Below are 50,553 nucleotides of genomic sequence, written 5' to 3' on the forward strand. Positions count from 1 at the left end.
AAGTTTCTGAAATGATGTTGAAATGCAACGAATATCAAAGAATGTATTATACAGCATTAAAAGTACATTTGCATGCATATGTGCCCATATACACTTACTCTATGTCTCTACAAAGCAAAGAAATTGCATTAAAATGGCTGGAAATTACGTATTTTGTCACCAAAAATATAAATAGATAGGTAAATAACTAGATATACAGACAGACAGACAGACAGACAGGCAAGCAGGCAGACGGAGACCTAGAAACAAAGATAGATACATAGATACAAAGAAATAAAGATGAATACATAGATATATACATAGATACAAAGAAATAAAGATAGATACATAGATACAAATATATAAAGATAGATACAAAGAAATAAAGATAGATACATATATAGATACATTGATCCAAAGAAATAAAGATACACAGATAGATGTATACATATATAGATAAATACATATATAGATACATACATACATAGATACATACATACATAGATATATACATACATAAATACATACATTGATGCATACATATAAACATTCATAGATACACACCGGTACATAGATACATATATACATACATCGATATATACATAAATATATAGATACATAGCACATATGTATTATTATATATATATGTGCTATGTATCTATATATTACTATATATATATTATTATATATATATTATATAGTTATTAAGTCGCATGACAAACACCTGCTTTTTGAGTCTACTTCTTCCATTTTTAAATACACTCTCATTGAGATAAGTTTAACACTAAAATCGAAGTAAACCATTGAGTCAGATCAAGTTTTGACCCGCACACTTTATATCGTGGCATCATTTAAGAAAACAAAACAGGTAACCGTAGGACTGAGGGAGCGTGAGGCGATGTTTTCAGTAGCACACTATAAGAAAGTAATGTGTGAATTTGTTGGTGTTCAAGCTAGCATGACCTGTTGTAATGGAGTAGCTGAACCGATTTAAGATACATCTAGTTTGTTATGTTTTACTTATTAGTAGGGTTATTACTAACGACGTTATAATTGGACTAACGAAATATAAAGATAACTTTGTTCGTTAAGTATTGTTCAACATATTAGGTAATAAACATTGCTTTGCTATTTCAGGTAACCATTGTAGCCGTACAAATGTGGTAAATGTATTACTAATTAGAAATTGTGTTATGTTGTATATTTACATGACGGTCTTTCTGGTCATTCAGTCCGTTCCGGTTGCTTTATTTCAGTACAATTTTCAACGTTAATGTCCACTTCATAAACTGTCACTATATTTTTAATTTTCTTGGGGTTCGTCATTCGCCCCCCCCCCCCCGACGCCATTTGTTGTATGGTGAAATTTTGCAATACACTTTCCGCTAAAAGAGCTTCGAGCAATATACATCAAACGTTTTCTTAAATATATGAATATGCCCGTGGATATTGATGGGGGACAGTAATATGCAGATTGTCAAAACTATCTGCACAGATGAAACGAATATAAACAAATATAGTCTTCTCGTTCCGAACATTTTCATTAAAGCTTTCCGTGTCGAAGTTTCTACGCTACGATGTCAGCTCTCCTGGCTACGCGTACACTACAATGGTTAACAATATTAACGCCATTCAAAGCTTTCATTGTTATCGATTTGAACATTTAGATTATATTACCTTTAGAGATATATTAACCTCGTATGTGACATATACATATTTTAAAGGAGTTTATTGAGTGAAATTAAAGTGACGAGAATTTCACATAAAGAACTACCACACATTTTCTATAAAGACATATGCGGGAAAAGTTGTACATAACACAAAATTGTGCGCGCATGTATACGGAAGTGTGCATCTTAATTGTGCAATTTCTTTACCCGAATGGCACTCCCAATGCTTGGAATTGTATGTTACTTCCTCATTGATATGCGTAAATACATATAGAGATTTCTGAAATAAAAAAGTGATGCGTATAAAATATTAATGTTACCTTTCCACAGTGCACACAACACTGCTATAAACCAAGTTAGCGCGTGCGTGTGTGCGTGCGTGCGTGTGTGTGTGTGTTTGTCCAGATAGGAGATAACACATGACTAAATGTGAAGACATTTTCTGAGATTCCATTGTACGTTTTGTTGTTGGATTATCATTCCCACTCTCCTGAAATTATCGAACATGTGGAGCATTCTGTCATCTGATAGCTCTTGTTATTAAAAGTTTATTTTGTGTTTTCATTGATGAGTGTACAAATTGTTTAGAAAACATATTGCAGAAGGAATAACAACCATAGTAAGTAAATGATGATGATAATAATAATAATGATAATAATTATAATAATAATAATAATATTATTATTATTATTAATTATATAATAATAATAATAATAAGTAAATAATAATAATAACCGAGGGAATTCCTTTCTATATGTTTGTAAATACCAAAATATAGCATTTGGTTTCAAATACTTGAGCTTTTGAATGCGAACTTTACGAGATTTTAAATAAAATTCGAATATGTAGCTACTCGTGGATAAATCGGCATTATAAACTGAAAATACTATTCCAAACTTGAAATATTAATGTCCCACGTTCGGATTCCTTTTTTTGCATAAATTCTAATAAATGAAAATGAAAAAAACACATATCCAATTATATTTGTATCTGATTGTCGCATAATAAAACTTAACATTGTGGTGCAATTGGATGCACATTGAATACTTATTACTCAAAAACTAGCATTGATCTAGATCAATAATATTTCTTTATGTAATGTATGATTTTAATAATACAGGTGTGGTTTTACATCGCGAATGTTTAAGTATTTGGTGTTTATACATTTATGTCTCGTTTACAAGTTTCTAATATGAAGATGTTTTCTTTTTTAAATTTTTAAAGTTGATTTTATTCTCGTTATTTGCGCAGATATTTAAATAAAGATTTTTTCAATATGGTTGGGCAGATAGCGTTCAGAGATATACCGTCTTTTAATATAGTCTGTCGATTTCTCTGCTTACAGGATTGCGAGATTACATCAACAACAGTCGTGAAAGAACTTTCCTTCAGCATCATGCCATTGTCAATCAAATACAACATTCTTCTTGGACTAATTGTTTTCACTGGAACATGTATGTTCCTGCTAGAAAGCATTGCGTTACCGATCTATACAAGGGTTGTGAAGACAGACTTATTTTGTAAGAATGATGCCTCCGTTTCTACGCATGACGTTCGTGAGCAAAGTCATCTAATTAATTTTCATGTCAACGAATATAACATTACAGACGAGGCATTAGAGATGATAAGCTACACGGGCAAAAACAACTCAACGAGTTTAGTAAGATTACGCGGGCTTTCAAAGTTGTTAAGTCTCATCAAACCGTATGCAAAACAAGACAATAAACTAAAACACATGTACTTACCACACAAACATGTGTTTCAGAATACAAGAATGGTTGCTGATGTAAATTGCAATGCTATATTTCAGGGTGATAAAACTGAAATAAAACGTGCAGATAACACAACACAAGTTAGAAAATTCCTCCAACCTCAAAACTATTTAGCAATGACAAAGAACTGCTCAAATTTTATACATGAGCGTGGATATATTGACCATCATTTAACGGAAGTTGAACGCGACTTTCCAATAGCGTTCAGTATTATCATGTTCACAGACATTGAACAATCTGAGAGACTTCTGCGCGCCATTTACAGACCACAGAACTATTATTGCATACATGTTGACTCCAAAACAAATCAAACCATATACGATGGCATGTCTTCAATTGCCAGTTGCTTTGATAACGTATTTGTGACGTCAAAACGATTTGACGTACAGTGGGGTACAATGACCACTCTTGAGCCAGAGTTGCTCTGCATGAAAGAGCTTTGGAACAAAAGTACATTGTGGAAATATTTCATTAATCTGACTGGACAGGAGTTTCCGTTGAGAACGAACTACGAACTTGTGCGCATTTTAGAGGCTTACAATGGATCAAACGACGTGGATGGAACTGTAAAGAGGTAAATTGAAATCAATGTACATAATTGCAGTTATACAAATTGACTCTGCATCAATGTTTCTTTTGCATGCAAACACAACCACGAAAGTATGGAAAAAAATTGTCATTCTACGATGCTGTATACAAATATACATTAATTCGGAATCAAATATAAAAAAAAACGAAATAAACAATGTGCGTTTTTTCTTACGAATGTTATCATGGTAGAAACCATTCAGTATCTGATAGTATAGAAAGCTGCTATGAGTCGGAGTGTGGTGTTTTCCATTCCCCCGGGACAGGCATAGAATTTGTTAAGAAGACTATCTGAAATGTTCGTGTCACGTAATTACACATTGTTCGTGGAGACATACAGTGATAACCAAAGTTCATCTATATTTTCATCGCAATTTATTTTTGTTCAATATTTTCTAATACAACGCTTGCTAATGTTCATGACATTCAATTTTACAGCGCGGCGGCCATCATGGCCGCCACGTCAAGAAAACGTGACAGATCTCAAAGTTCTATTCAAATCTAACCGCAGACTGACTACTTCTGACTACACCACTGCATTTTGTCAACAGGTTAATTTGCATATATTTTCTTTATAACTTTGATTGGTCCTTAGCTAACGTGCTTATTGCTGATTGGTTGACTTGCTGGAATATACTAGAAAAACCAATTTATTCATGTATTTACCTGCTTGTCAAATACTCCAAAATCTAATTACTTTGTATTGGTATGAAGTTTTACTGTCATGTTTTTCGGTGCAATATTTTGTGTAACCTATGCAAATAATACTTTTCATAGACCCGTTCATCTGTGCTATTTCAATAACTATGTGAAGTAATACTAATCTCATGTCTATATGCTGACCCTTTCGTTAATTGAACTCATTGTGAAGTATATGGTCCCTCGATTTTCTTATCTAACTGACTTTTCATCTTGTTGACTCATCTTATACTCCACCCTGGATGTGTTCTTACTTGTAATAAATCTTAATTCAAGTTCTAGTTTATGTGTACTCTTAGATGCAACATGCATTACAAATATGGATATTTAATTATCGCACACTTAAACCATTAAGTGCTTTAACGTGATGAAGTTGAACTTACCTTTCAACTGGAAGATTTTCCCTAATCTATTCTACGTAGGGTATGACAATGTTGTCCAGGAAACTGTCCATGGTCTCATCACTGCTCCAATGCGTTTCCGACTGGGTGATATGCCATGCTGGTGGGAATTTTGTGGTTGGGTAGCATCTAACGGTTTTGCCTTTGTAAATAACTTGAGGGGGCAAGAATTTACCAGCCTTTGTACATGACAACAACACTGTTATTTGACGTTTGTCGTCCTTTCCCGCAATTTTTACTTGCTTATCGCCTTTCTGCGCCATTGTCCACTGGCTAATTGGAACCATGCTTACGCCGGTCTGGTCCCAGTTGATTACAAGTTCAGGTGGAATGTTTTGCTGGGATATCAATGTTTCAACCCTGTCCGTAAATTCTGCCTTGATTTTACTGAAATCATCCGGGAGATGTTTAATTCCCTTAGTCCCCTTCCGTTTTGTAAAATTCATGCGTTCTAACAGAGTTCTAGCCCAATAGCGACCAATGTCAATGCATCCACCATGCTGACGTAGCAAAAACTTATCATGGTCTTTAATTACCCCGATCGCAACACTCATTACAATGGAGGTGTTTACAACTCCACCTGCATCACGCAGTTGTCTTATATATTCTTGTATTTTTAAATCCAACTGTTCGGACAATTTGGATGGCCGCCCAAATTTTTGGGGTTGGAGTTCAGAGACATCATCTACCTGCTCTGTCTTTTTTTTAATAAGTAGGAAGCCTTGAAATTCCGTATGGTACTTTCGTTGATAGACGTTCCCGATTTAGAACTGAAATGTTTGGCAGCCTTTGAATTTCCATGCTCTATAGCATAACGTGCCAGTTTTGCCTTTGATTCTGGACTATAACAGGTATACTGCCCGCGTTTCCTCTTTTTTCCCGAAAGAGCAGGCGATGTTTGGTATTCCCTTTCCACCACAGAATTTAATGTCCCAGCGAGTGGTGATGATGGTGCTGGTAATCCAATACCACATTTTTCTGATTCATTTTCTTTACTACTTTTAGTAGTACTATTTCCTGTAAGCCACTTTAACATCTTGACTTCGTTAATGCAACTGAACAACTACTAGCAAACAGCAATATTTGGACAAAGAAAAAGACAGAACGAACTACGCTGAAATCATTTTATTTCACAAGTAAAGTGTGATCACAAATCAGTAAAACAGTTTACATAGAACAAGATCAATTTATCCATAAAATAAACAAATATTTCACAACACTAACAATGTTAAAATGTTGTCAGCTATAATCCGTCAATCTAACGATCGTTTAAACTAACAATAAGTATCTGACAATTATAATCGGATTGTATGTAACCAGCAATAAATTGCAATTTTTACAACGTGAAATATTTTTATGTCCTTTTGATACGGGCGATTCGCTAACATTTCCACACGCGAAATGTCTGTTTTTGTGAATTCGCTAACTTTTCGACACGCGGAAATATTCCCTTATACAGTATTTGTAAATGACCAATATGTCACAAAAATTTATTATTAAATTTTCAAACTTCATCCTAACATTGCATATCCATATTGTTAAAATATCTCCTTATTAATTTCTAACATAAGAATAAACAATATGCTATAAGAATAACTGATATGCATATGCTGTTCCATATTAATTTCTATCATTTGTTATAATATAAAAACATAACTAATTAATTTATTTATCTCTACGGGGTAATTACGTCACATTCGGCTGCGGCTTATTATTCTTCTGATTGCGTTTGCATCATGTTTCAAGGCATCCAACCCGGCTGTTGAGACTTGTGGTTAGGTATGACTGCTCTGCTACTGATGTTGTGGCGTTATGGTGTACAGTGTTACATATGGTGGTGTTTCTCTGTGATTCACTTTCAGCATTGCTTTCCGTTCTTATACACAGCAAGATCTTTTCAGACATCTTATTCCGAGGCTGTTCTACCTGCTGTTTTCCATGTTAACCTGGTCTTCATGATCTGCTGTAAAGCTGTCTACAGGACTGTTAACTCGCTTGCATGGCCATGGATCGTATTGCACCGCCTTCCTTTCTGATTTGGGCCAGGTGGTCGTGCGCATTTTTTATTCTTACGTCCGGGATTGAGGGTTATGATTCTTGACTCCTCTAGGAATGGTTTCTGTTGCTGTCTTAATGACGTGTGTAAAGCAGTCTTTAATTATAGAAGTTTTCTTTCTTCTGTAACAACGTCTTTTGTAAGTTCGATTCTCCGAATGTTTTAGTATGGTTTTTAGTCTTTTGCACAAAGGAGAGCTGGTGTTGATGTCGTGACAGACAGCTGCTCTTGATCAAAACAGAACAAAGGATTTACACGAAACAAATAATTATTGTTTATGTGTGGTACTATTTCGTTAATTTTACGTTTTCAATAAAAAACTGGCAATTCTTTTCGGATTATTAATGATTCGCAATTGGAAATACTTATATGCAACAATGTTTAGGGCAAATAATTCCATGTCTGAATTGTTTGAAAATACCTTTGTGCATACCATTTATTTAGAATAAGAGAACAAAGTACAAGATTGTTTTATTTTATTTAAATGTATATTCATTTGATAACAAAAGCTGAAAACATTGTGGCAAAACGACACAATTCTACATATATGGCAGAACTACATTAAGACAATGTTATTAAGAGACAAGTTTTAGATACCCCATTTAGTTGTCTCTTAATACAAGATTGACTTAAGTTAATCAGAAACAAATATCATGTATTTCTCTAATTGTAATTTCTTCATATGCCATCTTGGGAACTTTAGTTGGATTTTTATTTTTAGTTGGATAAGTATCTACTTCAAGCGTCATTTGAACCATGGACATTCTAATTGACACTTTTTTCATAGGCAAATTAAACTGCACAATTGATTGCACACGCTGTTAAATGAAAATCGAACGCATATAACTCAATTTTCATTGTTAAAGCATTTTTCCATTTCACTTTTTGTTAGTTCCCGTTTGGCTAAATAAAGTAATTTGGTTATATGTTTACCTCGATAGCGTTTCATGTGATATAAATATTGTATCTACAAATAGATATGGATGCTGCAAAATAATTCTAAAATACCGAATTGAGCTATGCAACTACAAACATAAATTTGCATATCATCAAACAATATTTTTGACCAGGGTCATTGTAACCCTTGCTAAATATAGAATACTGAATGTAAACTATGTCGCTTAATAACAATAAATCTATCGTATTCAAACGATGCCCATAAATACCAGTAGTTCAGGTTACGCAAGGAGTCGCATATAGGGTATATTGGGTTAAAGTCAAGGTTACTGTGAGAAAATAAACAAGCATTGTTTGAACTCAATACCTTAAAACAGAAAGAGCAATTGTACCGGTAAACTTCGTACATTGATACCTTACATATACGTATGTCACACGGTATATGGTTCATCAAGTTCAAAGACACCGTTGCTCAGTACAGAAACGTAATTTCGTTATAACAAATAGAACTAGTATGATGCTAGTATATATAAATTATACACAAACGTACTTTCCATCACCAACAACCTTTTACATAGGCAACAAGAACATTATTTCTATTGGCAAGAAACAACATTGTTTATCGATCACACCATTATGTTTGATTTAATTCTGCTATTGTTATTAAACAAGATTGTTCATTTATCATACTTCATTGGGTTATTGAAGTGAATCCATCGACTAATAAATAACGTGGCTGATAATACAAAAAGGCAGCAATTCTCAATAGAATATGTTATCATTGCACACAGCCATAACAGAGGCACTTCCGTCATGCTTGAAACTATCATGTTTGCTTATAATGGATAAAAACTCAAAATACAAACTGCTGCTTTATAACAATGCTCACCGGCATTTTACGAAAAGATAGCGTACATAAATCAAGGGGGTTTACATTTTATGATAAATAATATAAGTGTAGTGGGCGTGAGAGTTGGGGCAGATGGTAAACCAAGTCCATGGATTATTATTTCCATTTTATTGGAGTCGTAGACCAATATATAGTCAAAACGGTAAAAAACTTAACAAAACAACTACAATATTATGCACAGGTGGTAAGAGTGTGGCTATGTTATTAATTAGTAAAAACATCATTTTGAATGAAAAATAATAAAATTATTACGAATAATCAACTTGTCTGAGCAAAAATCGCTATCCATTATATATATACTAAGGTATCAAACTCAATTTCTTTGGACATGTACATATCCTGTAATATGTATACCGATGCTGGGTCAAATTTTAAGAAATGACACGATACACAACTCGCGTGACCTACTCGTCAACGATCAGGCCCGATTCACGTATGATATCTTCAGGTGTAAAGACACACCTTCGCATTGGACCAATGAAATCACTTGTGTGTTTAAAATGTCGACCAGTTAAAATGTATGTAAACAAAGGTTTCAAACGGCGCTGGACAGTTAGTTTTGATGCATTATGTAACGACAAGCACGTTAATAATGTTTTTTTCATACGTTTTATTGAATTATGGTACCGAGGTCCGTGAACTTTGCAAGGAAAATTCCCTTTTCTCCATGAATATTTCAGTCTAAGGTCGGGTCAGATCGGTGACGCAGTTTTCTTAATAACGCTGATTTCGTTGATCAATATCTGTTTAATGTTTCAAACGTTCAAACTGACTTCAGACACCAGGGTCGATGGCAGAGATTCGGTTCACCACCTCACAACATCACGGCGGTAAAGGGGGCCGTTCACATTGTGGTCAACAGGGGCTTTGTGGACTTCGTGTTGCACGATCAAAGAGCCCATGACCTTTTGAACTGGACAAGACCGACGCATATTCCCGATGAAACATACTTTGCCACGCTCAATCATAACCCTCAACTCGGTGTACCAGGTGCTTATTTAGGTAGGTTCACTATCGTTTATTGACTCGGTTCATCTTCATTTCATGTGTAGCAAGAAACAAAAGATGGCCCTTGTTAGGCTCAAGGATTTAGCAACAGTTTATAAATAAAGATCAATTTGGAATGAATAACTGTGTATTGCTTTAGCCATTGCCGGTGCATTTATTGAAACAAAACAAGGGTATATCAGTGCTTCTTGTATATATTGTACATAATCCTTTAAAGTTTTAAAGGCTTAATTGAGTGTTTATTGCTTCACATAGAACATCTTTATGTGTTATTTCTGTGCTAAATGCATGCAATGTTTTATTTTATAAAAGTTAGATTCGCTGACCAAATTTTACATTTTACAGGTTATTTATTACTTCTGACTGGATGATGTTATAGGTTGACACTGAAATACGCTTTTATTTGGTAATTGATGTGTAACCTCGAAGAACTTTTAAACGTCTGTTGGTGCGTAACGTCTTTGGGCGAAACTGGACGGAACTCGAGCTTGAACAACAAAAATATTAAAACTTGATATGTTGCAGTACTGGATATCGTTGGATTATTATATTAAATTCTTCTTTAAAAAATAGTCTTAAAAAAGTATGTCACATACAGAAACAACACACATGCGCTCGATGGCAATGTTTTTTTTTATTTTATTGTTTTTTTTAGTTACCCGTTGTTTAGTATAATGCATACTCAGTACACATACTAAATCAATAAAAAATCTTCACAAAACGTCTTCTTAAAAAAGATAAACCGACGATGTGTATAGATTATCAATTATCAATATCTATAAACTTGGTCGGGCTATCTTTTTTTTAAGAAGTAGTTTTGTCGGAAGATTTTTATTGATTTAGTATGTGTATGCATTATAATAAATAATGGGTAACTGAAAAAAAAAAATAAAATAAAAAAAACATTGACATCGAGCGCCTTCGCAAAGACATAAAGACCTATAAAATACAAAATAGGCCTTTGGCAAGTGAAACAACACACAAAGATTGATTTTCCAACTAGTCTATACATGTACATGTAAAGAAATTAATAATTTTCAAATAAATCGATGTTTTGACATTTAAATTTAAATTCATAGTTAGTTGATTTTAAAGCAACAAATACTAAAAACTCTGAATATGTTGAACCATCTTCTAACCTGCTGAGCGAATTCAAGATTGCGTGCATTCAAAAACGGTTCGGTATCACTCGGCCATTTCCGTATGCTGAATTCAGATGTGGGTATACATGGCTTTGAACATCCGCCTAGAACACAATTACTTTTCGAGCATGTTCGAGAACAAAAAAATGGTCAAGCTGAAAACTGTACAATAACGTTGCCTCACAAGAATATTGCCATTTTTCAATGTGAACAATGTACGGGACATATACTTTATAATAAACTTTTATGCTCACGATTTGGTTATGATGCAGGGGTACCCGAGACGGACGATGTGCTAAAGCCGTTCATGGCGCGTTTCAAGGATTGGGGCGAAAGAGAGTGCCATGGCAAACGTTTGCGCGACATATGCATCATAGGTACAGGCGATCTGCCGGAACTGGCTCAGAGCAAAAAGCTCTTCGTGAACAAATTCCACCAGAACTTTCGTCCATATGCTTACGATTGTCTTGAGGAACTCATCGCAAACCGCACCCGAGACATTTACCTAGGAGATTACGCATTTGATTCTAGATATTACGGGACTTTGGGATTTGTAAAGAACAAAATCTAATGTTGCATGGGAAGCACATTTGTTTGCTGCAAGTTATATGCGTACAATTGTAATAATGTATATTTAAGTTTGCCATATATTAACTGTATTATATACTAGAGTTGCGACACCTTAAGGGTTTCGCGGGATGGAATGAGTGGAGAGATGAAATCAAATTGAAAATCGATTATTTCTAAAAAAAAATTGGTACGAAAAAATATGTGGGTACGAAAAAAAAACAAATTTGGGTACGAAAACAAATTTGAGTACGAAAAAAAGGGAACAAAACAAAATAAGGGTACAAAAAACTATTTTGGTACGAAAAAAATGGGTACAAATAAAAAATACGGTACGAAAAAATTTGGGTACGAAAAAAATTAAGTACGAACAAATGGGTACGAAGAAATTTGGGTACGAACAAATTTTTGTACGAAAAAATTGGGTACGAAAAAAATGTGGGTACGAAAAAAAAATTTGGTTATGAAAAAACATTAGGGTACGAAAAACTATTTGGGTACGAAAAAAAAGGGTACAAATAAAAATTTGGGTACAAAAAAAATTTGGAACAAAACAAATTTGGGTACGAGAAAAATAGGTACGAAAAAAATTTGGGTACGAAAAAAATTGGGAACGAAAAACATTTGGGTACGAACAAATTGGGTACGAAAAAAGATTTGGTTATAAAAAAATTGGTTACGAAAAAAAATTTGGTAGGAAAAAAATGGGTACGAAAAAAAATTGGGTACGAAAAAAAATGGGTACGAAAAAAATTGGGTACGAAAAAAATTTAGTACGAAAAAAATGGGTACGAAAAAAAAATGGGTACGAACACATTTGGGTACAAAAAACATTTGGGTACGAAAAAAATGATTACGAAAAAAAATTGGGGTACGAAAAAATGTGGGTACGAAAAATAAAGTGGGTACGAAAAATATATGGGTACGAAATATTTTGGGTACGAAAAAAAAATCAAATTTGAATTATCTAGCGTGTATATTGTCTCCTGGGGGTGAATTGTCTTGGGGTTGCTATTAACGCTACTTGTACTTCCGGCCAAGCCACGTGTTTATAGCGATTGCGCAATAAAAAACACCACTTTTTCGTCATTTTATCAAAAACTTTTTTCCCAGAAGTTATCGGCCAGTTTCCAAAAGAGTCAAATCGCGGCTATAACCAGGAGCTTAACGAATTTTAGTCGCCATTATCATTCGTTCAATTGAACGTCATCAATAGATGACGTCCAATATATCGCTCATTCCATACGAAAAAAATGTGGGTACGAAAATTTTTGGTTTGAAAAAATTATACCAAAACAAATAGGGTAGGAAAAAAATTTGGTAAGAAAAATATGTATACGGAAAAAAATGTGGGTACACAAATTTTGGTTACGAACAATTTATGCCAAAAATAATTTGGGTACGAACAAAAATGTGGGTATGAAAATTGTGGGTAATAAAAAATGTGGGTAGGAAAACAAAATTGGGTACGAAAATTTTGGTTCCAAAAAAAATGTGTGTACTAAAACAATTGGTTATGAACAAAAATTGGGTACAAGCTATTTTGGGTACAATTTTTTTATTAGGAAATATCAGGTACCTGTAAGTATACCGGGGTACCAAAAAGTATCATTTGAAAAGAGGGCCATGATGGCCCTGTATTGCTCCACTGTTTTTTTTTTGCATAAAAACGTTCAATGCGCATGGGTTGAAATATACTCAAGCATGTTACTTTCTCTTTCTATCCATAAATCAGTGAGTAATACTCAATTAAAGCTAGGCACGGCTTATAAAATCAGAACCACTGGGCCAAATCTGCTGAAACTTGGCTGCATTATAGATTATGGTCGAAACAAGCTACAGAATGAGCACTTTTGAACCTGAAAGCGTAAAACATTAACCGATAATGGACAGCACAACATGGGTCATTTTGTACAAAAAATGTAAACTTTAAGTGGCATTTACTTTTAGACATCAGAAAGTTACAAATTTTTAATATTCTGCAAACTTCAACTTGTTTGTTTTTGTTTTACAAATTTAGAAGCATTTATGCTTAGGATGTATATAAACCCTGTTATTCAATGTCAAAGTTGGCCAAAAATCACAATACAATTACAAAAATGGCTAAGCAACAATGCCCCTTTAACATTATTGCTTATATTTAATTGTATTGTTAATATAAATAACTGTGTATATTTAATCATAATGGCTCTGTATTTAACACTTGATAGGCCACTGCTGGGGCTTGAACCCAGAACTCATCTCACATTGTAAGATGCGTTTTTCAATTAAACTACAATGACTGTATCGTGTGAAGTGGAGCCAACATACACCCACATAAGTGAAAAAATCATTCCGTCGATATATTTGTACTGGGCGTTTTCTGACACAGGTCGCATAACTGTTTACAACAAAAGATGACATTTGTATACAAAAATATATACATGTACATAAATGGGGAAAAAATAAACCGTCTATTTTTAATTTTTGTTTTATATATACACATTTCTTAGCAACGATTTATAATTATATCAAGTTGAAATCATTTATACACAGAATATTACTGAAACTACAATAAACCATTTTCACTAATGTACATTGTATAGGTATTGACTCCTGATATACATGTACGACTAAAAATGTATGTCGGATAGCAAAAATTTTCAACAAATCCTCATATTCAAGCTGGGTCATCACTTAGTTAAATTATTTGTGGACATATCATGATAGAAAAATGCATTTCATGTCTCTATATTACTTTAACTATGATAAAATGTTCTTTAGATGCCATGTGTATTAATATATAGGTCTATTTTTCTGAGATATCAATGAAAATGTCTGTGGGTATGTGGCGAATATTTAAAAAAAATCTGCAACTTGATATATGGTGCTAACACAGTAAAATTGCATGAGCTCAAATTATAATCAGTGATTTTTTTTGTCATATTTGGAAAAGTACCCATACCTGTCCAATTGGGAAAAATTGAGTCGTGAAAACCTCAAAATTGGGGAAAATTGAGTCGTGAAAACCTTGATATTGGGATATTTGTGTCGTGAAATCTTCAAATTGGGAAATTAGTGTATTTGATTTTTTGCTAACAAATACCTTAAAATTGAGAATAACTGATGTCAAGTTATTAATATTATATTTACTGAGGTTCTAGCCATAGAGCTGCATAAGTAAATTAATTAAAGTTCATTAAAAAAAAACTTAACCTTCATTTGGGAAATATGTAATTTTTCCAAGATTGGGAAAGTGCCCTTTTCCGGTACTTTTCAAAGAAGGAAAAAAATCGCTGTAGATGAATGCATATTATGCTTCTATGTTGCTTATAGTATGACGACATGTTCATACAATGCCATTTTTATTAATATATATATGCCAACTTTAATCAAATAGACTTGAAAATGTGTGTCGCCAGGTACCAAGTAAGAAAAAGATCAGCATTTTTTTGTAGGGTCTTCACACGGTAAAATTGTTTGTGCCCAAATAATAATAAGTGAATGCATATTACAGTAGAGTTAGCGATTGTGTTCCGCGATTAATCGATAAAAAATCGCTAAAAAATACGCGTTTTAAACCGATTTAAGCGCTTAATAGATTTTCAGCGGTTATTACGCGTTTTAAACGGATTTAATCGGCTTTCATCCGCTGAATTGCGCAACCACTTTTTAAGCGATTTAACGCGATTAATCGCTACGCATGCGCATTCGTCCAAACCGCTGAAAAAGCGCTGAATGGGCGGAGCCTAACACAGGTAGGTGTGTCCTAAAATATGTATTTATAGATTCTCGCTTATCTGTGTGTTATAGATATTTGGTTATCTCTGTGTTATCCATTTTACGCTATAGTCGCAACAGTGGTCTAGTGGTAGGATGCTGGTCTAGGGATCGAAAGGTCTCTGGTTCGAATCCCGCTTGGTCAATGTATTTTTTGTGATTATATGTTATTTTCAGTTTGAACATTATAATTATTTTTAACTTTTATTGTGTATCCAACTAAAATATATTTAAAAAATATCATCTCTTATTGCAAATCCTAACAAAAATACTGAAACAAACATAAAAAATATGATACTGTTTGTGGAATAAACATAATTCAATAATACATGTAAATGAGGGGATCGACGTGAGACACGCTCACAATTTTATTGTCCGACTTAATTCCCGTGTTTGATTACGACGAAATTTTTCGTAATTAATATCGATGGAAACAGTTTTTTACAACTCAAATATTTTAAGAACACCTAAACAATTGAGGGAAAAAGAAGGAAAGTGTCGGTTTTTTTGTTGTTGTTTTTTATTCAATGATAGCCGTAATGTTCGTTTATATCGTATGTAAGTACACTAAAATGACATAAGAATTCATTAAAATGTTAGTCAGTGATAATTCTAACCACACAAATATTGTTTTAAAAAGGGCAACCTATTTTCGCGAATTGTGGGACGATCGTCTTTTAATTAAAACGCGTTAGTTATAAGTGTACTGTTACTGTTTACTACTCTGTCAAGTTGAATCATTTAAAATAATTGATTATTAATTGATTGGTTGTGACGGTTTAATATGTAAGTTGAAATATTCACTTTTTAAAACTAAAAATCTTCATGACTGCATTTCTGACTCACAGGTGTTGGGCGCGTGGCCAAGTCACTTAAACACGGTATCGGGTCCGTTCGCCCTAGTTTCACATTCGCCCTGTGTCCATTCGCCCCGGGGTCGTTCCCCATATATTATCATATGCATATTGGGGTATAAACAGTTGATTGTTCACACATGTAAGCAAGTTTGTACCTTAAGTTTTCATTAATTAATAAAATAAGTGTCACAGTTTGACATTTATCAATGTGTCAGTGTTTTAGCTATATTGATTTTACATGCGCCGTTCCATAGTTAAAGTACAAGCACACGTATATTTGGCAACGGGCAGGCGCTGACTTTTCTGTTTGTTCTCATATGTCTTCCTCAATTGTTGTTTGTCCTTGTGACGCCTGGTGTTGTTGGGTTAATCTGAATACTCCGGAACTACATTGAACATTGTATATCTACGAAGACGGCCAAGGCTATCCAACTGTCGCACGTGCTTTCGTGTGAGCACTGTTTAATGTTTCCGTCCAATCGTTCTTAAATTATCCCCATGCTTTTTGAAACAAAGGTGGGGATATTTTGCTAATCTCCGCTGTCCTTCCGTATGTCCGTGCGTCCGTCCGTCCTGGCCAATATCTCCTCCTACACTAATATGATTATAGGTGCTACCTAATTTACGGGCGAAAACTAATAAGATGTCTGTTGTAGATGACATGAGTTGTACATGTCTGCAAATAATCATTATTGTGGGACAAAACCTTTACATCATTGACATAAAATATGTAACTGAACAAACCAATAAAATGTAATTTGTTTTAAGACAAATAAACAAAAAAAAACAGAGATGTGTTTGTCAGAATCACAATGCCCCCTATTGCGCCGCTTTGAAATAAAATTTCTATTTATCATCTGGCAGGTTTAGAAATTATCTCCCTTTTAAAGCTTATTACTTCCCTTGGATTGTTTTTTACCTTGAAGGATGACCTTGACCTTTCACCACTCAAAATGTGCAGCTCCATGAGATGCAAATGCATGTCCAATATCAAGATGCTGTCATCAATAATGCAAAAGTTATGACACTACTTTGACCTTTCGGTAGGCTACCGGTAGGTTGAAGTATTGTCATAACTTTTGCATTATTGACGGGTAGGTTAAAGTTTTGGGACAGACATTCAAACAGAATGACAGACAGCCAGACAGGTCAAAAACAATATACCCCGATTCTTTGAAGAAGGGGGCATACAAACAAATAAGAGTTAGGCTTAAGATGACATATATATATATATATATATATATATATATATATATATATATATATATATATACAAGGTATGTATCTCTGGACACAGGAAAATCACCTACAGCAACATTTTAAAGCCATTATATACCTAAAGGGCGGTCGATTTTCGTAAACTATGTACCATTTTGTTGGTAAAGTTTGCCTCGTGACGAACAATGACACACACGGCTATTTGCCAACATAAACTACTATTATAAAACACTCCTCAAACTCGAAGAAATGCTAGGTCGGCTCTTGTCTGACCGAACGTTCAGTGCAGAATTTTACAAGAGTAAAACTATCAAAATACCCCAGCTATCGAACATAATCCACATTAGTACAATAAACAAATACGAGTTTATCAACTTAAGTTTGTATAATCCTATTATATTTTTTTCTTATTGTTTCGCACACAATTGGGCCTTAAGGCTTTTAAACACACTCCTCCAGGGTAGCAATTTAACTTATGAAATATTAGGCCATGCCAATGATCAACAAACGATAAATGTTTTTCAGAAAAAATATTTGTCTGTATATACTTGATATTTCTCAAATTCAAAGTGTTACAGCATTAATGGATGTCATATTGCCCCTGGAAAATGTTGGTCCGTGCAAGTTATTTGAAAATCTAGTTGTATGGTCTGGCAAGCACATGTAGAAAAGAACTAATCAACACTTGTAAAAAATATTTGTGAATACATTGGTTATGCACAAATTTACTTTAATAGATGGTGCTTTCAAGTGTATACCCAGCCCTGTTCATGTTTCCATGACATTAACAATGTCTAATAATTGTTCAAAAGAAAGACACGGGTATTTTAATATGAATTCTTGTGTTTCAGATTTTATAAGAGAAAAGTACGACTCAATGTGCTGCAAATTCAAAATGAAGTCTGCACACACTGTGACAGCCATGTCCGGAGACAAGCCATAGCTATACAATGCAGCAGTTTTGTTTGATGTGGTATGACAATGAAAGCAATTACTGAAATTTAGCTGTTTTATAGACAGAGATTAATTGGAGCTCCTGTATAATTGCGAAAATGAAGAGAATGCCACCAACAGGGATTTACCATACACAATGAACAACAGAAATGGTAAGTTTATTAATATTCTTTAATAACCCTTGTATGATTTGCGTTTTTGATTAATTGTATTACTGTTTTTGTTTGTTTGTGCGGTGTTGTCTCAGACCACTTACCTTTAGAAATTCGGCTACACACCATATACATAACAGGTTTTTTTTTGGCCCGATTTTATAGCCGAATAACGGCTATGTTCCCAATGGCAAAAAGTATACTTTTTTCCCAAAATTTGGTAAAAAAAATCCCAATTTCCAAAAAAAAAAATTTTTTTTTTAATTTTTTTTTTAAGTGTCTAATGATTATTTTATCTCAATTTTATTTCAATTACATCTAAAAAAAGTTTACAATAAGGATTTATTTGATTTTATTCTGTTAATCTGAATTATTATTAAAACTTATATCAAACTAGTTTTCCCCAATTCAGTAGACTTTTTGCGCGAAAATTTTTTAATCCTGAATTTATTTTCCAAATTTCTTGAAAACGCCGATAAAATTCCCAATTCCAAAGCCATGGGCTATCTTTCCAAAAAGTGGGAAAAAAACTGCATAATATATAGTTCATTACTGTTATTCAAACTGTTCGATAACCATTGACACGTAATTCAATTTTCCTGTTTGAAGCAATAATAAACATATTGCATATTACATGCTCACATTAGTATCACTACATGATATATTCAAGCTGTGAATCTCAAACATCGTTATCAAGATAATTTACCCATTTGAAAGATAGTTGGTAGTTAGAATTAATCAAGATGGTAATAACACAAATACTTTATGAAGGGAAAAAATAATTATTATTGACGGATAAAATAGACAAAGACATTTACCTGGTGGGACCTTTACCTGTTCATTATTTTTGACTCGGCGAACAAATACCCGGCCAGAAAAATTACAATGCGGACAATTACCCAAGCGTTAAAAGTTCTGTGCGGACATTTACCCAGCCCCTTATTTACTTGTAGATATCCTGTTTATTGTTTTCATTATGCTATAGACAAAAGTCGTATTCAGGCTTACTATTTAAAATAAAGATTAAATTTCTTTTCTCAACTTATTGAGCTGTAGACAGGAGTCGGATTTAAAAAGCACATGTTGAGTATTAATAAGTAGTAAGGACATTTTGGTTTTTAACATTTAAATGGATTAATTATCTGATTTGCTTTGCCTTGGCTATCCTTCAATTGTTTGTGTGATTACAAACGACATACTTAAAATTATATATAAAACAGTGCCCACAGTTTGTTAATTATTCGCGATATACCATGCATGAATTAACTACAAAAATACCCGTATTTCTCTTCGTCGTTATTCACAGCAGGGTAAATGTCCGCCCTCAACTGTTAATGAACGGGTAATTTTATGCCCTGTATTTTTTCTGGCTGGTTATTTGTCCGCCTAGTGAAAAGTCATGAACAAGTTAATGTCCGTATTTCGTAAAATACACATACTTAAAATTATATGCATGTTTGTTTATATGTTATTTGCATTGATTGATCAAATCATACTTTGCATGTAACATTCCTATTTACATATAAATAATGGTTGTGTCAGCATTTAAAAGCCTATTTGAAAAACTTGATTGATTAGTGTGGCTAGCAGTAAAACATTTTTTTCAATTAATATACAAGAAGAACATTAATTACAATTTGTTTTTGTTTTTCTCCAAATTTTACATTGTTTACAGTTATGAGTCATAGTCAGAGTTTGCATTTCCTGACGCAGTATCACACTGTGTGACACTGGAAATTTATTATTGCTTGACAAACAACAATGGATTACCATTAAAAGTAAGTTCACAATCATATTGAAATTAATTTTAAATAGGTTTGTAAACATGAGCACTAGTTTTTTCATGGTCAATTAAAATGGTGATTCAAATGCTGTCCAATACCAACAGTTTAAGACCATCTTTAGAGAGATTAAGCAGATCATTGCTGAAGCTGAATATGCTTAGTTGTGTTGAATGCTTGGGACTGCAGACAGGGCACAGTAGGGTGCCCAATAAAACTTGTGGTCCACTAGCTTGGGGCTATCTGATAATCTTCTTGACTTCGTACTAGGAAATGTTAAAATGAAAAGGACAGAATATTGAAGTGGCCACTTGCTGATTATTTTAATTCAACACATATTTCATTGGCATAACCCAAAGTCATTTTCAAAGTGAAACATACCATTTAAAATATTAATGACATTAAAACAAGGAAATCAATTGACTTCTTTAGGACAAATACCATTTGTACAAAGACTCATCATCCCATCCACATGGATATTTCATAAATTAATGACTTGCACCTGTTTATCCATAGTAAAAGATGTATACCAAGTTGTTTAATAAGTGTTATGGCTACTTCTTATTAATATTTTATGTCACTGTTCATAATGGCATGTATGCTTTAAAATTCACATGTTGATGTGTTTTTAACAAAGTGAATTAATCTATAGTGAAACAAAGCTGCATATAATACCATATATAAGATGCATTTTTATAGATGAATTACAGTTTGAACTTTGGAATTCAATTATAATAGTGAATAGCACTGTTGAAGCTCCAGTTTAATAATACTTCATACATAGAAGAATTAAATCAGGGCTTTTTTTCCTTAGTTTGTGAAGCGGCCCTGGCCCCCTCACTTTGTGAAAAAATGAGTGGCAAACTTTTTAAAATTGTGAAAAAATGAGTCGCGAACTTTTTAAAATTGTGAAAAAGTTAGTTGCGAACTTTTCAAAATTGTGAAAAATTGAGTCGTGTGAACTATTCAAAATTGTGAAAAATTGAGTCGCGAACTTCTTAAAATTGTGAAAAACTGAGTCGTGAAATTGTTAAAATTGTGAAAAACGGCCAATTTTGTAAAAAAATCACGGCCATGTTAGGTTTGTGAATTGTCCCTATCAACATTTTAAAATGTACTTCCAGGGCCACTCGCAAAGAAGGAAAAAAAGCCCTGTAAATATTAATGTTATGTAAAATATATTTGATATTGAATAGTTTACTTATCTACTTATTTTTTTAAGTTATTGCCACAAGTAATGCATAAATGGGTACCCATCAATAATTAGGCTCCAGGAAATGGTCCTAGCCAAGAGGTGTGAAAGGACCCTTCTCACTGTGGAGGGTACTGTTAGAACAACATGTCACAGTGAGAAGAGCCCCCGTTTCCTTTCTTATTGTTTTAACATCTGTTTAATACTTCACTGTGTATTTGTCAATTAAATTGCTGTCAGGTGAGACTATTTGATCCCAGTTTTAATAAATTTACTACATTGCAATTCTGCAACCAAGCGCACACACCATCAGGAGATACATTTTAATGCATTGTTAATATACCATTCTTGTTTTGTTTTGAGATTGTGATATTCATTTGGATAAAAGGAGTTGATTGCAGGTTAGTGTTCCTTCACAATAATGCTTAACTTAAACAAATGTTGACAATGAAAACGACAGTGTTACTTTATAGTTTCATCTTACTTTAAAGATGGATATATTGATAGAATTTGCAGTAGTAGTCGCCTAATGCTAGAATGAAATAAGTCATTATTATACAGTGATGTTTAAGGCTTATTTGGGTCTAAAATTCAGCTCAATAAACCTGCTCAAAAGGTAAATATTTTTCCATATAGCTAATTCCTTTCTCAAGGTAAGCTTTATTTGAAAAAAAAAGACTAAACTTAGAAAAACTTGAATTTTTACATTTCTACCAAATTAATTTGTATGAAAAGATCCTCCATTTGTCTTAACATTCTCCATTGTAAAAACTGTCACCTTCCCCCTAGTGGTAAAACTGTTATAAAGGTTTCAGATTCAATAAACATCTACGTAATCAGAATGCTGTAAAGGCAATGTATATCGCTGACATACAGAGCCTCGATTTTGGAATGTTACACCTTACGTACCAGTCTGTTTATGTACCGGCACTTTATATTCCACTATCTTACACTTAATGGGGTGGCAAACGTTTCTCCCCCAAGACGTTTCCTCCCCAGACGTTTCCTCCCCAGACGTTTCACCCCCAAAATGGGGGTGAAACGTCTGCATAATATGTAAATGTATATTAGCAACAGTTATTTGTAATAAAGTGAAAATAAAGTATTAGTATTTTAATTGAGTGCATTTTATGTGTAAAAAAATGATGTTAGTTGAGTCCTGACTAATTGAAATATTAATTAATGATTTTATATGGTTGTTTAGGGAAGCCTCTAACAAATTTAACAATTAAATAGATCTAATTATACTTGATTTTATAAGTGCCTTAAATTGTTCTTGCATTAATTAAGCTCATTGAAAAATTGAGTAAAATCAAAGCTTTGATGTTCTTTGATGGTCATTTTAAATGGAAAAGTATGTTACAAATTAAAATAATTATAACTATTGTATTAATCAATTGGGTAAAAGCACACCTTTGATGTTCTTTGATGGTCATTGATGGTCATTGTAAGTGGAATGGTATGCTACAAATTAAACAATTATAACTATTGTATAAATCAATTGAGTAAACAAACACCTTTTTTTTGATGATCATTTTAAGTGGAATGGTATGTTACAAATTAAAGAATTACTATTATTGAATTAATGAATTCATGTTGCTACAAACAAATCTATAATTTAAGTTTGATAAGATATTTTCCATTACTTGTTCATTAACAGTGATTGAATTTTTTTCATTTAAAGTGCATTTTTGCACGGCATGGACACAGTTTCATTTTATGAGGATTTTTTTTTTAATTAATAAAAAATCCAGTTTTGAAGTAAAATCAATTTAAATAATGCTATTATAATCAGAAAATTTGAATACGGAAAAATGTTTATTATTTTAATAAAACATCTTTGTGCTTCTCGTGAAAATTTAACAAAATGTCACTTACGCTACTTTTTACATTCAGAAAATGACATGCGTTTGTTATGTCAATTTCGAAAATTGGATAAAAACCTTATTTTTACCAAAAAAGTTGACTTAATATTTTATCAGTTGATGTATGTCACCTTAAAAAACACATAAAATTGGAAAAAAGTAAAAATGTATAAAAATGTCAGTTACATGACTTATTACATTCAGTAGGCGATATGTTTTAATTATAATTTGTAAAACTAGATAAATACAACATATAAAACTGCATATTATGCACTTTTGATATAACACAATTTATTCCCAAATTGATGTCTTATTCCCAATTCACATAATGCAGTGTTATAATGAAAATAAGCCATAAGTTATGATTTTTAAGAATGAATAATAACTATAACATATTTTTATTTTTATTTTGAGTAAATAAAGTTGTTATATGACATTAAAATTATAATTTATTACAGCCAGTATTGAATTGTAGTTCTCAAAAATAATTTTGATAAATAACTATCAGTGTGTCATAGATCTTTATTAATACCATTTACCTTCCAATTTAAAAATTAATTTAATTTGAAGCCAAAAAAATGTGACAGCATTTTCATCATTTGGCTAATATTAAATAACAACCACCATTATACAAGATATTAGGCACTTAGGGTGCAACAAACAAGCATTGATTAGATTAGCAAGTGTAGTACAACAGATAACAGCTAGATTATGGGTGCAATATACAGGCCCTTTAATCAGCATTGATGAGATTAGGTGACATGGGGATAAGATGAGATTAGCACATTATTATGCAAAAAAAACGTTTTTAAATAGTTTATCACTGTATTAAATATTATTAATGAATAGTTTTGATTTGACTTAATTGATAGTTTTATATATGGAACAGAACAGAACAGATAGTTTATTCATATAACTTGAACATTTACAGTTCATCGTTACATATACAAAAGTGACAATATAATAAGCAATAAGCACATGCATAGTAATGCGAAAGTGACCAAACTTGTACATTAAAAGGTAGTTATATATAATATACAATTAGTTTGTTTAACAGTATACAATTTATGAAATATTTTATTATTCGTACATAGCGATTTATATATAATGGGTATCGCCCTAGTTCCCCGTATACAGCTGAATTAGCGGTACTCATTTTGACACCCAGTATTCGTTTCAAAACTCTTCTGTGAACTCTTCGCAATTAAAGAAATCCGACAACGTCCCCATATGTCTTACACATAATTTCACTTCATCATACATAGACCGAATAATTTTTAACAATCTACCGTTTATTTCGCTCTTAATAAGCTTGTACCATAGTCCGTTTCAATATATTGAATCATAACATTTCATAAGGTCGATATAGCAACAGTATAGTTTCTTTTTAGAACTAAATGTTTATCTATGAAAGCCTTTAGTAGGAAAATAGCATCCACAGTGCTATAATTGGTTTTGAATCCAAACTATGGTAGTCATAGACGCATCTGTTGTATTTCACAGTGACATCCAATCATTTTATTATATACATACATATAAATGCATGAAAAAATATAATTGTTGACAATTATATAGTTTATTTATTTATCATATTTAACTGTTACAAGGAAAACAGTTTTGAAATTTATATAAATGTGATTTAACCATTTAATCAATTCACCAATTGACCCTATTTAATTGGATTAATTGGATTAAAAACAACAAACAACTACAGTTCCTCAACACTTATGATTTACATGCATTCCATTCACAGTTAAACCAAACAAATAATCAAACAAGCTGCTTCATAAATAAAGTTAATTGAAAACTTCATAAACAAAATAATTATTTTGATAATAAATCAAGAATAAACTTCAACCAAACAATCATACATTTATTGGGGGGGGGGGAAACGTCTGCACTTAAAACAAAGTGGGGGAGAAACGTCTGGGGAGGAAACGTCTTGGGGGAGAAACGTCTAGGGGAGGAAACGTCTTGGGGGTGAAACGTCCGGAAACCCACTTAATGTACCATATATACAATATATAGAGATAAATAATATATGGTTTAATATTAATGTGTGTTATTAATTAAATGTATTTGTTGTGATATTATTTATGAAGTTAGGCTTCTGGAGTTTCACTTCTTTATATATTGCCATAGATTATATTTGTTTGTCAGATTGTCTAAGTGTCAGTGAGTTTCTTAGTGTAGATTATTAGCCCCAGTAGTAATAAATGAGTCATTGTTCTTACCTGAAATTGAAGTAAATGATTAAAATCCATTTCATTTCTATCCCAAATTTCAATTCTGATTTCAATTTTTTTTTTATCATCTACATTTAATTTAGATTCAAATTTTTGGTTCTTCACAATGGAAACAAAATTAGTTTATGACTACTTATGTTAACAAATTTGCAATTGATTGTTTTTTTTTATTTTCAACATTTTTAAATTCAAATTTTTGGTTCTTTACAATAACAAAACAGATATAAAATATAATGCAACAATATTTTATTTAGTAAGAACTGAGATACTTAGTTACTCAGTTTTATATCTGATACATTTTTTTTTTAATATTTACGCGAAAAAATTAATTTTATCAAGTTTTATTAAACTTGTTTCCAAATTACAAAAACTTTTCAGATAGAAAGAAATAATTGATTCAGTACAATGAATTGCAATGTTTTAGTGGGATCAATATTTGATTAACTCAAATTTGACTCAATCAACACTTGAACTAAATTAATCAAAGTTGTTTGCACAGGTAATTATTGCCCATTCATACTGATGAATGAATGGACAATAACACCTACTGGTATATAATATATAAACACAGTATTATGTGAACTTGGAATAAGACATCAATTTGGGAATAAACAGTGCATAATATGCAGTTTTACATGTTCTATTTATTTAGTTTGACAAACTATAATTAAAATAGATACTTGCATATATAATATCATTTAAACTGACTTTACTATAACACAAAGTGGATATTTTATTGTTTTTTTTTATATGTTAAATCCTCATAACATAAAAATACAGTAAAAATGATAAAAAATACAATCACTGCTAATGAAAAAGCAGGGATGTATATTAGATTTATTCTAATATACATCCCTGGAAAAAGTCAGAAAATTGCTTATTAAGCTTATAGATTAAATATTACAAAAATAAATTCAGATCATGAAATGAACAGTTTTGATTGTGAAAATCACCAAAATGATGTCCATTCCCAGTTTGATGTCTAAATCCAAATTCACATAATACAGCGTTTATAGGTAGTTCGTAAAGTTTCAAAGTGGTACATAAAAGGCCTGGTTCATAAATGGACTGGTACATAAGGTGTCACATTGTTTTTTTTAAATGGATAAATTATTGAGTCATTTAACTCGCTAAATATAGGAATGTGAAACTCTTCTATTCTATGAACGGAGTAATGCATTACATGTGTGTTTTCATGATTTATGCGGTATTGTTAATTCTCAGAATATTCTATTTTACATGAATCAATACTTTAGCAATGACTTTTACGCTGTATTATAATAGATAAACATGTATTAATAAAACAACTAAACAACTTATATAGGTTGGGATATTATCAAAGTTATTGAAATTGCTTCAGGATTTTTAGGTGTTTAGGATCAATATTATATAAATTATGAGACAAGTAAATATTACTTCATAGGGTTATAAGTCCATTTTTGCATGAATAAAATGATCAGAAACATAACTTATTTTAGTATATTATAAGGTTTTGGGCACTACAAAAATACTTATTTAATGGATGAAATGTATATAAAGTTCTGCTTGCACACGTCTGATCATGGTTGTGTCATGGCAGGAACAGCTTTCAAGTGAGTGGGGTCTGAAGGAATGGATTCGCATCCAAAGTTTTGTCATAATTTTTGCAGTATTGATCATAGCAACTTGATATTTGGCATGAAGTTTGGGACAGTCACTAACAAAAAAGGGGGCATACAATTATAATTACAAGTACATACTTAATTTTCCTTAATCAATAGTGAAACAGGTAAATTTTCACTTGCTGAACATAATCACCAACATCAACCAAATAATTACAATTCCATGTGGGAATTAAAAGCCAGTCGAATGATACGCCCTAGTCAATCAGAACACAATGCAGGCGTATCATTCGACTGACTTGAATTTTCAATGAAGCAGGTAATAAGAACATATCCTTTAAAACATTGCAATTATTCTCTGCCTGCATTGCTGATTGTTGCCCTCAGGATACAGATTCTGTGGATCTTCATCAATGTCCACTTCTTCTTCTTCATTGTCAAAAGGTATCTTGAGGTCAAGGCACAAATTGTGGAGTTTGGCACATACCACAACCACCTCCATACACTTGCCAGGACGGAATGGAAGGACACCACCACTTCTATGCAGACACCTGAAATTGTTTTTTCATATTACCACTAACATGGCAGACCCTAATTTTTTCTAACTGACCCAACCGGTTTTTTTACTCTTCGAAGTAGAGATTAGAATGAAAGAATTTACTGGTTTTTCAACATGTTATTTAAACTTGACCGTTTTATCATAATTAGAATTGTGCTTATTTGGAAATACACAGAAATATTCAATGCTTCAAAGACATTGAGGAGATTTTGTTATTGAAATATATAAATATATAGTTCTATGGTAATCAAATAAAGCAATACAATCCTGCAATTTTGACCGGCTACTCAAGCTAAAGATTTAAATACAGTCCTTACAATATTTCTTATTTGATAACAATAGTTATTGGCATGCATAACACGTACCCGTTTTATTATAAATTGCTTTAAAAAAAAGAGTTAACAAATAGTGATACATGTACATAAATCAACATGAAAAAAACTGACATTAATTCTGCCAAGCTACACAATTTTAAGAAAAACATAATACTTATTTATAATATACTAAGTATGCAATTTGAACAAACACTCAAATTTACCTAAATCTAGCCCTCAAAAGTACAAATGCTCTTTCAACACAAATTCGAGTTCGGCTGTGAGCCCCGTTGAATCCCAATTCTTGTGCTGTTTGTGGGTTGTTCTAAAACAAATGGAAAATTCATTTCAACCATTGAAAATTGCAAAGTAGTTCATAAACAATCTGAATTAATCAATAAAAGGTACAACTCCGAAAAGACATAATCATCCTGAATACACTTAGGATGATAACACACATTTAGTTTGAATTTCATTAAATTCCATACTACAGCCGAGACAGACAAAATGCTCAATTTCAGTCATTTAAAGGTCCATAACTCTAGAAATGAACACCAAAAAATCTATATTTAGCACCATAATATGCCACTAAACTGAAGATTTATTTTAAATGTCATGATCTTTCGTACAATAGTTATTTACAAATAGCTCATGGCAGAAAAAAATACTGAATTTCAATCAATTAAGAGGACAGTACTCTTGAAATACGAAGTCGAGCCTACTGTAATGAACCACCGCGTTATGATGATTCCCATTAATTTTAGTTTAATTACATTCCATGCAATAATTGCTGAGAAAATAGCTCTGTACTGACAAAATTCCATTAATTTCAATTACTGATCAAAAGGTTATTTTATTGTCGATTATATTGTAGAGCATAAGCCGTCAGTATGCCCCTTTAATACAACAAGAAGATAACAAAAACCTACAATCCATGAAAATACCTTGGGTGTTATCAGGTATTCTCTCAATGGATAACCAGAATCTCCCAATAGCCATCCTGGCTTGTTGATATCAAGGTGGTCCTTCAGTGAAGAGTTATCAAATACTGTGGCATCGTGTGTTGAACCAGGCCACTTTGCATTGACATTGGTAAACCTGTGCATATTTATGACAATGTATCAAATGCTTAAAAGTGCATTTCAATCCGCATGCTAACAGACTAAAATGGACTTTACTTCAGTGTACAAAATATTCATTGAAAATTAGAAGTTACGTTAGGCTAGAGTTCGAATCGTGTTAGGAATAATATTTTTATGCGTTTTAAGTTATTGTAATAATTATTTCATCAATAAAGTAGTGTTCCTCATTTTCTTATATTAGTAAAATTGGACTTTGTGCTATACTTAATGTTAGCATTTATATAGGTTAATACTGTCAATATGCCCCTTAAGTTAATAATGTACTTTATTGTTGATTATTTAAAAAACAAAAGAAAGACATAATTATTATAACTATATGAAAAAGGTTTATACAATTAGTAATGTAATTTTATTTAAATACAATTATCTATGTCGTTATTGAAACTGGTTTTAAGGGAACAAAACCAAACTAGAGCTTTGTCATAGACGTGATGAATACCTCCACATGACACATTGAAACAGAATATTTTGCATGTTGTCTTCACAAAAAAAGAGAAGATAATTAATGACATTTCTAAGGAATTAGTACAAAGTGTGACCTCCACCATGGAGATATCGATGTAATTCTTTCCCATGACAGAGTGACTGCCATATTTGTGGCGTTCTGAGAAAACTGGGCATAATGCATGTGCGTGAAGTGTCAGCCCAGATAAGCCTGTGCAGTCCCCACAGGCTAATCAGGGACGACACTTTTCGCCTAAACTAGATTTTCGATAAGATTATATGTCTCTTACATCATTTAAACAATAAATTCAATTAAAGCGTAAATTGTCGTCCGTGATTAGGGATGACAATTTACGCACAAGCATTATGCTTAGAAAACAACACATATAGCCCCCCTCTCCCTACCAATGGGGTACAACACAATAAACAAACCTTAAGCTGCTATCCACAACACCTTGAATGTTTACAGCATGGTATCCTTTTCGGCACACATACGTCTGAGGATTTTCAGATGGAGCTTAAATTGGGATCAGTGTTCCATCCACAGCGCCTATAACATTCGGGATTCCTGCTACACGATGGAACTTCTGTTTTGTTGCAGCAAGGTCATGCAAAGATGTTGGGAAGGTGATGTTGTTCAGGTTTCGGTTAATGGCACTTAAAACCTGAAAGTTATAGAATGTCTCATATTATAATCTTAAATATTACAATCGACTGGTTTTTATTTTTTGATGAAGAAGATGGCTTCCACAAAGAATGTGCTTATGTTATTCATATATGCAAATAATTCCTTTTTTTCAATTAATTCAATGAATTCATTAGAACATATATCAGTTTACACAATAGTAAATAGCAGTAATAAATAGTCGCTTCATGAATGTTAGGGCATCTAATTTATTAATAAAGCTTTGGAGTTTATGCAAATAAGATGCTGGAAACGGACATAATTTGTGCATTTTTTGCCTTAAGGGTACAAACGCCATAAAACCATTTTTATCAGCAAAACGTTCATTAACCATTATATCGCTGTAGGTTAGAATATGTCAGTCTGGTTAGTGGCATACTTAAGCTAAGTTCGTTTTAGCAATGATGCGTTTCAACCGCAGAAGAATTAAACAGCTTTTAATTGAAAATTGTTTAATTAATTTAGGAGAATGTTTTCACAATAAAGTTTTCTTAACCCTTTGAGCGCTGGAACCGGGATTTGAAGGCCTTTGCAAACAGTTTGGATCCAGATGAGACGCCACAAAACGTGGCGTCTCATCAGGATCCAAACTGTTTGCTATTCTGAAAGTATTCTTTGAAAAAAAAATCGAAGAAAATGCTTATTTTAGAAATTTAGCAGACAACATTTTAGCAGACGACAAATTTCCCAGCATGCAAAGGGTTAAGACACACCTGTTGAATACACCGGCACACAGAGCTCCTGCTGACTCCATGCAGATCTCCAACCTCGCTATAAAAATCTCCTTTGGCAAGGTAGCGTAGTGTAACTAGGAGCTGAAAAAGAGACCCATGCAATCCAATAAAAAATATTAATAAAATTTGTCTCTCAAAATGACTAATGTGATATATAACCTTTATTAAATTTCCTGAACAATAGTTTACCCACGTTTGTTCAGAAATAAGTATTAAATGGGACTACACAAACACAAGTTTGTTTGTAAATAATATTAATAAATAGCACACACACACAAATGTCACTGTCAAAATCAGTTACTCTTAAAAAAAATTCAACTGAAGTTCTATAAACTCGTACCATAAGAAGCAGATGAATCAATGCATTTCGCGCATGTTCTACGGTATATTATGTTAAGACTTATATTTTTTAGATAGAGAAACAAACAAGAATAAAATGCCAAACTAAATTGTGGAGATGCCACATCAGCTTTTCGTTCACAACAATATGGCGTCCGTGTATTCAAGGGAAATAACAACGAAAACAGGTGTCGGTTATGTGGTACTAAATTGCACAAAAAAGGATTTTAATATATAATTACTATGGTATTCATGTTCGAAAAGACAAACAAACAACGTACACCGACCTTTGTTCTGACGTTCAGTGAGTGACTCCTGTCACTCATAGGCTCGCAATCGGCACGAATTAACTCCTCGAGGTAAATAATACCCTCCGTCGACAGACGATACCTCTCAAAGATTTGCTTTTCGCTCAGATAGCTTAAGGTGTCGATTCGTGCTCGGAATATTCGAGGACGAATCTCGCGTAATGCGAACGCTTCAGCAACGGCAGCCATGACACTTCCGGATTTACGCCAATTTTTCTGATTTACGCGAAGTACATATGTGACGTAAATGTACGACAGAATTTACGCACAGCGTTAATTTACCCTGTTTAGTGAAACGCGGTTTTGAGAACAACATTTGCGTACGCAAATATTAACGGAAACTATTTGCGTACGCATCTTAGTGAAACGCACTCTTATACACTCAAATATATCCGTATAGAAACAAATAGATCATAATAATGAACTACATGCTCTTTCGCCGATATTTATATGATAGGGAAATAATTGATTGAAAGAATATTATTTACACTTATGAGGATTATGCTCAACAGTTTGCTTTAAACAATACATCTAAAGCACCTTTAATTCCTTTTAAGTTAACTTTAATTACGACTTCAAATAGGATCACAAGTGATCAATAACCTTTTGATTGTGATAAAACTGTGATATAATTATAGTATATTTACAAATAGACTAATTTCCCAAAGATACATAATTTATGTCATAATTAACTTACGCTCATATTCGCCGGCAAACAAATTATTTTCAATTAAGAACCGACGCAATCAGTTATTTGTGAGATATTTAAACAATTTAGAATTATTATATAATAAGGCACAATCAATATTTGTATGATAAGTTTGTATGTACGTAAAATAAACTACATCCTTTAAAGTTGTTATTGCAGACTTAACTAAGAAAATAACAGAAGTAGATTTCATATATATTTTTTCTTCTGATTTTCGATTTCGTTTGACTATCTGTGGGCCGTTTTGACTAAATGTGGGGCCGTTTTGACTAAATGTGGGGCCGTTTTGACTAAATGCGGGGCCGTTTTGACCAAATGTGGGGCCGTTTTGACCAACTTAAAAACTGTCATTGGGGCCGTTTTGACCAAAGTGGGGCCGTTTTGACCAAATTTGGGGCCGTTTTGACCAATTTTTCTGTCATTTTGCCTAGGGGCCGTTTTGACTGGGGCCGTTTTAACTAGCTCCCTTTTTGCGCAATAAAAACACACCACTTTTTCGTGATTTAATCAAAAACTAGATTTTTCCCAGGTATAACGCCTACGCCAACAGGTAGATCGCATTCTTCTCCATATACATGTCAAATTTCAGCAAAAGTTACCGACCAGTTTTCAAGACTCCCAAATCGCGACTATATGCCTCAGCTTAACAAAACTTAGCCCCCTTTATCATTCGTTCGATTGAACGTCATCAATGATGACGTCCAATACATCACTCATTCCATACTAGAGTTGCGACACATTAAGGGTTTCGCGGGATGGAATGAGTGGAGAGATGAAATTCAATTGAAAATCGATTACCAGAGTTGCGACACCTTAAGGGATTCGCGGGATGGAATGAGTGGGGAGATCAAATCAAATTGAAAGCCGATTATTTCAACAAAAAAATTGGGTACCAAAAACATTTGGGTAAGAAAAAAATAAATGGATACGAATAAAAAAAATGGGTACGAAAACATTTTGGTACGAAAAAAATTTGGGTACGAAAAAAATGGGAACGAAAAAAAAATTGGGTACGAAAAAATTTGGGTCGAAAAAAAAATTGGGTACGAAAAATTTTGGGTACAAAAAAAAAGTTGGTACGAAAAAGTTTGGGTACGAAAAAAGTTTGGGTACGAAAAAAATGAGTACACAAAAAATTTGGGTACGAAAACATGTGGGTACGAAAAAAATTTGGGTACGAAAAAAATGGGTACCAAAAAAATTAATTGGGTACGAAAAAATTTGGGTACGAAAAAAATTAATTGGGTACGAAAAAATTTGGTACAAAAATATGGGTACAAAAAACATTTGGGTACAAAAAACATTTGGGTACGAAAAATATTTGGGTACAAAAACAAATAGGGGTACAATGGGTTCATGTTAAGGTTTTAGCATGGCGGACGCCGGATGGCGAAAAGACACAACATGACACAATGAGCTGGCTATGACAAAACTTCAGGTATTGTCCGAAAACAGCCGAGCTCATATGCATAAATGAAGTGAGTAATAGTACTTATACTCAATAAAACTAGGCACAGCATATAAAATCAGAACCACTGGGCCGAATCTGCTGAAACTTGGTCGCATTATAGATTATGGTCCAAACAAGCTACAGAATGAGCGCTTCTGGACCTGACAGCGTAAAACATTAACGGATAATGGACAGCACGAAATGGGTCATTTTGTACAAAAAAAAGTAAACTTTAAGTGGCATTTAATGACTTTTAGACATCAGAAAGTTGCAAATGTTTAATATTCTGCACACTTCGACTTGTTTTTTTTTTATACAATTTTAGAAGCATTTATCCTTGGGGTGTATATAAACCCTGTTATTCAATGTCAAAGTTGGCCAAAAATCACAATACAATTACAAAAATGGCTAAGCAACAATGCCCCTTTAACATTATTGCTTATATTTAATTGTATTGTTGAAAGAAATAACTGTGTATATTGAATCAAAATGGCTCTGTATTTCACACTTGATAGGCCACTGCTGGGGCTTGAACCCAGAACTCATCTCACATTGTAAGATGCGTTTTTCAATTAAACTACAATGACTGTATCATGTGAAGTGGAGCCAACATACACCCACATAAGTGAAAAAATCATTCCGTCGATATATTTGTACTGGGCGTTTTCTGACACAGGTCGCATAACTGTTTACAACAAAAGATGACTTTTGTATACAAAAATATCTATACATAAATGGGAAAAAAAATAAACCGTCTATTTTTAATTTTTGTTTTATATATACACCAGGGATTTCAATAGATTTTAGAAACAAGGAGTCAATGACCCCTGGATTGAAATTTTGAGGAGTTAAATTGAAAAATGCGGGGGTCAATTTTGAAGCACGTTAATTATGTTTTTGTGTGTATTATTCATTTTTTTTAAATAAAAAGATGCTCTAAGAGTTACACAATGTCTTTAAAAGTTATACTGCTTCAATTATGAAATAACAATACCATGATACATAACACAACATATTTTAATGAATTGGTACACACAGATAATGACAAAATATAAATGATATGTGCGAACAATACAGACTAAGTTTTTTTAAAAACAAAACATGTTCCTTTCACAACTTTTATTATTTCTATCACTATACTATGTTTATTTGTAAAAACAATAAATGCTCATTAAAATCTACTTCATCATAACACATTTAAGTCTTTTAACACATTTAAGTAATTTAAGATATGTACCGGTAGCACCTTTTCATCATATATTTATCATCATTACATGTATATTATCATCATCCCTATCATAGCTTTTGTAACAAAATACAATCAAACTGCATGGACCGTCACCATCTAGTATATCTATTACTGTTTATCCGAATACTATTCATGTCCGAAATATGTACACTTAAGAATGCCTTACCTGTAGAAGTTTAACTTTAATAATCCAAATTTTCCTTGTTGTTATCTGGTTTAAAAAACCTAATCAAATGTGTGTTAAATCCAGTAAATGCTTTCTCCATTATTGAATAACCATTACTCGTAATTTGAATCTGTTGTTGTTGAATCTCCAGCTTTGAATTGAACGCGGGTTGAATGTTAATTTACCATACGTTCGGCATTTACCATGTCGAAGGTCATGACGCAGCAATTTAATTCTACTCGGATAATTTATATCTAATCAAGGAAATGTGTTTTCTCAATATTTATGTGTAGTATTATGACTTGTAAGTATGACAAATGCACTGTGATTCCAGTTTATATAAGATGGGTGTTACTCGTAATGATCGGTGGATTTACCAACTGACAAAACTCGCTTGACTTACTAGTGGATCTACGTAATAAATGGACCTTAGATCAATTTTGTTTTTTCTTTAATTATTTTTGCCGACTTTCTTTAACCGTGCCGTCTGCAAAGTCTGCAAAAACCCTGCAATTATTGGATTGTCCATCAATTATCACGTAATCACTGCTGCTAATTACGCACGCACTATTTAGACGGTGACATGTGTATTGGAAGAGATGAGATAAGATAAACAACGACCAGGATATTCCTTCGATTATAGACCGAGTTTTAACTGAAACATTAATGTCAATTAGGAGCACAACGGGATTTATTACCATGGAACTCAATATGCTAACTGACTGACGCATGGGTCAAATTTTCTATGCGTCAAAATGACGCACGGCAGAAAAAGGGTTGCGTCAAAAGCGAGTCGTTTTTAATTTGCTCGCGTCAAAACGCAGGATTCTGCGTCTATTGAAATCCCTGATACACATTTCTTAGCAATGATTTATAATTATATCAAGTTGAAATCATTTATACACAGAATATTACTGAAACTACAATAAACCATTTTCACTCATATACATTGTATAGGTATTGACTCCTGATATACGACTAAAAATGTATGTCGGTTAGCATAAAATATTCAACAAATCCTCATATTCAAGCTGGGTCATCACTTAGTTAAATTATTTGTGGACATATCATAATAGAAAAATGCATTTCATGCCTCTATATTACTTTAACTATGATAAAATGTTCTTTAGATGTCATGTGTATTAATATATAGGTCTATTTTTCTGAGATATCAATGAAAATGCCTGTGGGTATGTGGTGAATATTTAAAAAATCTGCAACTTGATATATGGTGCTAACACAGTAAAATTGTATGAGCTCAAATTATAATCAGCGATTTTTTTTGTCATATTTGGAAAAGTACCCCTACCGGTCCAATTGGGAAAAATTGAGTCGTGAAAACCTCAAAATTGAGAAAAATTGAGTCGTGAAAACCTTGAAATTGGGAAAACTGTGTCGTGAAATCTTCAAATTGGGAAATTACTCAAATTAGTGTATTTGATTTTTTGCTAACAAATACCTTAAAATTGAGAATAACTGATGTCAAGTTATTAATATTATATTTACTGAGGTTCTAGCCATAGCGCTGCATAAGTAAATTAATTTAAGTTCATAAAAAAAAATAACCTTCATTTGGGAAATATGTAATTTTTCCAAGATTGGGAAAGTGCCCTTTTCCGGTACTTTTCAAAGAAGGAAAAAAATCGCTGTAGATTAATGCATATTATGCTTCTATGTTGCTTATAGTATGACGACATGTTCATACAATGTCATTTTTGTTAATATATATATGCCAAATTTAATGAAATAGACTTGAAAATGTGTGTCGCCAGGTACCAAGTAAGAAAAAGATCAGCATTTTTTTGTAGGGTCTTCACACAGTAAAATTGTTTGTGCCCAAATAATAAGTGAATGCATATTATTCAATTTTTATTGCACTGAATTGTTTTAAGCTTTAACAAGGGACAAAATTGTCACAAAACCAGGTTTTCATTGTGAAAAAAAAAATATGATAAAGGGAGAAAACTCAAACTGAACTTTTGAAATGAACAAACAAAATTAACCCCCTTTGTAAGTTTGTTTTTAAAAAAAATCTATTTTAGTCGTGGCGACCTTGACATTGGAGATATTGACGTGATTCTTTCGTGCGACACACCGTCCCATGATGGTGAACAAATGTGCCAAATGATTTTAAAATCTCACAATGAATGACATAGTTATGGCCAGGACAAGCTCATTTATGGCCATTTTTGACCTTTGAACTCAAAGTGTGACCTTGGAGATATCGACGTAATTATTACGCGCGACACACCGTCCAATGATGGTGAACAAATGTGCCAAATGATTTTAAAATCTGACAATGAACGACATAGTTATGGCCTGGACAAGCTTGTTCCGCCCGCCCGCCAGCCAGCCCGCCCGCATTCGCCAATCTAATAACCAGTTTTTTCCTTCGGAAAACCTGGTTAAAAACCTGGTTAAAAATACCAAGTAGCCCGGCCGACTACCAACTTTTGAAATTGAGTTGCCCAGTCCAAAATCTACTTGCCCCGGGTTCACAGGAAACCACTTATTTTCATCCCTGTATACCCTTTCATTTTCTGTTCTTTCATCTCATCCTCAAAATGAATTTTAAACCACAATATTTTTTAATAACATTTGTATTGAATGCTAGCCATTATGACCCAAAAAACAATTTTACAAAGTGGTAATCCAGTCGCTGTGAGTTGTTTTATATAGTTTACCATTATCAGTTTTCTCTGTAAGTACAGGCAGCCAGCCATTTCGCCGGTTACATTAAGTCTAGATGCCGGCTACTTTTCCCAAATATATCAAGTTAAATGTCACAAATGCTTTTGTTTTACTGCATAGTTACCGCCCATATAACTGGCTACTCAAATTTTTCAGGAAAACACTGAATTATGCGTGACAAACACACAACATTAAAATACATTTTAGATTCGTTTGTAAAATAAAATGACACTTTTGGCTTGTCTTCATTAAAATCCAAAGATTCAAATAATTTCCCAAGAGATAAGTCAAAAATTGCATAATCCATTGAATGTAAAATTAAAGTAAAAAAGCCAGATTTTACATAAATTTCAGGTTGATAAACACAACAAGGTTAAGGTAGTTGGTGAGATATAATCATTATACAGTAAGTAAGGCTCCATTGGTCCATGTTGGCACAGGTACACTACATGTACTTACATGCACCTCAGGTACTCTTAAGTATACTTACATGTACCCTGGGTACGATAAATATACTAAAACGTAACGGAGAATTTTAATGCTAAATCAGTTGTTGTCGGCTCATTTGTAAAAATTAATTATGTTCACATTTATGTCAATTTTCCTTTAAACAGCCTTAATATTATCGACACGCATACTCAACTAGAAATGGCGTGGCAGAGGCCGACGCGTATCCCTACGCCGCATGTTTGACCCAGGGGCACCCCAGGGTTGGTAATGGGGCCATGCATAGTTGAGATTTACCGTATTGTCATAAGAAAAGTTCAGTATCAATTAGAAGTGAACTGGTGTAGAAATGAAGAAATTATAGTAAAAGGCAATTTTGGATGGGCGTGGCCTATGTGGGCGGGCAGCCCCAGGGTTGGTAATGGGGCCATACTTAGTTGAGATTGATCGTATTGTCATAAGAGAGGTTCTGTATCAATTTGAAGTAAATCGGTGTAGAAATGAAGAAATTATAGTAAAAGGCAATTTTGGGTGGGTGTAGCCTATGTGGGCGGGGCGCCCCTGGGTTGGTAATGGGGCCATGCATAGTTGAGATTGACCGTATTGTCATAAGAGAGGTTCGGTATCAATTTGAAGACAATCAGTGTAGAAATGAAGAAATTATAGTAAAATAACCAGATCAGATCAAAATTCCAAATAGTGCAGGGTCGCACATATGCTCATAGCTACCATGTGTGTAAGTTTCAAGGTTCTAGTGCATATAGTGTAGGAGGAGATAGTGGCCAGGACGGACGGACAGACGGACGGCGGAGATACCCACAATATCCCCACGCTTTTCAAAAAGTGTGGGGATAAAAAGCAACATGATGCAGATATTTTAAAATATAAGTTTGTTTAAGGTAAACAATATCGTTTAACGGTAATCAGTAGCGTGTTTTACGACATCGGATTTTGGGAGGATATACAACTCAGGTACAGTCTAATATCACTGGGTACGTTTAAGTATATATTCCGTACCCGGGATACATGTAAGTATACTTTAGAGTACCCAGGGTACATGTAAGTAGTACCCGAGCCGACAATGACCAATCGAGCCTTAGTAAGTGAGTGATGGTGTATGAGATATACACCCTCAGTAATTTACTACCATACAAGACTGAGCTTTGCTGTTTGATCAGTTTCATCTTTTCTTTAATATCACGGGTTAGAGAAAAAAACCTCTATCATGATAAAAAACAATGTAAATAGAGGGACAAATGTTAACTTCCCATTCATTGTAGATTTAAATTTTGATGATTAATTTGTCCAGTGTGAGTCTTTGCATATAGTATACTGTTAATTTGTTAAACAGTTTAAACACAAGAGTTGTCCTTAAATTAGGACCTCTGTCACACAATATCATAATAAAAAAAATGATAATATAGGCATATGAAATGGCCGTAAACAACTTTAAATACAAAATAATTACGATTTCTTTAAACTGAAAACTTTTTTATAATAGACTTGTTTTTTTTCCTCAATTATTCAGCATTATAGATATAGAGAATATTATGTGAGTTTTGGATAAAGATCAAGTTTATCATGCGAGGCTTAGAACCGATGTAGCGCGAGGCTTGCCGAGCGCTAACATGGTTCGTGCCGAGCATGATAAACTTGATCTTTATCCAAAACTCACATAATATTCTATGTATCCTATTTTGTGGTCGTTTATCGTTCAAAAAGAGTATAAATACTTTAAAATTCAAAGAAACAGCGCTGGTTTTCCAAGTTGACTCCGAAGTGTTTGTTTACTTCAACGTCATCATTTGCTATGACGTCACATTGAAACATATAGTGTTCTTAAGATAGAGGTCGGAAAACCATGGTCTAAAAATAGCGATAGTATAAAGGTAAAGTTTATACGATCGTTGTTATACTATCGATTTTCATCTGGTAATAGGATAAAAAAAATTATCCATGGGGGTAAATACCCCCACTTTTTATAGCATGGGTGTAAATGGTCAAATTTTGCCTTGGTTGAAGGGTAATTTGCTAAAAGTAAAACCAGAATATAGCCGGGGTACAGACACTCTACTTTAATAATGTTAAACACAATTAACCACTAACTATGTGTATTATATTAGTAGGTTTCTTAATTTCTTGTTATTTTAACTTGTTGGCAGATTACATTTAAGAAGATCTTCGTCCTTATTGTCCACCACCGTGGCCAACGGAAAACTTTTTTTCCAACTTTCAACAGTTGTTTTATTAGTATTTTAGTGGTTCCTTTTTTATTTGAAAACAGATGAATTTAAATCATTCAGTATTGTCAGTACAATTTTATTACTCGATACAATTTTTGCCATACACAAAGAATCAATTGTACTTTGAGAAGTAATTTGTGTTGGCTTGGAAGAAGCCATGCTGACCACATTATGTAATTTAATAAACACATAAGCGCTTGACTGTCTGTTAAAAAATCAATACTAAATTTACCATGCATCTAGATGATAAAGAGTATAGATACCGACTGGCTAACTATTTCTAAGACCAGCTGTAATTTTTACGATAACTAGTCTCATTTTTTGGCTAAAGACAATCAGCTGTTTATATTTTTTGTTTATGATGTACGCAGAGAATTTACAGCATTAGCGTAAGTCCAGATTAGCTTGCTTAAATGTACGCACGGAAATGATAAATTGAGCGTATCTTGATATTTCGAATGCGTATATTACGCTGATACGCGGCTTATCTAGAACGCTGATTATTATTAAATAAATAAATAGCGATAGCTGTTTTTGCAAAAATTAGAGGAATTTGCAATGCAAATGGTCAGTATTTTAATTAGAGGAATTTGCAATGCAAATGGTCAGTATTTTAAAAAGTGTGCAACTCATTTTTTCACATTTTTCGACAGTAAGCGACTTTTTTTTTCTCACAAATTTGAACAGTTTGAGACTCATATTTTCACAAATTGGAACAATGCTCAATTAATTATTTTCACAATTTCCAACAGTCACAAGTCATTTGTTCACAATTTTTGAACAGTGTGCAACTTACAGGGGACCAAAATATTTCTAAACTGCACTCGTCCTGCAGGACGATTGCATTTAAATTTGCACTCGTCCTGCAAACACATGCACTCGTCCTTGAATATGTGTGAAATAAAGTTTGCAAAGGGCTAATATGACTAATAAAATTTACTATATCACTGCTAAAATGCTGCTTACTCAGTTATTCATGCCAGCTGATCAAAAAAGAAATGTTAAGCAGTGAAATAAGTTATTTATGAGGAACACAAAATAAATAAATGAAGACTGCTGTTTTACTTTTTTCTAATGCTTGCGTGCTTTCCGTTTGGGATGTTTGAACATCAAACCCCCCCCACCCATCCCTTTAAAGAACCCTCAAATGTCAGACATTTTACGGACGAAATTCAGACTAGTTATAAACTGTACTTTGCAGTTAAATAATTCTTTAAAAATCAATACTTACAGTGAATGCAGTCGGATGGTTCCCTGTCAACATTGACACCAATATTTACTCGGGACTTAGTCTCGCATAACAATGCGCACCTGTTGTATGAAATTTACAATTACAATTTCCAGTTCATTCTCGTTCTACTTTCGGAATAGATATGCTTTAAGAAAATGATTTTATTTAATTATTTACGGGTCCTAAAATACATATTTTAACATCAGCTTTTTCTCTAGTCCTGTAGGACGAGCGCTTTAGGAAAATTCACTTGTCCTTTAAAGATTTCACTCGTCAATATGAGCGGACGAGTGGAATTTTTGTCCCCTGACTTATTTTTCCATAATTGTCTAGATTGCGAGGCTCATTTTTTACAACCTTCAACATTGTGCGACTCATATTTTACAATTTTCAACATTGTGAGACACTTTTTTTTACATTTTTCTAATGTTTGTGACTGATATTTTAAGTATTTTAAACAATGCGCGACTCATTTTTTCACATTGTTGAATAGTCACCACCATTTTTCTTTCTGTGAACAGTGCACGACACATTTTTCCACAATATGAACAGTGTGCAACTAATGTTTCCAAAAAATGAGGCGGCCGAGGTTGCTGCACAAAGATAAAAAAGCCCACTGCCATAAATTTTATCCAAAAAATAGCAACATGGCTTATTGGAGCAAAACAACCCTTTCTGCATGTACTTTCAACAAGCACACAGACCAATGACAGTAGGACTACTGGCACTGACCGTTGGTTCATCAGCATGAAAAATGGGTGTCAAAAATAGCACAAATAATGTAAAATGTGTAATATGCATGTATAACGATGAAACTTACCAACCACTCGACCAGGAAACATCTGTTGCAGACTATGTGGGAACTGGGATTCGGGATGCTCTCCCACTGGTATCATATGCAGATCAGTGGTCACAAGAACGTACACAACATCATTAATGTCAGCAATATATATCTCCGACTTCAAACACACAGCTTGCAAAATCGCTGAATATTGCACAAAAGCAGCTTCGTTACAAACTTCAAGCAACTCGAAATCCACAAGCAGTCTCGTTCCCCACCCACTTTGACTTTGCAGCGAAGGCATGTTTTTTTAGGGAAACCGTTAACATCTCACAACTAAACGTATACTACGGAGATTGACAAGTTGAAATATAAATTACTCTAATCACTTCCAATTTGCGCATTACGTTAAACTCCAGTTCCATTTTGTCTTTATTGTTTGAAATGTTACTCTACACATTCGCTTTGAAAATAGCGGTTGGCGTGTTGTTGGAAGTACATGTACATGTCGAATGTGTTATTGTAAAAACTATTGGTATTGTGTTTTTAGTGCAGACATTGTATTTAAGTTTCGATTTCTAGCTTAAATTTATATATTTTGTTAAATCATTTGCGTTTAAATTTGATTGTTTGTAAATTAGTTTGTTGCTTACTTGCGAACTATTTTTTATGTGTAAATATGCAATAGCTGTTTTTGCAAAAATTAGAGGAATTTGCAATGCAAATGGTCAGTATTTTAATTAGAGGAATTTGCAATGCAAATGGTCAGTATTTTAAAAAGTGTGCAACTCATTTTTTCACATTTTTCGACAGTAAGCGACTTTTTTTTTCTCACAAATTTGAACAGTTTGAGACTCATATTTTCACAAATTGGAACAATGCTCAATTAATTATTTTCACAATTTCCAACAGTCACAAGTCATTTGTTCACAATTTTTGAACAGTGTGCAACTTACAGGGGACCAAAATATTTCTAAACTGCACTCGTCCTGCAGGACGATTGCATTTAAATTTGCACTCGTCCTGCAAACACATGCACTCGTCCTTGAATATGTGTGAAATAAAGTTTGCAAAGGGCTAATATGACTAATAAAATTTACTATATCACTGCTAAAATGCTGCTTACTCAGTTATTCATGCCAGCTTATCAAAAAAGAAATGTTAAGCAGTGAAATAAGTTATTTATGAGGAACACAAAATAAATAAATGAAGACTGCTGTTTTACTTTTTTCTAATGCTTGCGTGCTTTCCGTTTGGGATGTTTGAACATCAAACCCCCCCCACCCATCCCTTTAAAGAACCCTCAAATGTCAGACATTTTACGGACGAAATTCAGACTAGTTATAAACTGTACTTTGCAGTTAAATAATTCTTTAAAAATCAATACTTACAGTGAATGCAGTCGGATGGTTCCCTGTCAACATTGACACCAATATTTACTCGGGACTTAGTCTCGCATAACAATGCGCACCTGTTGTATGAAATTTACAATTACAATTTCCAGTTCATTCTCGTTCTACTTTCGGAATAGATATGCTTTAAGAAAATGATTTTATTTAATTATTTACGGGTCCTAAAATACATATTTTAACATCAGCTTTTTCTCTAGTCCTGTAGGACGAGCGCTTTAGGAAAATTCACTTGTCCTTTAAAGATTTCACTCGTCAATATGAGCGGACGAGTGGAATTTTTGTCCCCTGACTTATTTTTCCATAATTGTCTAGATTGCGAGGCTCATTTTTTACAACCTTCAACATTGTGCGACTCATATTTTACAATTTTCAACATTGTGAGACACTTTTTTTTACATTTTTCTAATGTTTGTGACTGATATTTTAAGTATTTTAAACAATGCGCGACTCATTTTTTCACATTGTTGAAAAGTCACCACCATTTTTCTTTCTGTGAACAGTGCACGACACATTTTTCCACAATATGAACAGTGTGCAACTAATGTTTCCAAAAAATGAGGCGGCCGAGGTTGCTGCACAAAGATAAAAAATCCCACTGCCATAAATTTTATCCAAAAAATAGCAACATGGCTTATTGGAGCAAAACAACCCTTTCTGCATGTACTTTCAACAAGCACACAGACCAATGACAGTAGGACTACTGGCACTGACCGTTGGTTCATCAGCATGAAAAATGGGTGTCAAAAATAGCACAAATAATGTAAAATGTGTAATATGCATGTATAACGATGAAACTTACCAACCACTCGACCAGGAAACATCTGTTGCAGACTATGTGGGAACTGGGATTCGGGATGCTCTCCCACTGGTATCATATGCAGATCAGTGGTCACAAGAACGTACACAACATCATTAATGTCAGCAATATATATCTCCGACTTCAAACACACAGCTTGCAAAATCGCTGAATATTGCACAAAAGCAGCTTCGTTACAAACTTCAAGCAACTCGAAATCCACAAGCAGTCTCGTTCCCCACCCACTTTGACTTTGCAGCGAAGGCATGTTTTTTTAGGGAAACCGTTAACATCTCACAACTAAACGTATACTACGGAGATTGACAAGTTGAAATATAAATTACTCTAATCACTTCCAATTTGCGCATTACGTTAAACTCCAGTTCCATTTTGTCTTTATTGTTTGAAATGTTACTCTACACATTCGCTTTGAAAATAGCGGTTGGCGTGTTGTTGGAAGTACATGTACATGTCGAATGTGTTATTGTAAAAACTATTGGTATTGTGTTTTTAGTGCAGACATTGTATTTAAGTTTCGATTTCTAGCTTAAATTTATATATTTTGTTAAATCATTTGCGTTTAAATTTGATTGTTTGTAAATTAGTTTGTTGCTTACTTGCGAACTATTTTTTATGTGTAAATATGCATAGACGCTAGTGGATATGTAATCAGGTTACCGCATTTACAACAATAAAATTTAACGGTTGTTTGTTTTTGTTTGTTTTGTTAATATTTTTTAAAACGTATGTTACACGCAAGATGAAATTATTCATTAATTTGGGAATAAAATCGCAATATGTATTATATAAAATCAAATTTGAATTGCCTAGCGCGTGAATTGTCTCCTGGGGTGAATCGGCTTCCGGCGAGAACTCATTTTATAGCGATTGCGCAATAAAAACACACCACTTTTTCGTGATTTAATCAAAAACTAGATTTTTCCCAGGTATAACGCCTACGCCAACAGGTAGATCGCATTCTTGTCCATATCCATGTCAAATTTCAGCAAAAGTTACCGACCAGTTTTCAAGCGCCTCAAATCGCAGTGATTTGCCTCAACTTAACGAAACTTAGCCCCCTTTATCATTCGTTCGATTGAACGTCATCAATGATAACGTCCAATACATCACTCATTCCATACTAGAGTTGCGACACCTTAAGGGTTTCGCGGGATGGAATGAGTGGAGAGTTCAAATCAAATGGAAAATCGATTATTTCAAAATAAAAAATTGGTACGAAAAAATATGTGGGCAGTGGGTACGAAAAAAAAAAAAATTTGGGTACGAAAACAAATTTGAGTACGAAAAAAAAAGGGTACGAACAAAATAAAGGTACGAAAAACTATTTGGGTACGAAAAAAATGGGTACGAATAAAAAATTAGGTACGAACAAATTTGTGTACGAAAAAAATTTGAGTACGACATATGGGTACGAAAAAATTTGGGTACGAACAAATTTGTGTACGAAGAAATAATGGGTACGAATATAATATGGGCAGGAAAAAAAAACAAATTTGGTTACGAAAACAAATTAGAGTACGAAAAAATAAAGGAAATAAAAAAAATTAGGGTACGAAAACTATTTGGGTACGAAAAAAATGTGTACAAATAAAAATTTGGGTACGAAACAAATTTGGGTACTAAAAAAATGGGTACGATTTTTTTATTTGGGTACGAAAAAAATGGGTATGAAAAAAAATTGGGTACGAACAAATTTGGGTACGAAAAAGATTGGTACAAAAAAAAATGGGTACGAACAAATTTGGGTACGAAAAACATTTGGGTACGAAAAAAATGGGTACGAAAAAAAAATTGGGTACGAAAACAATTGGGAACAAAAAACATTTGGGTACGAAAAAAATGGGTACGAAAAAAAAAATTGTTACTAAAAAAATTTGGTACGAACAAAAATTTAGGTACGAAAAAAATGGGTACGAAAAAAAAGGGGTACGAAAAAAATTGGGTACGAAAAATTTGGGTACCAAAAACATTTGGGTACGAAAATAATGGGTACGATTTTTTTTTTAGGTACGAACAAATTTGGGTACGAAAAACATTTGGGTACGACAAAAATGATTACGAAAATCGAAAAATTGGGGTATGAAAAATCTGATTTGAATTGTCTAGCCCGTGAATTGTCTCCTGGGGGTGAATTGTCTTGGGGTTGCTATTAAGGCTACATGTACTTCCGGCCAAGCCACGTGTTTATAGCGATGGCGCAATAAAAAACACCACTTTTTCGTGATTTAATCGAAAACTAGATTTTTCCCAGTAATAATGAATACGCCAACAGGTAGATCGCGTTATATGTACAGTTAATGGAAAATTTCATAGGGCCATACATTGTAACTCTGTGAAAAATCATCTGACCAGAACCGGCTGATAATATGCATGTCTCCTCTTGGTAGTGAAGCTTCCCATTAAGTTAAATTGAATTCCAGTCATTAGTTGCTGAGAAATAGCCCGGACAAAAATTGTGCACGGACGGACAGACGAAGCGGCGACTATATGCTCCCCCCTTAAAAAATTTGGGGAGAGCATAATAAAAAAGTTGTGGCAATTTAAAGGTGGTACGCAAACTTTAAAATAGATTTATCAATTATATGCTTATTCTTAGTGAAAAAAAGGCCATAATTGTTACAAAATGCTTGATACAGTTATCTGCTTTTGTTTATACATTGGGGTCATGTTGGTTAAGAAGCAAAATACATGTATGAAAGCAATATGTCAATGGACATAGGAAATATATTGGAGGTGGTACGCAAACATTCCAATGCGCGCACCTACGCCGGGGGGAGTAGGATAGCTACACTATATATATTTCATATATAATAGTCGAGCTAAAAAGTAAATATACTATAAACAACAAGCTTACCTCAATCACAATTTTAATGCAATGCAGTTAAACAATAAAGTTACAATGATATGCCAGGGATTGAAACTAACTTTTTACTATTGTGGGCAACCATCTTTAGTATTTTGGTTGCCCAGATAAAGAATAACGAGCCCAGAAATATGAACATGTGAATATTATTATACATTTTTTAAATAAAATAATAGATAATTATATACATTTGCTGACAATACACATGTTCAATGCATGATGTATTATTATGAGCCTGAATTGAATAATGTCCTATTCCTATATAATGAATGTTATTTAACTAGTATTGATCCATGGTGATCAATTGTTTTTCAATTTTTATTGCACTGAATTGTTTAAAGATTTAAAAAAAAAACAAGTTTACCAACTTTTGAAATTGAGTTGCCCAGGCCAAAATCTACTTGCCCCGGGCTCATGGGAAACCACTTATTTCCATCCCTGTATGCTCTTCATTTTCTGTTCTTCCATCCCATTCTCAAAATTAATTTTAAAGCACAATATTTTTTAATAACATTTGTATGAATTACTAACCATTATCACCCAAAACACAATTTTACAACGCTGTTATCGTGTCGTAGAGATTTAGTTTACTATTATCAGTGTTCTCTTTAAATACCGGCAGCCAGCGATTCTGCCGGTTACATTTACTCTTACATTTACATGACGGCTTCTTTTCCCAAATATATCAAGTAAATGTCATAAATGCTTTTGTTTTACTGCATAGTTGCCGGCCATGTAACTGGTACTCAATTTTCTGGAAAACACTGAATTATGCATGAAAAACACACAATACTTAAAATCTTAGATTCGTTTTTAAAATAAATTGACACTTCCAGCTTGTCGCCATTAAAATCCAAAGATTCAAATAATTTTCCACGAGGTACGTCAACAATTGCGTAATCAAATGAATGAAAAATAAAAGTAAAGAAAGCCGGATTTTACATAAATTCCAGGTTGATAAACACAACAAGGTAAAGGTACCTTGTAGTCGGTGAGATATAATAATAATACAGTTAGTAAGGCTCGTACCCTGGGTACGGTAAATATACTAAAACGTACCCGGGAATTTTAACACTAAATCGGTTGTTGTCGGGTATTTTGTAAAAATTAATTATGTTTACATTTATGTCAATTTTCTGTTCAATGGCATTTATATTATCAAAACTCATTGTTAAAATCAATGATGTGATTTAATTTTAAATCTTAAATTGTTTAAAGTCGCGTCATTGTATGACGTCGTCAAGTATAATATTTTCCGCGACATCGCACGCTCACTTTTTACCGTCATAGATTTTTTTAAAGAAACATTATTTGGTTTGCAAGGTCCGTTAAATGGGGAACACCATATTCGGTATTTATATTATGTTTTAACAATTAATTCATACTGTGTAATAAATATTGAATAAGATATTTCGATATTGATTGAAAATGTTTCAAATTGTTATTTATGAAACATCTTATTCTAATGAGTGTATGCTATTATATTATACTTTGAAAAGCATATCTGTTGTACTATAATCTGATTATTCAAATTAAATCGTTAATTTAACAATGCTTGTCGTCAGTGTTAGTCGTAAATGCTTGTGATCATTGTCGTCAATGTTAGTCATCAATCCTTATCGTCATTATACATGAAGGAAATAAAAGCAGAAACAGAGACGTATTCTTGATTACTTACTTATTCCTACGGCGTCCTCTCAACACTCAAACTAAAAAGCATGTTGATGCAGATTTTTTAAGAGAAGGTTGTTTAAGGTTAACAATATTGTTTTACGTTATCGGTAGCATGTTTAACGACATCGGATTTTGGGCGGATATACAACTCGGATACAATCTAATATTTGCGGGTATGTTTAAGTTTATTTACCGTACCTGGGGAACATGTAAGTAAAGTTAAGAGTACCCGGGGTACATGTACCGGTAAGTAGTACCCGAGCCGAGAATGACCAATCGAGCCTTAGTAAGTGATTGATGGTGTATGGGATAACATGCACTGAGGGTGTATATTTTTCATGAACAAGTCAATTGAAGGTGTTAGAGATCCATTGATCAATAACATTAAAAAGGGTAATTAACCAAGGGCTTATTAAAATTAAAACGATGATATTACATTGTACCAGCTGTTTATTTTTGAGTACTGTAAGCTTGCAATATTTTAAATAATGTAAACAACTTACCTTGTATTAAGTTGGCACATTGTTGTCAGGTGTAGAAACTTTTTATACTTATTTCTGTTAAGTTGCACTGGCTGAACCAAAAGAATTATGTAGTCGTTTCTGAATAATCACGAAACAACCTACTAATGCATATATGCTTGCCAGTTACTGAGTTTGTGCATTTCCATTCATTATATTATCGGCCTTGGCAAACAGCGTAGACCCAGATGAGACGCCGTGTGATGTCTGCTATTTCGTTACGCTGAAGATTTCCATATCCACGGGTGTTTTTGTGTCAAATGTTATGGTTTTTCAATAGATCGTATACTTATCTACAAAACAGCGAATTAGCGTTCACTTTACAACATCTATGTTATTTTGTTAATACTTTCTCGCGTTCGTTTCCATTGGTCGACGCCGTCTGCTATTTCGAATGCTGAAGATTTCCATATCCACTGGCGTTTTTTATGTCAAATGTTAGTGTTTTCCAATGGATCGT

The 50,553-nt window shown here is 33.2% G+C and overlaps 1 protein-coding gene and 1 pseudogene across 1 annotated transcript; one reads left to right on the plus strand and one right to left on the minus strand.

The window, feature by feature from the left end:
• Nucleotides 1–3,537: 3,537 nt before the first annotated feature.
• On the plus strand, nucleotides 3,538–11,693 carry LOC127881386 (beta-1,3-galactosyl-O-glycosyl-glycoprotein beta-1,6-N-acetylglucosaminyltransferase-like). Its single transcript, XM_052429172.1, has 3 exons — nucleotides 3,538–3,995; nucleotides 9,751–9,974; nucleotides 11,395–11,693. The coding sequence occupies exons 1-3, from the start codon at nucleotides 3,538–3,540 to the stop codon at nucleotides 11,691–11,693; spliced, it is 981 nt and encodes a 326-aa protein (XP_052285132.1).
• A 15,958-nt stretch (nucleotides 11,694–27,651) lies between these two features.
• LOC127881387 (putative nuclease HARBI1) lies at nucleotides 27,652–30,792 on the minus strand (annotated as a pseudogene).
• Between the last annotated feature and the right edge of the window lie 19,761 nt (nucleotides 30,793–50,553).

The sequence above is a fragment of the Dreissena polymorpha genome, chromosome 5 (assembly GCF_020536995.1).
Source record: "Dreissena polymorpha isolate Duluth1 chromosome 5, UMN_Dpol_1.0, whole genome shotgun sequence".
Taxonomy (NCBI): Eukaryota; Metazoa; Mollusca; class Bivalvia; order Myida; family Dreissenidae; genus Dreissena; species Dreissena polymorpha.

Bases quoted from the DNA above. Each gene is read 5' to 3' on its own strand.
- LOC127881386 (XM_052429172.1), top strand. From the start codon at position 3,538: ATGACAAAGAACTGCTCAAATTTTATACATGAGCGTGGATATATTGAC. The intron at 3,996-9,750 runs GTAAATTGAAAT...AACTGACTTCAG, and splicing joins GTGGATGGAACTGTAAAGAG to ACACCAGGGTCGATGGCAGA. The intron at 9,975-11,394 runs GTAGGTTCACTA...GTTATGATGCAG, and splicing joins TGTACCAGGTGCTTATTTAG to GGGTACCCGAGACGGACGAT.